Raw genomic sequence first — 63,153 nt, forward strand, 5'->3', positions numbered from 1 at the left:
TAATTATTCTTCTCTAACATATATTAGTGTGTGTGTGTGTGTGTGTGTGTGTGTGTGTGTGTGTGTGTGTGTGTGTGTGTGTGTTAAGATAAGAGGAGATAAGATAGACTTTATTAATCTCACAAAGGAGAAATTTACCGTTACAGGGCTCTTAGGAACAAAAAACAGAGGAGTGCAAAAGTCACGAAAGTGCAAGTACAAGATAATAAATATTGCACATAATAACAACTACACAGTAGTGTTATACAGTCTGATGGCAGTGGGGATGAAGGACCTGCGGTAGCGCTCCTTCTTGCACTGAGGGTGTCTGAGTCTCGTCCTAAAGGAGCTGCTCATCTCCACTACAGTCCGGTGCAGTGGGTGGGAGCTGTTGTCCATGATGGATGAGAGCTTGGTCAACATCCTCCTCTCATCCACATCCATCACAGAGTCCAGTGGGCAGCCCAGGACAGAGCTGGCCCTCTTGGTCAGCTTGTTCACTCTCCTCATGTCCCGCTCTGTGCTGCCCGGGGCCCAGCAGACGACAGCGTAGAGGAAAGCAGAGGCTACCACAGTGTCATAGTGTTTGCAAAATACCAGTCTACAGTCGAGCTTAATATCAGAATATTCTATTATTATTATTACTATTATCTATTAATCCCGCTATGAATATTAAAATACGCCGAACCATTTGTCCTGTATCATAGCTACATGTATGACGTTTGCAGCAAAAAAAATAAAAATAAAAAACGCGTGAAAATCAGTTTAATATTCAGAGTTAAGATGGATTAAATGCGCTGTCAAACAGCGCTGAGTGGAGCGGCTGACCGGACCAAGATGGCGGCCGTAATTCTCGCTGCGCAGCACCCCGAGCGGCGTCTACTCTTTATTATGTCTATGGCTTAGAAACTACAGTTATTTTTCTGAAATCACTTCAGTTCAATATGCATTGACCGAAATCCGCCTTTCTGATTTGCTGATGTGTACACACGTGATTCTCCAGGAAGCGATTCCTCCAATCAGCGCGCTCGACTGTCAGGCTGAGAAGTCTGACACTGGTTGTCCCAGTTTTGCTTTTCTTTCTGTTTTAGTTATTTTATTTTCCTTTCTTTACCTCCTGTAGCTGCTGTATAATCCCGATTTTTTTTCCCAGCTTCTCGCTAAATCTCACATTTTTGTTGTGTCCGCTACGCACGGGTTGACTAGCGTCTAGCAGCTCGCTGTCCTTTAGCTGCTGTCAGGGGAAACATGAACATGCTGGTGAGCAAACTGGAGCAGAAATGGATTATTTTAACCTTCAGACAACCTTGGATCCCAGCTATGGCAGCTTGCAAGGTAAACAGACACACGTTAACCCCTGCCTTTTTATAGATATAACACTGTTCCTGACATTACATCACTGAAACAGGCTGCTACTTCTATGTGAGCAGTCAGTTTGACAGTTATCACACACAATATAATGTTGTGCCAAAAAAAAAAAATCTAACTGCATCACGTTGTAGATGTCTAAATGATGTGAAAGCTGTGATTATTTTTAAGATAAAACACACATGCAAAGCCCCAAACAGACTGAACTATAGTTAGCAGTGCCACCTAGTGTGTACCATTAAAGCTTATCAGGACTGTCGGAGCTCGCAGTGTGTACTTTTCTTACTTTTTAGTATTCTACAGGCTTTTGTCTCAGAAAATTTATCCCTTATCATTGTCCCTTTTGATGAACTAGATTGAGAACGCGTGTTTCAAAGATTCAGCTCAAAATGCTAGCTAAAAGTAACACAGGTGTGTGGTTATCCTGCTGCCGCCAGAGCTACAAGAGTCTGTTCTTAATTGTGTCTAAGTTGCTTAGTTGGAGGTGTTAATTCTAGATTCAGGTTATTTTTTTAATCATTCAACACAAGATTGTGCAACAATGTCACAATATAGCCCCTTTAAACTCCCAAAAATGAGAAATTATTCAATGAGTAAGTAACAGAACTAGAAAAAAAACTCACAGCACGCGGACAAGGCTGCTCATTCCTAGTATCATTACTGAAAGATAAGTTCCGAACAAGTTCGCAGCGATGGATTTGTAGGAGGATCGCAATCGTCAGCAGATGTAGTGTTCACTTGTTGTCATAGTTACAGTGATGCCCTGCTGTTATCAATAATACAGAAATCTTTAACAGATCCGTTGATCCAGATTTTAAGCTGCATCACTGCCAAAATCTAATCTCTTGGTCCTTGTGTCATTTCTGACCTTCCCTGAAAATTTCATGTAAATCTATTAATCCATTTTTTAATAATATTGTGAACAGGCAGACAAACCAACCGCGATCATCACATAACTCCACTACATTCCTTGGCAGAGTAATAAAAAACTATTTTCATGGTGAATTGTGGAGGATGAATTTAGTCATCTTACATTGAAGCTGATATTCTTTTACTGTGTCAGACAGTTTAAATATTTCAGCTTCTTAGTGGTGTTCAATGTTGTTGGAAGCAAGTAAAGAACAAAAATAAAACATATCAAACTGGTAAACACACTCACTGCAGATATTATTTTTATTATATATGTCAACAAGTGCAAAACTTGAGTGCTTTATCAGTTTCATTATTAGGATTATCAATATACAAAGGCTTGTGAAATAATCAAACTGCTTTGAAATTGCAGCACATTTCTATCCGTGCATCAGGCTGTGCCAGTTCTTTCAGGAATTTGGATAAAATTTTAGGAGGTGTTGTTCTACTCCACTGTTTTGCTCCATGCTGTCGATCACAGAAGCAGAGCGAGTCTTCTTCCTGAAGGGGACAGGGACAACAGCAGCTCAGTTACATGTAGAGATACAGATTTAGAACAGGACAAAAACCAGAACTAGAACATCTCTGTGGTGATTTGAGCTGAAAATTCTGAAGACGTGATGCTTTGACTAAGTTGCTCAAAAGGGGCACAGTACGGAAACGTTAACTTGGAAAAAAAAACTGTAATATAGCAGCTTACATTTTTTTAAAAACATGCTCCTCCATCTTCAGGTGAGTCTGTCCACACTTCCTCCAGAACCTGTCATCCCGTCTAAGAAGCCTTTCAAAGTGGAGCTCGTTGGTGGAAAGCGTTATTCATGGTGCACATGTGGACACAGCAAGAAGCAGGTAAATCCACCTTCTGAGCGCACAAAATTGCAAATTTATTTTTTTTATTTAACCTTTCTTTATACAGGTATTCTCACTGAGACACGAGGTCTCATTCTCAAAAGAGACTTGTCCTAATATAACGTAAAATAACGTCACAAAACGACACTGAGTCACTGACAAACAACACAATGTGACAAAATTAGAGACAGACAGGTTCACGACAAAACACAACATAGACATCAAAATATATATATAGCATTATTGTATCTAGACTTTTTAGATTGTTGTATTTATTAGGTCTTTAGATTGTGATTTGATATTTATTACTTACTAACTCTGTTGCTATCTTGTCTAACTTTTCGTGAGTACTGTACGTTTCAGTTACCAGATAAATTTCTTGTGTGTGAGCTCACTTGGCATTGAAGCTGTTTCTTATTCTGACTGTGATTCTGAAAATGGATGTGCGAGTAAAAACACAAATATCTTCTCTGATCACGTCTTTTGTGTTTCAGCCTTTCTGCGATGGAGCCCACAAAACCAAAGCCCAGGGCCTGTCGCCGCTTCGCTTTGTCCCCGAGAAAGATGCTACAGCTTGGCTTTGTGGATGTAAATACACCAACAACCCGCCTTACTGTGACGGAACGCACAAACAGGACTTTATTAAATCTGCTCCGCTGCATGAACCAGGTGACTCCTGAACCAGGAGGGGTTTGAAGAGGTTTCAAATCCACCTCTAGATGCTGAAATGTGTGCAGTCTGCAGTAATTTAGCAGGAAGACACTTCAAGACAGGATGTAACCGTATTTCGGTTATCATTTTGAGGTTCTCAGGTTGCAATCAGAAGCAAAGTTTGATTTCCTCCCACAGAGGTGTTGGAAGGTGTTACAGAGCGGAGCTGCTCCCTCCACAGGGGAAACCACTTCTCTATATAGAAAATCTCACCTTAGGTTCTTCTCATATCTCTATTTTGTGCTTCCTCATCTCCTCTGACCTTCGTCTTCCTTCCTGTGACCCAGAAATTGATCTTAAAACAGCATCTCAAAGGATGTCTTGATCATAAAAATCCGACTCCTTCATTGCATCTCAGGTGGGAGATGAGAAAAGTAATCAAAAAAACTGAGAAGAGGGGCTGTCTTTATTTTAACTTTTTGGAAATGTGTATATATTTTTTTTCTTCTTTAAATTAAAAAATTAAGACTATATACATGGAGCTACCAGTTTGGTTCACCTAATTGCTGTCAAATAATGTCATATAAAGCAAAAAAGCTGATGAATCTAATTGGAAACATGGTAAAAAGATAGACAGGTTGGTAACAATTTGCGCTAACGTTATTTCAAGAAACGCTTGCAGTTATTTTGATGAAACCTGCTGTGATTGAAGGTCGACCGACTATTGAAACCACAGACTGTATAATAAAGTACAGTCTATGATTGAAACCAACATTCTTCAGATTATTGACATTGTTATTTTTTAAAATCAGTTCCTGATCAAATAAATGTAATTTAAAATGTGCAACTTTGTCACTGATGCAGCCGTTACTTTGTATCTGTAGTCACTGTGTGTTCTTGTCCTGCACACATCTGATTTGTTATCAACCATGAAAGATAAATGTTGAAAACTTCTCCGTTAATTATTTCTATATACATTTAATACAAAAATAAGGTATTTCAAGTCAAGCTTTGTGTTCTAGTTTGTCCATCCATCATCTATACACCGTTTAATCCTCATTAGCGTCGCGGGGGCTGGAGTCTATCCCAGCTGATTTAGGGTGACTCCAGAGGACACTGGTCTATCACAGGGCTTCACACCTATGAACAATTTAGAATCTCCAATTGAGCACTTTTTTGGACTGTGGGAGGAAGCCGGAGAACCCTGAGAAAACCCACACAGGCACAGGGAGAACATGCAAAACCTCACACAGAGAGACCCCAGGCCAGGAAGCGAACCAGGGATCTTCTAGCTGTGAGGTGACAGAGCTAACCACCCTGTTCTACTTTGTGATTTTCCTAATTTTGACATCAAGATTGTCACTTTTACTTCAAATATACATCTGCTCTAAATATCTGTTTAAACTTCTGCCTCTTTTGACCTTTGATTTAGATGACAAACTTCATTATAACTCAGCTGGCCTTGACTCAGATGTACAAAACGAGATACTCCTTACTACTATCAGCTAGAGCTGTACGAATAACAGACTTCAGACTGAAGTTTTAGGCAATGCAATTAGGAAATAGCTGCAATTTGGGATATAGGAGGCAGGCTTGTTTAAAAAGTGATATCAGTGCTGTGATCAGCTTTTTTTAGTTTCATTTTTTAATAACGACACCTCGCCCATTCTTCTGAAACACTGGAGTTTGAACTCCAGTGTCAGTGGTTTGAGAGTCACACTTTGGACAGTGTTTCATGTTGTAAAGCTCCCTCATATGGTTCAATGTTCTATTACACTGTGAATATCAGATGGAAGCTTTTCTTTAAATCATTATGTTGCGAATTTTATTTTACAGTTTTGCCATTATTTAATAGGAAAATTGTTTATATTGAGCCACAAATCACTTTATCTGACAGTAGTATCAGCTCAAATTCTCTGAATGATTAGAAAAGGTGCTTAAATGTTTATTTTCATGTCTGATAGGAGATAAAAGCTCCATCCTTTCCTAAAGATAAGGAGGTAACAGTCACAGTGAGGCACTACTGTTGTATGATTACTGAAACTGCAGCATAGTCGTCTTTTACTCATGAATTCTAGGATCCTAATGACATTTCCATGAAGATAGTGTATATAGAAAATGAGATGCATAAAATATTCTCAAATAAAACAAAAACAATCCTTGAACTTCATGTGTGTTTTGTTCCATCAGAACTTAAGCTCTAAATTAGTAAAGGTAACCTAAAGGATTAATAATACTGAAGGGTCTTATGCTTCATATTTATATTAGTTGAAGTTCTGCAATTTAGAGTACCAAAGAGCTTTAGCTATAACATTACATTAGACAAGTTAATGTCCCTAAATAACACTGTAGGGTCTCAGCCTTAATATGCATTACAGTCAGGAGGTAAAGTTGTATTTTAGATAATTTTTGTAGCATTTTAAGCCCTAATATGTAAATTTCTCTGTTAAAATCACACCATAAATAACACTTGAGGGCCTTAACCTCAATATTTAAACTTTTTAGGTTAATTTGTTTAACATCAAAAAGGAATCTTTTTGTCTTTACATGTGCTGTATAAAAAAATTACCATTATTGACACTATATTGCCAAAAGTATTCGCTCACCTGCCTTGACTTCAGCTGAGCTTCAACTCTTCTGGGAAGGTTGTCCACAAGGTTTAGGAGTGTGTTTATGGGAATTTTTCACCATTCTTCCAGAAGTGCATTTGTGAGGTCACACACTGATGTTGGACCAGAAGGCCTGGCTCTCAGTCTCCGCTCTAATTCATCCCAAAGGTGTTCTATCAGGTTGAGGTCAGGACTCTGTGCAGGTCAGTCAAGTTCATCCACACCAGACTCTGTCATCCATGTCTTTATGGACCTTGCTTTGTGCACTGGTGCACAGTAATGTTGGAAGAGGAAGGGGCCAGCTCCAAACTGTTCCCACAAGGTTGGGAGCATGGAATTGTCCAAAATGTCTTGGTATGCTGAAACATTCAGAGTTCTTTTCACTGGAACTAAGGGACCAAGCCCAGCTCCTGAAAAACAAGCCCACACCATAATCCCCCCTCCACCAAACTTTACACTTGGCACAGTGCAGTCCGACAAGTATCGTTCTCCTGGCAACTGCCAAACCCAGACTTGTCCATCAGATTGCCAGACGGGAAAGCACGATTGGTCACTCCAGAGAAGGCATCTCCACTGCTCTAGAGTCCAGTGGCGGTGTGCTTTACACCACTGCATCCCACGCTTTGCATTGCACTTGGTAATGTATGGCTTGGATGCAGCTGCTCGGCCATGGAAACCCATTCCATGAAGCTCTCTGCTGAAGCACTGTTCTTGAGCTAATCTGAAGGCCACATGAAGTTTGAAGGTCTGTATCCATCGACTCTGCAGAAAGTTGGCGACCTCTTGGCACTATGCGCCTCAGCATCCACTGACCCCACTCCATCAGTTTACGTGGCCAACCACTTGGTGGCTGAGTTGCTGTCATTCTCACACACTTCCACTTTTTTATAATACAGCTGACAGTTGACTGTAGAATATTTAGGAGCGAGTAAACGTCACAGCTGGATTTGTTGCACAGGTGGCATCCTATCACAGTTACACGCTGGAATTCACTGAGCTCCTGAGAGCGAGCCATTCTATCACAAATGTTTGTAAAAGCAGTCTGCATGTCTAGGTGCTTGATTTTATACACCTGTGGCCATGGAACTGATTGGAACACCTGATTCTGATTATTTGGATGGGTGAGCAAATACTTTTGGCAATATAGTGTATCTTGAATATTCGATCACAACCACAGTGTGCAACAGAACAACCAAACTGTGTGAAATCATTTCCGCTGTTGATCGGAGTCATAAAGGAGGCTCAGCTGAGAAAATAAACTTGTAAGTAAACATTTTTATTGACCTAAAACATGCACATATGGCTGATAAAAAAAAAGTATCATTGTTGGTTGAAAAAGAAAAACAAAAGGAATGTTGAAATTTATGGAACTACAACATACATGGCCAAATATTCAAATCCCTTTTGAGTTCTTCGACTGCAACGAGAGAGAAACAGAGTCTGGTAGTGCTTGAATTCAAAACAATATAAATGCTTCTTCCTGTTGGTTTGTGTGGCGGGACCTTAACAAAGTGCATCCACAGTTTTCAGTAATGTACATGTTACCTGATGAGCTGCTTATACTGGACACTTACACAGCAGTTATGAACATGATTTTAAAGGCAAGGATTCTCTTGTTGTTGGGTTTTTTTTCTTCTTTACATCCAACTTTTCTGCAGTGAGTCACACTGCAGCGCCTCTCAGCGATTTGTCTCGAGTTTTCCTGGAGGCCAAATCAAAAGTCTATGGAGCTACGAGGAAATGAAAACAGACCCACTGCATATACAATACAAAACGATTACAATATCTTGTATAAAAGATAAGTTTATACATATGTATGCACACATGCTCACATTTGATACATACTGTACAGTTTGTATGTGTGCACTGCTTTCTAGTCTAACACACACAAACACACACACGCACATACATACAAGTGTCTATTTGGCTGCACTCTTCAGTCTTTCCTGCTGAAAGAAAACAGTAAAATCCGCCTCCAGAGGGACGAAGGCTTCGAGATCGCGGAAGAAAAAAAAGGGAGCAATTTTCAAACACTGTCCTCCCCGACGCTGCCGCCAAGCTCCCGTTAGGTCGTAGGTCCGCTTTTGTCGCCTCCCCTCGCCTCCTCTTTGCCGGAGCTGGTGCCGTTCACAGTCACCTTACGAGCGCCCTGTTTGGAGGCGAGGGAGTGTCGCTGAGAGTTGCTGGGCACAGTGGTACCGTTGGAGCTTTGGGGGGCCGGTGGGAGGCTGTGGGAGGCGGGGCTGGACTGGGAGGAGGACCGGGGCGGCTGGGCTGCAGCAGGACTGTGGACTTTGTCGCTCTGGGAGTCGCTCTCTGACGTCGGGCTGGTGTTCACGCCGTCCGAGTGGCCCTGAGCGGCCGATTGGGACGGCCTTCTGCGCTTCCGGGTGGGTTTGACCAGATACTGTAGAGGGATCGGTCCAGTCTGTGCACAGTGAAACACAATGTTAGAGCGGCTGAGATCAACATGAAGGCACATCAGATCAGACTAACTGCCAATTAATCAGGAAAGACACTTGACCCTCCTGTTGTCTTCATTTAAAAGCAAAATATTGTTTCTTTGTCTGAAAAGAAATCCAAAAATTCTTCAGGAAGAAAATTCTAATAATTCCTTAGGTTTTCCTTCAAAGTTTTATTTTTTAAAAATCCCCCAAATTTGGCAAGAAAATTAAAAATATTCCATAAAAATCCTAAAAATATCTAAAGTGATTACATATATATCAGTAAAATTTCTAATATTTTCTTCCAGAACATTCACAAAAAAAAAAAAAAAAAAAAAAAAAAAAAAAAAATCAACCAAAATCCAGCGAAATTCACTGGAATTTGGTCGATTTTATTTTGGTGAATTTTCTTAAACATTTTTAACATTTCTTTTTTCCATCAAAAAATGTTCAAAGATTTCCCAAAAACATTGAAAATGTGGACATCAGAAGTTTCACTGTGAAAATATTTTTTTCCTCACATTTTCAAACTTTAAAACGGGTCAATTTTGACCCGCAGGACAATATGAGGATTAAAACCATATCATCAGACATACTGCTGCAACGTACAGTGGTGGACGATTTACTTAGAGCTTTGTTTGGGAAAAAGTAGCAACACTGCGGCATAGAAATACTCTGTTACAAGTGAAAGACCTGCATGCAATACCGTAGTAAGTATTGGCATCAAAATATACGTAACCATCTGATCCCCAAAACTTGCTAATCTTTAAAAAAAAAAAAGCCAATATAACAGAATTTGAGATTTTAAAATGGTCCTTGAACTAATCCTGTGTAATTTTTAGTTTCATCAGTGAACATTAACCAAATCTAAACTTAAAATCCTGATATTTTATCAAAATCACTTCATTCTGCTTGTCTTCTTTTGAAATGTGCCCAAAATAAAGCATTTGGTTGAACCAGAAAAAAAACTAAAATTCTGCTTCTTAGCACAACTCTGAAATCTTCAGTGGCTCAGCTGTGGCTGACAGTCATGTGACAAAAATTCTGGGCCTTTTTGTCTGAACTGCAGGTTGTGTTTACAGCGAGCAGAGAGGAGACAAGTACGGAAACAAACTAAGTAGTAGGATATCTATAGTATGTAGAGCTACTGTCTTTTCACATCCGTGTGCACTCTTTTTTATATTTATGGCATCGTAAGTGTGTCAAAATAAATTTCTAAGTTCTCTCTCCTTGATGGTGGTTGTGTTTCCATGGAGACGCAGGGCTTTATATTGCACTGAGGGTTTACATACCAAATGTAAGTACTTCATATATTCATATTATATTACTAAATAATAATTATTAATTTGTTGCTTTAATGTTGCAGCTGAAGCCAATTTTAAGTACTTTATAACCTGCTGAGCAGCTTAATCTACAATACATCATAAATTATTAGTTGATTTATTTTTTATAATACTAATACTCTGAATGTGTAAAATAATGTAGTGGAGTACAAGTTACTATATATGGCTCCAAAATGCAGTAGAGTGGAAGTAGAAAGTGGCGTAACATGGAAATACACATTATTTTTCTATTTTATGTTAGGTAGTGTCTACAGATACGGACCCGTACCCGTAGCCTGTAGCATCAACCTTTATGTTACATTGACACTATTGTTATAGATTTACAAGCATTTTTTTCTGCACACAGGGTATACTACATTATACATTTTCTACATTTTTTACACACTGCATGTTACAGATATTCATTAATATCTGTACTCATTTGCAAGTATTCAGCACGTTTAGTTCAGTGAAAAGTTTTTGTACCAGAAGTGTTTCATGTTCAGTATCAGATGTGTTTTTTTTTTACTGTAATTGTAGCTGCTAGAATACAGTAATCACCATAAAGTATGTATTTATCTCATAACTAAAAAGGTAAATGTACGTAGCCACTGGCAGTCACTGACATGTTGATTCCCTTACATGAATCCTAACACACTCCGTTTTGTAAAAATTAATCCCACCTAATCTGTTCTGCCACCAGAATCAAATGTGTATCCCTCTGCAGCTGATCATAGTTCCAACACATGCACACTTTACTCCTGCTTCAGTAACATTTGCTAAGAACTCCAGAGCTCCACTTTTCCAAGTCTGAAACTATTTATTTGACAACTGTTTCTAAAGCAGGAGGGGAGGCTGCATGAGCTAAAGTCTTGTCAGTGTTTCACTGGATTAGTTGACAGTTTTGTTGATGCATCCTCATCTTTAAATCATAGCTGTATCTGTTTTTTTTTTGTTTTTTTACACACTCTGCTCCACTGGTGGATCCTTCTTGTAATTTTTATCTTTATAAACCTTTTCTTTGGGGCAGATTGATCAGGGAAGCTGACCTATGTGAATTTAAAACCAGAAAATGAGGAGCATAACTTTGTTTACAGCACCGTTGACCTCAGTCCTGTCCTGTGTTTGTAGTTTTTGAGTAGAACTGATTCACCAGAAGTCCTGTTCTGGGGTTTAGCTTTATTTATTTAGTAGATTGGCTTTAATTTGGAGGAAGCACCGTGTGGCATAGTTTCCTCTTTTGCTGGGTACAGCTCTGGCTCCTGTTTTACTTTTGTTGTATGTTTCTAAGTATTTCTTGGTTCTGTATGAATGAAGTCGCTTCACAGTGCTGCAGCTTTGGGTTCCTTTTTGTCATGAGTAGATTTAGGGACAGTGTCTGACATTAGCTTCATATCATCAGTTTTAGTTAAATAAACGTGCATTTGAGTTTATAGCAAAAGGTGACCCATGTTAATATGAACAAAACCAGAGAAACATCATCTCAGAAGATCAAGCTACTGACTTTTGCGGGTATCTTTGGTGTAAAAATAAGAAAGCAGCAGAAAACTCACATATAATGGAGGAGCACACCATTAATGAAAACTGTTATTTGAGTGTCACCGGCTTTGTTTTACTAGTTTCTGCTTCACATCAGCTTGTAGAGGCGTGTTCCTGATGGCTGATTCATCATATCGCACTTTGGTCGGTCTCATTTTTCTTTGTTCTAGAAAGCTATATCATTTTGGTTCTGCTGTACACTCCCTGTTTCAATCCAACCTGAACCTCGGTTAAGATGAACAAACATCATTCAAGCTGGGTGACTGTTTGTCCTCTAAAGTATGGAGTATTAAACATGAAACTGACCCGTCTCCACTCGTAGAAGTAGGCGATATCCATTAGTGTGTAGTAATCCTTCAAAGGTTCGTCTCCGTACAAAACCTCCACCTGGAAGAGACAGAAAAGTTTTTTTAAAAGCATTTGACTACAGAGATTTTGTTTTAAAAAAAATCCTGTGTTCTTGGCACAATCGTGCGGACATTAGTGTTTCAGTAGTGACCAACAGTCATTTGACAAAAATTGTGAGAGTTTTTGGCTGAATTGCAGGCAGTGTTTACACAGAACAGATGAGTGGAAACAAATTAAAAATGTAAACAATAAAATATCTACAGCATGCAGGGCCCCACCTGTCTATCTTTCCAGTATTGGTAACACTTGCGGTCACTTGTTTAACACATTAGAAGATGTTGCACATGTTAATTTCAGGTTTTAGCAATTTTTACTCGGCCAAGAAACATGGTGGAGTTCTGTGACGATTGGCAAACGTGAATCCGTCAGTTAGCAACATCAGTCAAAAACAGACAAACGGATTTGTATGAAATTTTTAGGGAAGGTCAGAAAGGAAACAAAGACCAGTCGATTAGATTTTGGTAGTGATGTGGCTTATAGTCTGGATCCACAGGTTAAAGTTAAGGATTTCCCATTGAGATAGCGGCACGACATCACTGTAACCATGACTACCAGTGAACTCTACGTCAGCTGCCTGCTGATTATCACAGGATGGCGACCCTACTTTATTAGTTTTTGAAATTTTAGAAAAGAAACTTGAGTTCAGAGGGTTAAAAGAAGTAATAAATTATTCTGATGGGCAGTGGAGCATGCTGTAAACACAACCACCAGCAGACAGAGCAACACTGATCTTCATTCATGTTGTGTCCAATATTCAACAACTCCAGAGAAGAAAACCTCGACTGTGCCCGCTGCCCTGCTGGGCTGGTGGCACACTGTGGTTTTATCAGAGTTTTTTTCACTAAAACAGCAGGAAAACTGTGACTTTACAGGCTGTAAAAGCAAAACTGTGCTCTGTAGAGTTGGGTGCTAATTCACTGCGAGTTTCTCTTTCAAATCTCGGTCATTCAATCATTTGTTGCAAAAAACTGAGTGCAGCTTTTAATGATTTTGCACTTTTTGTTTAAATACAAGTGATTTTTTTTTCCCCTTTGAAGTGCTGCTGGTTATCATGTTGCAGCTCATCTATCTGAACTCCAGAGCTCTTTTATAGCTGACAAATGCATGCAACTCAATACGTCCCACCTCTGCAGCAGCTATGAGCATGATTGTGATTACTTTACAGTCACAAAGCATTGATGTTATTGTGCCTGAAGCCTGAAGTTGTTACTCTGTGTGTGTGCAGTGTGTCTAATTACCCGGTAGTTGTTGGGTATATCCATCTTGCTCCGGAGGAACTTTGCTAAGTGCATGACGGACATGGCTGCTGGGCACTGCAGGAAGCGTTTACCGTTGGACTGAGAACAAAGAAAAGTACAAAGAGGGGACAAAAATCCAAGATGAGGACCAGAAACCAACAATGAACCGGTCGACTTTGCTTTGACTGCGTTTTACCTTGTCTCCTTCCATCTCCGAGCACTGCCTCTCGTTACTGTTATTTCTGCAAGAAAATATAAATAGTATCATTAAATATATCTCTAAAAGCTGTCAAACAAGAATCAAGACTTTCCTTTCAGAGTCTGCAGGTTCCCACTTTGTGCATAATTCTGTGTCATTGTTGTTCCACATGTCTCTGCAGAGACTTTTAGCTCCTGTTTTCGGTGAAGAAGACTCACTTGTTCCTCTCGTAGAACTGTATGGACAGACTGATGATTTCATCCTCTGCTATGTTAAACGTCTCCACCACTTCCCCCGGTTCCAGAACTCGGTTCTCTGCGTAAAAGTCCCGCCTCCGCTTCATCTCATCTGAAACCAAACGCATCATTAACAAGGGAAAAGACCTGAGACAAACACCACGAATTGCAAGAAATGTGGTTCTACCTTTGAATAACCCCGGAACAAGCTTATAAACAATATCTTGTAGAGTTTTGTCCGCTCTGGAGGAAAGAAATGAAAAGTTTATACGTTAGATATCAAAGATTTGGCATGTTTTTAAGGAAATAAATGACACTGATGGATTACCTGATGCTGAGCTGTGGACACGTCTTGTGAACCTGGACGTCACATCGAGGACAGAACTTATTTGTCTCAAGGAAGGCAACGATGCAAGTTTTACAAACTGCACAGAGAGAAAAGACAAACAATAGTGTCAATGTGTGTACTTTAACGCAGTACAATCACACAAAGCAGCTTCTGTTAATCCAGAGCTGAGGCTCAATGATATGCAACCTAAGTCATGATTTCACTGGGAATAGTAAGTTATGCCTTTTTTTTCCCTAAAAAAGAAATATTAAAATTATGATGTGATTTTTGCTGTCAAATACATATGTACCCATTGTCTGGATTAGGGCTGATTATCAGGTAATTGATCATTTTCCATAAATAACTTGAACGATTCAATATGTATTACCAATAAGGCAGAAGACAGAGGACCCGCATGTCAGAAAATGTATTGTAGATTAGCTGTAGTAAGCTCTTACTGTATAATACTGTGGGGACAAGAGGAGGCGTTACCCAGACTAATATTGTCAGGCAGAGAGCATTATGGGAGATGAGCTCCTTGCAATGGGCACCAAGACAAAGGCTTGTGTGATGAGTAATGAATGCTAGCTAGAGCTCTTACTTTGTAAGAAAGCTAGGTCTGATGGCGAATGTTTCAACATCACGAGGAACAATTTATTTTCATGCGCAGTATTTAAATTTCACATGCATTATTTAATTTTGCTTGGTACAAAAATTTGAATTTCATGTGCAATATTTCATCATCATCTGTCATATTTACTACCTCACAATCATTGCCAGTATTTTCTAGTTTTTCTTTTCTAGTCAATCTAGCTCACTTATTTCTACTTTCAGTACTGCATCGTACATACATTTTATTGCTTTTCTACTAGGCACCACATTTGTTCTCATGTAATTTTGGTTTCTGAGCAATATCTGACAAAAAAAACTTCCTTCAGGATCCATAAAGTTTTATCTGATATCATCTAATCCACACTATTAGAACAGCCAATGTCACCTTAAAGGATGCCCACCAAGTTAATTTCCTGCTACTGATTAGTCAGTTATTGATTAATAAGGCCACTGATTATGGATTAAGAAAACTGTTGAAGATCTGCATCCCTATTGTGGAGACTCTGAATTGTTAAGCATCTCTGTAGCACTAAAACGTTTAATTTCTAATGGGATGTTGTGATGCGTTTTATAAAAAATATTGCAGCTCCTACCATCTGAACATTACACCGTGATTTCAATTATATTTTTGATTAATTGTTCACACCTGCAGCGGGTTCAAGAGTTATCACAGTGTAAACAAAACTGGACTTCTTTCACCTGGATAATATTAAAATCACAGAAGATCCTGTCTCAGATGCTAAAAACTAGTTCATGCAACTATTACACTGGACAGCAGTAATTCCTCATTATCAGGATGTCCCAATAACTTTCTGAAAAACCTCCAGCTGATCCAAAATACGGTAATTCTCCCATATTAGCTCCTCTTCATCGGCTCCCTGTGAAACCCATCATCGGCTTTAAAATCGTTCTCCTCAAATACAAAAGCAGCATCATATTATGAACACTTTATTGCATTGTTTTATCCTAACAGAACACTGTTTACTGGTGGTTAATAGTTTCCAAAAGCAGAATTTAAGGCAGATCAATCAGCTATCAAGTCATTTATTCAGCACATTTAAAGCCACAGTGCTTTTCAGTACAAAAATAAGACTTGCATTATGAATTAAACAACAAAGTTTAAGTGTTGAGCTTAAAACTGTGTTGTTCATGATGTGGATTTATTCTCTTCAGCAGTTTGTGTTTTGTCCTCCCAAACCTCTACGTTGTTTATTGTTCTCTCATGCATTGTTTGCCTGTTTTCTAACTACTGTCTTCTTCCATCTCTTCCTTTCAGCCCTCACCCCGACCAGTCCAGGCAGACATCTGCATTCCCTGAGCCTGGTTCTGCCAGAGGTTTGTTCCCAATAAAAGGGAGTCATGCTGCTCACAGCGGATTCAGACGACACCGATGGATTCACGGTTTGTTCTTGTTTTATGATAATTTTGTACTTTTAACAATAACAGTTTTATACATACACACACAGCTGCTCCAGGGACAACTTATCATGGCCTACTCTGTGCTCTGACCCCAACTGGGATAAAAGAATTTCACACTGCTCTGTATTTGTATATTTTGTTGTATAGCATTTCTGACAGGCAAAGGCTGCTTCCATATTTATTTTTTAGGGTTTTAACTTTAACTATCTAACTTAGTCAAGTAATTTGTTAGAGCATATAACATTGTGGGTGTGTTGCTGTAATATTTAATTATCACTGCTTATTTGCATAATTAGCAATATTTAGGAACTTTGACCCCAAGATTCAATTTAGTGGTAAATTTTCATTTTAGGTCAAATTTAATCATAATTAAAAATATCATTTGTCACATGCTGACCTGTCCTTGGGAAAGAACCTGAACCTTGCATGGCAGCTCCACCTCCATTAATGATGAATGGAGAAAAATTTAACAGCACTTTAAGTCAAACTAAGGTGGAAAATGGCTACAGAATCAGAACCAGAGTCAGTTTTAATGCCAAGCAGATTTTCACATCTGACGAACTTCAGAAGAACAGAAGGAACTTTAATAGAACACTATAAAGAAGGAGAAAAGATTTTTGTTTTTAAAAAGACCAAGACAAATAAGACAATTCCGCACAAATCCGAGGAATTATAAATGTAATATAAATACTTCCAGTGTGCAGGCATGCGCATTATTCCCCTGAGAATGTGCACAATCGCCCAGTATGTAATGTAGACAATGCAGTTTTGCTTGACTGTGGGATCTTAACCTTAATATTCAAAGTTGTTTGGTTAATTCAGTCCCTTTTCTCTACTGGGGAGCACTTTGCAGTTGTTTAAAATGTGCTGTATATATATATATATAAAACTTGTCCATATTATGATAATAATTCTTGAGAGACGATCTGATAGATGCACCAGCAGCTTCAACAGCTAACACAGAGGTGAAGGAACTGGAACATCTCCCTTCATTCATTATGTCTGGAGCTTCTGCAGGCCTGATTTTAAAGTTAATGACTCTCCATCACCTTCCTGCAGCTCTGCTTCATGTTCATTCACTGTGAGGTCTACAGAAGCTGTGTGCATGCATGTAGGGAATCCTCCATGTGGGGAACTTACAGGAGTGCAGACACTCTACGATGGTGGTGGCATCAATCAGGTATCCGGCGCACAGAGGGCAGGTGAGGTGCGGATTCAGGTCTGTGATTTTGACCCGGTTCGGCTGCATTTTCTCCATCTGGACAGACCTGCAGAGGAGGGAAACAACAGCAGAGGGGTTTATTGCTCAGCACAGCACACTAGCAGCCTGTGGAGATCTGCTTAACGCTGCCTGAGGCTGAGTTATCTCCCGTATAGCCGGTGGCACCGTGTCAGAAGGTGTCTGCCGTGCGTCCTTGAAACCACAACAATCCACCAAAACAACTCCAACACTCGGCCGGTAACGTGCTGGCCGTGCAGCTCCGTGCAGTCTGACTGGAGCAGGACAGCAGCCCGCTACCAGGTCGCTCCTGTGTGGCCTCATCTTGTGCACCAGCTCCGCCGCTCCGGCAACAAAGAAGCGGCTCCATTAGTGCGGAGCTCCGCGGTCCCAGCGAGCGGCGGAACCCGGACACATCCCGAGAGGAGCCCCCCGGACCCCGACGGGGGCGCAGAGCCGCAGAAAATCACACTGGTACACAAAGCAGCCATCTTAAATTCACTGACAGGGCTGCTGTGAGGAGGCGAACAAGAGGCTCGAATGTGACACCGTGCGCTTCGTGTGCGCCTCCGCAAACAAGCGGCGTGATGTGCCGACAAACAGCAGCCGCCCGGTTCCTACCTGATCTCAGGGAAAAGTTCTGCTCTCCTCCGGCCCGGATCCAGGTGAAGTGTTTGGACTTGGACAGAATTTGCAGCAGCGCCAGAAAATGGCTTTTTTCAGCCCCGTCAGAGGACTGCCCATTTTGGATCACGTGATTTTATTTTGTCGCCTCGTTCACGGGGCAAACGGGGTATCTGGAGTCTGCAGGGCCTCCAGCCTCCTGCTTGCCCCGCACGGCGCTGCACGGCTCCTCTTATTTAAGCCGCTTTTTAAAAATTATTTTTTAGGAATGAACGGCTCCGACGCTTCGCTTCGCTCCGCCTACGTTTTCCTCCATGTGATTGTGGAGGATTCCGGGCTGAAGGAGGCCCAGCAGGCCGCAGGTCCGGGGCCCGAGCCGGGGGAGGGCCCACCGACACCTTAATTAGACATCAGCTAGACTGGTTCGGCTTTTATTCTAATTAGCTTACCATTAAAAAAAAATCAAATATATCGATCAAACGGATTTTATTTGAAGAAAAAAATAAAATCAATCCTACAGAGAACAGATCAAATTTATATTTTTTCTGTATGATATTTTTCTTAAATTATATTTTTTCCAACCCTCTCAACTCTGAGCAGTTTCTGTGCATTCAAGATATAAGATAATACAAAGTAGTATCACATGGTAAACTGAGCTTTACTACTAAAGTCTGTTAATTAGTTTTTAATGAGTTAATTATTGGTTTCATCTGTAAAATCCCCAAGAAACTGTAAAAAAACAAACAAAAAAAAAACAAGTAAGTAATTCTCCAAACCCCATTCCTTGCATTATCCCAACACATGTTCAATGTACAGTGAAATAAACCAGAGAAAAGCAGCCCTGAAGGCTGGAAACAGAAGGACTGTTGGTTTAATCATCTGAACTACAAACTGTTTTTGTGCTTTCAAATAAATAACCAACAATGAAAATAATACCAAGTAGCATCATGCTTCTCTGGACTTTACTGCTATCTGTTATTTAGTTTTTTAAATGACTTGATTATTGTTTACATCAATAAAATGTCAGGAAACTGTGATAAGCTCCCAGGACTACATTTTTTTTGTTTGTTTTTTGCGTTGTCCCACACAAATACATACAAAGCCACAAACCAGACAAAAGCACCTCCAAGAAGCTGGAAACATGACTTTTGATTCATCCTATGAACTCCAAGCAGTTTCTGTGCATCTGATTACTCAAGAAGACAGTCGACAATGAAAATAACACAAAGTACTGGTAGATATTTGACTGGACTCTGCAACCAGAGTCTGTCAATTTGTTTTGTAGTGAATTAATTTTTGCTTCATCTACGAAAAGAAAAGAAACGTGAAAATGCTCTCAATACCACACGTCTTGTACAGAGAAACAAGCCAGAGAAAAGCAGCACTGACAAGCTGGAAACAGAAGGACTGTTGGTTAAGTCGCTGCTCCTGTGGGCTTATTTTTCTCTACAGTATGAAATCCTGCACCTTTGTGGAAACAGAACCATGAAGAAGTGGAGAGAGAAATGTATTTTGTGCAGTGTGACACAGTTAGAATGACATATATCATAAGAGTTGAAGTTCTTTGAATATTTATTGTACAAGAATGAAAAAAAAAACTGGAAATGCCCAACATATTTCTAAGTACCCTACAGGTGTTAACAAAACAAGAACAAAAGACAGAAAGGGTAACTCTACATATTGTAATTATTTATCCATTTACATTTTTACAACCTCTCTAAACGTGCTTTGTCCCACTCCTCTGCACCTCACGTCCAGAATGACAGGCAAGATGGAAACAGCACTAGAAGGAGAGAGAATTCAGAGATGTTTTCTGTACAGTGTAATGCATCTCCCCCCCCCCAAAAAAAAAAACAGTTAATCATAAAGAGAATAAAAGAAAAGTAGATTTTTTTGTTAATATTTGTGTGCAAAAATGGCCATGTACAACATTTCCAAGTGCTACCAAACCTGAACAAAACTGGTGGCTCTACATGCCGCAGATATTTTACTCTTTACATTTTTACAACCTCTACACTCTTCTCTGCACATCAACTGTAGGAAGATGTTTCACCATGCTGAATGTATCTTCCAATAACTTGTATCTCTGTGTACTGTTTTTGAGCCATGCTGCGTTTATGTTATTGATCCAGTATGTTTTATTTTCCTCTCAGTCTCTCTCGTCGTCTCCTCTCTGCTCAGTGTAAACACATCCTGCAGTTCATCTGAAAAGTCTCTGAATGTTTGTCATGAGACTGTTGGTCACTAATATCTTCTTATTTGCACTGAGGACCATAAAATATTTTAGTTTTTTTGGTAGATTCTTGATGTGCAGAATAAACTCATTTTGATGAAATGCCTCAATTTTAAGCTTAGATTTGGTTCATTTTCCTGATGGAACAACATGTCACACAGGATGCATTCACAGACTGTCAGATATCTGAGGATTCTCTCTGTTTTATCAGTTTGTTGCTGTGATAAAAATGTGTAGCTCAGGCAGCTGCTTTAAAATATTTCATAACTTAAAAAAATGTAAGCATTAGACCCTTAACTTCCTGCATTCTGGTGAATTTTCATTCAGAGGTTTGTGCCTTCATTACATCTGTATTGTGACATTTATGAGGAACATACAGAAGTTTTTCAAAGTGAAAGTCCTCTACTTATTTTGCTTTTTGTTGAGGGTGACGTACAGCATTCCCTTGCATGAAAAATGGTCTATCTCAAAGCAACAGAGGTTCCAAAACACTGGATCCTGTGTTTCCCATAATGCAGCTTGATGGCATCAGTGTGTTTTAACACTTTTGTCTTTGAAGCTCCATGTCCTCGTAAAAATGGGCTGTGTTTTGTCTCATCAGTAATATCATCATTATTGTTTTTTTTTTCTTAGATGTGACTGAGTTATCCTCACATGTAGATGCTCAATATAATGAGTAAAAAGAGGTAGTTGGCATTTTAAAACAGTGCTTTACTGCAGTACTTCTTGACTCCACACAAAATGCTACTTTCTTTTCAAGTATTTCCAATTTTAAAGGTTTATTCCACAGAAATTGTACTTTCTGCCCAATTACTTGTGCTTTAAAAGGTTTATTCAATTCAAACAGTACTTTTTAACTAACATGTTGTGGCTTAAAGGGCTTATTTTACCCAAGATACTGCTTTATGTCTAAGTAATACAGTTTTATATGTTTTTTCCAACCCAAATACTATTTTCAAACTAATAAGGTATGGTTTTAAAGGTTTCTTCTACCCAAAATACTACTTTCTTTCCAAGTACTAACAATTTTAAAGGTTTATTCCACCAAAATAATACTTTCTGCTCAACTACTTATGGTTTAAAAGGCTTATTCCACTCTAATAGTACTTTATAACGAACATGTTGTGGTTTAAAAGGATTATTTTACCCATAATACTATTTTGTGTCCATCTATTTGTAATTTTTCTAGGTTTATTCAAACCAAATAGTACAACTCATAGTTTTGAAGGATTAAAATCACCTAAATACCACTTTCTGTTCTTCAGTTGACTTGTTTGTTGTGATTTGCATGCTGAATAAACCGTGTAATTAGCATAATAAGGTCATTACAAGGTGAGATACAAAAAAATAAATCATCCGCTGTGTTTTTTTGGTCAGTAGATCTCCCACAGACTCAATGTTGGGGCTGCCTGTTAGCTTACAGACTGTAGTTAAAATGTGGGAGCCCCTGCACTTCCTATGGCGGCCTGTTGGAGGCGCTGTTGACTGCGATGTGCAGCACAGACGCCATCTTGAGGAGACCCCGAACGCAGCGCTGGTTGGAGGCGACTGACAACAATCTGAGGCTCATCATGACGGGATTACTCACCTCCAAGTAAAGCGGCAGCGCTCCAGTTTCGGGTCACAGGCGTCCAGGGGACAGAAGAGGAGCCGCTCGGCGACGGTTCACCGCTCCGGGTCGTTTTTAACCGAGAGAGGCTGCGCTGTAGCCCGATGGCCGGCTAGCTGCTCCGTGGACTCCACCGCGGCCTGTTCGGGAGGAGGAAGGGTGGTGACGGCGCAAAATGCTCTACCGCTGACTCCCAACAACACGGTCATCCTGCCCAGAGACCCGCTGCGAGTTGGACGACGAGCACGATGCACTTATAGATCTTTTTAAACGCTCTTAGATTCCCGATTTTTGTTTCCGTTGTGAGCCACAGTGAGCGCCGTCTTGCGTACCCTAAATTCCCGAGACATGTCATCCAACTGCACCAGCGCAGCGCCTGTCAGCGCCAGCAAAACCAAGACGAAAAAGAAGCATTTTATAGGACAGAAAGTGAAATTATTCCGTGCAAGCGAACCCATTCTCAGCGTTTTAATGTGGGGTGTCAACCATACGGTAAATACCGCTCCAGTGTCTCCTTTACGCTGCTGTTTTGATTTAGCTAGCCTGTTAGCTTGTTAGCCAGCTGCTCTCATCTGTCAAGCCAGCTTTGATGCTCTAAGTCGGCCGTGTATTTTCTCTATTTCGTTGAAATTCTCCTAATGTTTGACAGTATGCTTGGACTTTAATCTGCTGACCGGGTGAGGAGCAATGAAGTGGCCGTTTTGCTACAGTTTGTTGTGCTGCTGCCTCCGTAGCTCTCCGCCGTTTGCTGTGTTGGAAGACCTCGTTTTGCAGGGATTTTAAGTTTTCAGAAAATGTGCAACATCTGCGGCAGGTCGTGTGTTTGCACAGGCAGCACTGGGATAACAATCAGAAATCATGGATGTTGAAGTGTGGAGAAGTCGTGAGCTGCTGCTGCTGCTGCTGTGGTGCAGGCGTGGAGTGGGAGGGGTGTGACAGGCAGCCGGAGCAGCAGGTTCCTCTGATTTCCAGCTGCACACAGTAGCCTGGTGCCCATTGTTCAAATAAACTTGCTCCCTCCTTGCATTTGTGCTGCTCCTGTGCTCGATCGCCTGCATCAAACTACTGCAGTTTATCCCATCACATCATTCCACTATAAATAGAGCAGAAAATCTATCACATTCACTTTTGGCTGAGGCTGCCTGTGGCTATGAAAAGCTCAGCGAAGGGCAGATTTGGACACCAGTGATGGATGGAGCACTTTGGTCTTTTGTTGCCTAATGTGCAGGAACTCTTGCATAGTTTGATTGAGGCGTGAAAAGCAGCCTCTCAGATCTGACACTCAAGTATGTACTGTGTCAAGTTTTTTGATTTGCGCTGACTTGGACAACAGCTGGTTCTGCATTGTTGCTTCACGGACACAGCAAGGTGTCTGTCATGTCAGTTAAAATATGTTATTGCCTGATTAGCCCAGATGAATTTGTAGTATTTGGGTCTGTTGGAAAATCAGTAATTGCTGCTGCGGAAAGGATTTTTTTTCTTTACTCAAACTACAAACGCTCACAGGCTGTTAAATGAAGTGACGCTGCAAATAAAATGCACACTGCTGGCGAATTAAGGAAGCAGCTAATGATATGGTTATCACTGCAGCATCTTCCAGTATTCAGTGGGTGAACTTTGGCAGTGGGTGTGTGGGTGCAGCACACAGGCCCGATGATTTGAGGTGTGGGTGGGAAGCCGATTCAAGACATCAAACAGACTTATCATCAAAGCCTTCTTTTTCTTCCAGTCAGAAGTTGTATGCATTTTTAATCGCGCCCTCGCTGCGATGCTGGAGGATTTCACTTCAGCACAGTGTCGGTTGGTGTTTAGGTGATGTTCTACGCCACCTGTTTGATGCTGTTAATCCCCAACAAGACAACTACCCACTGATTCACCAGAAATTTAAGTTGAGGAACCTCTATGCTCTGTCACTGACCAGAACAGCGGGTTTCATATTTGTTAAAGGACTGTTTGCCTGCTCTTTGTGATGAATGTGATTCTGCTGGGCACCTCTGAATTCACGTAGGCCCCCAGGCACAAGGAAGCTACCAGACTAGATTAAGTTGTTGAAAATCCAGTTCAGAAACTATGAGCAAAACGTGTTTTGAAATTTAAGATATTTCAATTGTCTTTAGTGGCTGAAATGTTTATCTAGAGGTAAAAGCTTGTGATTAATTCATTTACTTCGGTTTGGCTGTGAACATCACAGCAGCATTCACAGAGCCAGTATTTGTAAACCAGCGCCATGACTGTGAACTGTCCCTTTGCTGTCTGTTTTTAGTGATCAAAGTAATCTGCATGGAGATTTTTGTGAACTTCATCAGTGTGAGCTGTTGCTCTGGACGAGTTTCAGCAGATAAGATCAGTGTCTGGGGGCTCAGCAGCAGCAAGAATCACTGTCTGCGTGTTCTTTGGTCCCAGAGTTAATCATTGGTGATGGTAAACACTCAGAGCTTTGGCTGAATGTGTCACACTAAACTGACAATGTGTGCTGCTTTTAAGCACCAAGCTGTAGTCGCATAAACAAGCTGAATTTCAGGGCAAAATGAAATTCTTGTGCATATTTTTTATCAGGGTTATGCTTTATGTTGTGATGTTTAGAGCCCAGATCTGTTTGATTGCACAACAGCAGAACTTTGCGTAGGAGTCTGTTTTAAGCCTGTAATTGCAAAAGCCAATATTGCTGCTTTGATTCCTGTTATTTCTATTAAAAAAGTGCAATCTGTTTGTGTGAAGATCAGCTGTTTGCACTTTTCTCTCTTCTCTTTTCTCATCCTTCTCTCTTTCTCACTTCTCTCCTCCAGATTAATGAGTTAAGTAATGTGCCTGTACCAGTTATGCTGATGCCAGATGACTTTAAAGCCTACAGTAAGATCAAAGTGGACAACCACCTATTTAACAAGTAGGTACAACAGCTCATGCACTGTCACTGCAGTATGTCAAAGGCAAAATCTGTAACCCAGGAGTAAACACAAAAGGTCGAACCTCCACCAGAGTTCAAAACGCCTTCTGCCACAGTGATTGATAGGTTTATTCAGAAAAGCATGTTTGTATATCTTTGATTAAACTCTCAAAGTGTATGATAATACACCTGGATAAAGCCTGTTTTTCTGGTTAAAAATGACTGGTTTTGCACCCTTTAGATCCTTTCACAGATTCAAAAGCAGACCAAGGTTGTAGTCCAAAAAATGGCCTGGTGGACTGAAATCTTCAACTAAATAATCAGTTAGAGGCTGAGAAATAAATCTACACGTTATCTGTAGATTAACTACATGTTCCACAGAGCACTGAGAGATGTATACGTGCTCCCCTTATTAGCCTAAATACATTCAAAATCAACATACAAAGCTAGGGTCTGCAGCATATTGCATAATTTGAGCCTGGTTGTTTTATATCGGAAACAGACTGGGAGTTGAGCAGCTGCACAGATTCATATGATTTCAGCTATTGAGGAATAAAACAGACAAGTTAGCTGCTGTTTTTAGATGATCTCACATGTTGCTTGTTCAGCTGCGACAACCAAACTGCTGTTTGCAAAGTTTACACTCGACTTCTTTAAGCTTGAAAACTTGGGGGTGTTCTTCGGTGGTCTTCTTCCTCCTGTTGCCAAAAATACCAGATTAGTCCAAGACGTCTGTTGGTGTAGCACTTTCCGCCTTAATGTCCGGCCAATGAGGATTTGATCAGATGAGAGCGTATCGACCAATCGATCAGTCCACCTGCACACCAAAGCCCTGCAGCAGACCTTCGAATAGCCTGATATTTGCTGTGTTCAGAGTGAATCCATAATGAGACGGTGTGTATATTCTTGCAGGCTCAGGTTACACTCGCACAGCTTGCTGTCAAAGCGCCGCTGGACACTTAACTGAGCTGCTTTGCATTTCAAATCATCCTCGTGGTAGAAGTAGCAGAGTAGAACCACTGACTGTGCAGTGTTTTCTTTACGAGCTACAGGAACGTGTCCCTTTGGTCTTGTATACTGATAAAAAGGTCTTTTTAAATACCTTTTTTCTGAGAGTGCTGGAATTGAAATTTCAAGTGTGTGTGTGATGATCATGAAGCTGTTTTAATGTCTCTAACCAGCACATGTGGTGGAAAGTAGTGCTTTTATAACTTCAGTGGTCTGTAGCTGATTATTTAAAAACAAAATAAGGAAAGAGGAGGCGGCTGGTAGAGATGGAGACACCTGATGACCAAAGCAAGGCTGTAGACTGAAAGATACTGAATCAGTGAACGAAAAAAGCAATCAAGTCAATTATAATAGGCAGTGCCACAAAATTATATGAACATTAATCACAATAATGATTTTAGCTTCCCACCATTTTATGATCAAAATTAACTGTGGTATGTACGTTTAAATATACACTTTTCTCATGACATACAGTCCGCACCTATCTGCACTGTTTTTTCCGCTCATAGAAAACAGCACAAGTCGAAAAAAGTCTCAGTTTCATCTGGGACAGTTGTGACATTAAAATGCCCTATTTTACTCTTTTCAAAGTAGTCTTTGGTCAAACACCTGTCTGAGTCCACCACAGTCACCGAGCAGCATCAACCGCAGCCTGCACTGTGGGGCATTTAGGGAACACCGGTAAATGTAGGGTCTATTGATAAAGCAGATGTTCAGCAAGTGATGTTTTCCCTGTGACCAGGTGGAAGGTGCGACTTAATAAGAAAGTTGGTCACAGCAGTGCTACCAGTGAAAAAGTTAGTGTGGCACTTTGCTGTGACTGATGCTGCAGCAGTTTAGGTGCACATGCTTTGGGGTCTTTAATGCCTCGAAGTCTCATGCTTTCAAACCTGCCAGACTACTTTTACAGCTGCTGATATATATTTACTATTATTTTATACCTCATTCAAAGAGCCTGTATGATGCTTTTTGCTGTTTTGTGTTTCCTTTAGTCTGCTCGATAGTGGTTTTGTGTGTGTAAAACTCCTCGCAAAGCCCAAAATCCACACGAAAGGGAGCAATTCTTTAATGCAGAAAACTCAGAACACATAAGATGTTTTGGGAAGACTCAAAAAATTCAATTATGAACCTGTAAAATGTGCAGAATTTGGGCTCTTTAATCGGATAAAAGCCTCATTGAGATTTAAAGCCGTTATTCAGTAGTGACCTGACCAAGACAGCAGCAAATATAACTGCAATATGCAACAAAAATCAAACAAAAACAGTGAGAATTGCAAACATGGTTTCAAAATACACTCACCAAGATATCTATTTATTGGAGCCTTTAAAGTTGACTTTAATTCTCCCATAGTAAGTAGTTGGGATTATTTCAGGTCCTTCTGAGGTTCATTCCAGGGGAAAGAGGCAGCGTATTTCAAAGCTTTATTGCCTGAATCTGTTTGTGACTCTGGGGACAAACATTTGCAGAATATTTTGAAATATTTCTCTGTTCTGTTGAAGAAATTTCTGAGCACAACTCTATCTGTTCTTTCATGCCAATATCATGGCTTCAGTATGAAATAACCACGGCAGTGATGCAGAAATTACTAACAATTTGTCATTTTAGTCCTAATAGTACGGATTTGCTGTTGTTTGTGATTATATATTTTGTGTTTCTTTGCGTGAACAAAATAAATTCTATCTGCTGTTTTCCTCTATGAATATAGAAGGTCAATGCAAAAGAGTCTAAATTCACAAAATGTCAGTTTTGTAGATTCAAATCTAAATTAAAATGAGATGTAGAGTTCACTTTGCTGTTCACTGTTCGTTAAATGTCAACTCTGCATTGTGTTTGGGTCTGTTTAGGATCCAAACGGAACAAAGCAAACATTTTACAAACAGACTGAAGTCAGCTAGTCTTGTTTGTTCCTCATTTTCAGTGATGAACCTCTTTCTGGTTCTGACTTTTTTTTTTCCTCTTGTCTGTCAGAGAAAACCTGCCTAGTCGCTTTAAGTTCAAAGAGTACTGTCCCATGGTGTTCAGGAACCTGAGGGAGAGGTTCTGCATCGATGACCAGGACTACCAGGTGAGCTGCTCGGAGCTAGAAGATCCAGCAGATGCTGATGGGATGAAATTAAATGAAATTTCCCAGCTCCTCTAGTGGCAGTTTGAAGTTTCTGCTTTGAAGTATTAATGTCTTTTCTTTGTCAGAACTCTCTGACCCGGAGCGCCCCGCTCAACAGCGACTCCCAGGGTCGCTTTGGCAACCGCTTCCTCTCCAGCTACGACCACCGCTTTGTAATCAAAACTGTGTCCAGTGAGGACATCGCTGAGATGCACAACATCCTAAAGAAATATCATCAGGTAGAGGCCCTCTGATTTCTGATTTAGCACCTTAATATCTTCAATGTGGGGACATGTAGAGTGGATTATAGGAGAGAAACTCAGGAGCATTAACTAGTGAACATAGTTCGAGATTTCTGTCTGTTGTTCTGAAGTTAACCCTCTGAACTCCAAAACTTGCTGGTGTGTTGGTAACCCACAGTTCACCATAAATACAAACTGTAAAAATAGAATATTCAGATTTTTAACTTTACGGTGGTTCGTCAGCTCCTCATCTGCGACATGCTTTTCAGTTGGAAAACTTCACCAAGTCTAAGTTTGTAGTTGTGAAATTTCATCAGCATCACTCTATGCTACATGTCTCATTTGAAAACCCAATAGAAAGAAGAACATTTGCACCAAGCAGATTCAATAAAAAAATTGAAAATGTGTCCTTTATGTCAAAGGTCTGTAATGATTAGGGATGGGAGAGAACGCTGGAGGATCGAAAAGCTCCGACGTTCACGGTACTTTGAAGAGTAAGAAGAATGTTGTGTTGCCTACTTTTTAGTTATTCATTTCTTAAAGTTATTTTGGGGGGCTTTTTTATCCTGTATTATAGCTGTAAGGGCAGAGAGGCAGGAAAACGTGGGGAGAAGAGAATGGGGGAAGGACATGCAACAAATGACTGTGGTCGGACTTGGACCTATGGCTGCTGTATCGGGGACTCCAGCTCCTGTTTATGAGCCGCCCGCTCAACCAGTTGAGCTATGAGGCTTTCTAAATCCAAAATGTTGTTCCGTCTGTCTGACTCTGTAGCTCCAACAGGCAGTTATAAAGCCATATATAATTAATATAATGCCATATATAATTTATGGAATTCTAACTGTGTCATACTGGCACAGAAAACACAGAGTTCCCTCCACTTCTAGCCGTCGTTGGGCTGTTTCCATAGAGGTGCAGCACTTTATATTGCAGTGAAAATTGAGCCCACAGTGAGAAAAAATGAGACGGAAGCAAAACAAAACACCCAGAAACTGCTTGGAGTTCAAAGGGTTAAACATGCATATAAATTGTGCAGCTCTGCCGATTGATCTGAGCTAAGGTCATTTTTAATGAGTCTTCATACTGTATATTTGATTCCTCACTCCCACACTCTCCCTGGTTGTCTGCAGTTTATAGTGGAGTGTCATGGCAACACGCTGCTCCCTCAGTTCCTGGGCATGTACAGGCTAACGGTGGACGGAGTGGAGACGTACATGGTGGTGACCCGGAATGTATTCAGCCATCGCCTCACTGTACACCGCAAATACGACCTAAAGGTGAACTCCAATCATTTTTAAACTCTTTTTTTTTTTTTTTTTTTTTTTCCCCCAACAATTTACTGTTGTTTTACAGGTTGTCCTTGTTTGGTTAAATTACAGATAATAACTAATAAAATCACAAACCAAAAATTAATTGACATGCTAAATGTAAAAAGAAAAATAAATACAGGCTAAAGCATTCCAACATTAGATCAGCAAAATGTGATTATTTTGCAAATATTTGCCATTATTTAAAAGAAAAGAAATTGTATGTTATGTGACATGATTTTACTTTTTTGTGAAATTTTTACATTTTATTTTTATTACAGTAATAGTTTGCTCTTTTTACGATGTTTGACTCACTGTTTTTTTTACTGTATTAAAGTCAGCAGAAATGTCCTTATTTTTGCAGATACTGGTTTCTGTTTAAAAGAAAAATGATTGAATGTTTTTGCTATATTTAGATCAGCAAAAATGCCATTATTTTGCAAGTATTCGCCGTTATTTAAAAGAAGAGTTTTGTATGTTATATGACATATTTTTACTGTTTTTGTGAAATTTTTGCATTTCATTTTTCAGTAAAAGTTTGGTCTTTTTACAACATTTGACCCACTGTTTTGTTTTGTTTTTTTTTGCTGTATTTAAATCAGCAGCAGTGTCATTACTTTTGCAGATACTGAATGCTCTTTGAAAGAGAAATTATGTATTTTAAGGACTGAAAATTGACAATAATTTTTAACTGTTATTTTATAGATTTTTCCTGTTTTGTTAGATTACCAGTAATAACTGGTGAATTCACTGGATATTGTATATTGATTTACACGTTAACTATAAAACAAACAAACCGTAAAACTGTAAATAATCACATTAAATTGTACACAACCAAAGTCTCAGTTTTCACAAATTTGTAATGTAAGGGTATTATCTAAATGTTTTTCACTTTATTGCTTAAATATGTAATTTGCTGTAGTCTTTTTAAACATACTGTTGTATTTTTGAGTAGCTGATTTTTTTTAATGATTACTGACTTATTGCAGGGTTTTTCTTGCATAGACAAATTTTTAAACAGGCACTCCTCCGAAGTAAAATCCCCAACAGAAAAAATAGGTGAGATAAGAACTGAGAATGAAAGCATAATAAATTTTTAGCCAGTTTTGTTGACTGGGCCTTCATTCACTCAAACATAGTAAACATTTTTGTTAATTAAATGATCAGAAATAACAGGAAGAAGTATTGATTTCTGTCAAATGAGGTGTTAACTGGATTTTACTTGAGTTGCCTACTAAAGGCCTATTCTGAATGGGGGGGAAAACTGCATTGTTACGATGTCCAATTCTTTTTTTTTTTTTTTTTTTTGGCTGATCTTTAAATCCCTGGTTCTCTTTACAAAGCAAGTGAGAACTTGGTCCCTTACTTTTTTTTTTAAATGTTTAGAGCCTCCATACGTCTTGCAGGTATCATTTTGTCAGGGAATTTAATTAGTGAAAGGTTCATTGTGGTGTACTTGCAGGAGATTATAAATCCAGGTCATCAGTAAAGCCTGATAATTCTCAGTTTGCACTGAAGATTATGATTTATAGTAGACTTGAGTGCAGCACACTGAAAAGAAAAAATCCTTCAGCGCACACGCCTTTTCTCCTGCCAAGAACCCTCTGGAGAAAACATCCTTCGCTTTCTAGCCTGACAGTTTTAAGAAGACGCCGTCTCAGTTTCAGTGGATAGTATGCTAACGATTCCTCTGATGTATCCTGCGCCGCTTTCAATTAATTCTATTTTTGTTCTTATTTTTTCAGGGTTCTACGGTCTCAAGGGAAGCCAGCGACAAGGAGAAGGTGAGTTTTCTATCTGTGCGCTGACGGCTGCTGACATGATGGGACAGAAATAGCCGCCCCGAGCTCAGCCCAGCAGCAAACTTGTCAAATGACGGCTAAATTAAGTAGTTATAAGTAAGCAGATGTATTCTAGTAGAACCTCGTGCCTCATGCTGCCAGAGCATAACACGCTTGTTTGGTGTGTCAGTAGACGGTCATTAAGTCTCACCGTCTAGTCAGACATTTAAGGACCACTGTTGATTCTGACCTTAATCTCTTGTCATATTATAATAATTATGACTGTATGAATAGTCGCACGCTCTGAATCCTGCAACAGCTGCAGATGTAGGTGTGGTTCCTGGACCTCTGGAAGTTTAATAACCAAATAAAACAGATTTGGTTTGAACATAAAACCTGTAAAACTGAAATGTTTCTTGCAGCTGTTTAGTGATATTGTTTCTTCTCTCCAGGCTAAAGAGCTCCCCACTTTTAAAGACAACGACTTCTTGAATGAAGGCCAGAAGCTGCAGATAGGAGACGACAACAAGAAGTACTTTTTGGAGAAGCTAAAAAGGGATGTCGAGGTAAGAAATATATTCAAGTTTTTACCTTCTCTGCTGAAGAACTGAACAGTTTTACAGCAAAATTAACTGAGAGCTTTATTCTATGTATCTCTCTGCACATACCATCGATACTGAGAAAATCCAAATTAGTTTTACAGATTTTTATGGCTTGTTTTGACGTTCTGTGTGGAGTTTTTGACCACTAGGAGTGCTGTGGAGCTGTACATGAACAAATGTGTTTAAATTAAGAGATAGAGATGCATGGTCTGGTTTTCTGGGGATTTTTTTGAAGCAATGAAAGAAATATGAAGAACTGTCAATGATTTAAAAACACATTTTTACAAGCAATTTCTTAAAAAAATCACACTCTCTTCACTGTGTTTAAGCCAATATGTAATTAATAATAAATATTATTGTTTTACAAATATTCTCTGCTACTTCAAGGAATAAAAAATTGTAAATGACTTTCATTGTATTACAGTTTTTCACATTTTTGTAAACGTAGGAGCCAAGAAATATTGAATAAACAGCCTATTATAATGACGTGACCAAGGTATAAACAAACGAAACGGCACTAAAAAAAGAATGTGTTGAAATTAAAAGATAGGGAAACACGTTTACATTGACTATATATTTGAAGTAATAATGGAAATATGTAGAACTAAAAATGATTAAAAAGAAAAAATAATGACAAAAATAAAATAAAGGGGGCAGCATCTAATTCAGATAAGGATCTAAACTATTTGTGTTTCTGTTTAATGTCGTAAATTTAATATCATTTGATTTGGACTAAAGCTATTTATACATATCACTAATTGATCATAGAAGTTATCGTTAGGTTCAGTATTTCCCTACAACTTTAAGTGAGGATATTATTTAATTTCTTCATTCAATTTATTGCTCAAATGTGCGATTTACTGTAACTACTGTTGTGAACTACTGTTTTTGTGTATCAGTTTTTTTGATACTGCATTGAGTGGAGTGGAGTCTTTCACTGGTGGAACTGTTTCTCTTTAAGTGGGTCCCAATTTTGGTGTTTGCTGTTTCTATTTGACGGCAAAATCGATACATAAACATCAATATTTTCTTATTGTTGTGTCTTGATGTGTCTTTTTTGGCTCCAGTCATCGATCAGCTGCAGTCAGAGCTTCAGTTTTACACAATGACGACTGCAGCAAAGTCCGATTCAATGCAGTAAATGTTTGAAAGGCTTTAAAAGTCTGGGCAAACTTGAGATTATCGCAGAGCAAAAATTTAGTGTGTGCACATTGCAGAGTTTGAATTTCAGACCACAACAGCACCAACACCTGAAGAGGAAACGCAAAGGCCCTTCGGCACAGAGGTGCTTTGCTTCTTCTGCACTCTGCATTCACATACGCTGCATTTTAATCCAGCTGAATTCCCAATCATGCTGTCCTCAATTGCATATTATTCAGTTTCTTTTGTCAGACAGCAGAATTGGTTTGAAATAGTGCTGGAATGTTATTTAATGTTAACCAGACGTCACTTCAAGATGCTCCTCTGCGGCTAAAATCCAGATTTTAAAACCGCGACGTTGTCCGATAAAATCCCCAAACACACGAGTCAAAGGTGACGGCTGTGAAGTAGGTTCTATTTATGTAGAATTCGAAGCTACTACCAGAATCAGAGAACAACTACATAATAAGAAGAAAAGATGCTTTTAAGTTTTCTATATCCATGTTGCACCGTTTAATATGCAGACTAAGCATTTTACTTGCAAACGGTATAAAAGAAACTTGGATTTCTTTTGGAGTTGCACTTAGCAGGCGCTTAAATAGGGGTTTGTCTTTTTTATTTATGTTATGTTGCAAGTTTAACGCTACAGTTTTGCACTTGAATTTGTAAACGTTTGTTTATATTTCATACTGGGCTGCATCATACAACAGCATACAGTCAGCAAAATGAAATTAACTTATATTAATCAGTTTTTTTTGTGGAGGACAATTAATCATTTCAACTAATGAGAAAAATAGTCAATGGATTAATTGATAAATAATTGTTAGTCGCAGCCCTACACTCCTGCAGTCAAGTAGTTTTAGACATCTACAAATGCAGAAAGGAGCCACTGGGTGGTTTTCGTTGTGTTAACTTCTGCTTCCTCTCTCCTGCTGTCATGTGGACATTGCTTCCCTTATGTCACCAGCAAGGATCTATATATTACCACAAAGAGCGAGGAAATACATGTGTATCGTATGCAGAAGTCTTGTCAAACAGCACCACGTATAAATGCAGCACCTTTGTAGGTGTCGGTTTGGTTTAACAGGTGATCTCGCTGTGCAGCACATCAAAAGTAACTTGGTTTGGTTAATACTGATGCTGTGAAACCAAAGATTTGATTTGGCAGCTTTATCTCCTCCGTCTTCACATCTTTCCTTCACTCTCACATCTGGCTGAGAGAGAGTTAAGACATGATTTAGGTAAGCGAGGAGACACATTAGCAAAAAAGAAAAACTCACAGAACAAGAGTGTTACCATGCAAATATTAAACAATGCAATTTTTAAAGTTCAGTTTTGCAGTTAGGTTTTATGAGGAAAGAAATGCCATTCATTGTGTGCATTTTGGTGAATAATATTGAATACAAACATAAATTTTGTATTGCAACACAATTCCACAAGACGCCTTTACTTTGAGTTTAAAAAATGTGGTATTTCTTGCTTCAGAGACAACTGAAATGTGTGTGTGGCACAGAGTTATTGAATTGTAGTTCTGCTTTATTTTGCTAAATGTTTGTATGCTTGCTTGATTTCACTTTTAAAAATGCAGCATCTTTTGTTAAATTTTAAAGGGAAAACTATTGAAATGTGTTCATATTACTTTAAAGTAAAATCTGAATAAAAGTATTCTCTCACATTCTCTACCAAAGAGTTTAGATACTAGGACAGAAAACATGAAGCACTGAACTGAGGTTCAGCCTTAGAAAGCAGTGAAGACTGTTCGGTTTAATGTGCAACATTTGTTGAATGTATTTACATTCTAACTTTTTGAACGTGGTTCCAGACTGTCAGAAGACGTTACATCAATGAGTCTGCCACAACAGCTGAGCGTGTTTCATTTAGCACCTCAGAAAAACATTACAGCTCCTGCTAATCACAGTTGTTGGAAAATTCATTGACTCAGTTTTCAGAAAACCGCTTTATTCTCTCATTGGATTCATTCTCAATTGGATCAATTTTAAATCAGTTACCTGCTTCCTATCTGTGACCATGACGTGTAGATTGCTTCATTATATTACCAGGAATTGTTGTTGCATACAGCAAAGACTTAAGCAGCTTTTCTGTCATTCTTTGATTAATGACTGTGAATAAATATTACATGTCTTAAAACAGGTCTTACAAAAGGTGAATCCTGCAGAAATCCAGTGCAGAACCCATCGCTAGAGTTTGATAGTGTCACTGTGTTCCTTTGTCTCTCAGTGAATTCACATTTAAACTAAGATTTCTGTTGTCCGCCTCAGTTTAATAACCTTAAAAAGATGAGTTGTCTCACTCTAACACTTAATTTTGTGTGATATCAAGTCAAACTTTGACAGGAAAGACTGTCACCATGTAAATTTTTACTCTTGAGCCTCACAGAAGCCCAAAATGTGCCAGTAAAACATTAAAGTAACTGTACTCTGTTTGTGTTTTAGTTCCTGGCCACCCTGAAGATCATGGACTACAGCCTCCTGGTGGGGATCCATGACGTAGAGCGAGCAGAGCAGGAGGAGATGGATGTGGAGGGCGGCGGCGAAGAGGACGAGTACGAGAACGACGGGATGGGAGGTGGCGTGCTCACCGGCTCCTTCGGCACGCCTCCCGACAGCCCCGGAAACCCCCTCAACTGTGGGGGGTTCTTCGGCCCCGGGGAGTTCGACCCCTCTGTGGACGTTTACGCAATCAAGAGCCACGACAGTGAGCATCGTATTTATTGTCCCGACCAACTTACTGAGCATAGCTGTAGTTTAGATATGTGGCCAAGGAAGTAGAAAATTGACTGAACTTCCAGACATGCAGCATATAACTTAACTATTTTTACTTATTTTCCATTTACCTCTGCCACCATTGTCCTTTAACAGTACTATTTTTGTCTATTGTGAGGTTTAGAGTGTAGTTTTCTACAGTCAGTAGTTTTTGTTTACTACTGACTGTAGGACGAATTGCCCCTCAGGGATAGTGAAGATTGTCTTTTTACTCAAAGAATTCAAAACTAAGCAGTGGAGCAGGAAGGTTAAATTGCAGGCAGCCTTGATAGTTTTTTTTCCAGGTAAAACTAAAACCTCCTGATCTTGTTTTTTTTTTTTTTTTGGCGACAGGTGCTGTGAAGAAGGAGGTGTACTTCATGGCGATCATCGACATCCTTACGCACTATGACGCTAAGAAAAAAGCTGCACATGCTGCCAAAACTGTGAAACATGGGGTGAGTGTTAAGACTGCATCACGATCCATCAATCTGTGGCTCCACAAGAAAAGGCCTGAAGTTACCACAATGCAGATGCACAGCACATTCATTTACAACTGGGGCGGCTGTGGATCAGGTGGTAGAGCGGGTCGTCCAATGATCGAAGGGTCGGCGGTTCGATTCCCGCTCTCGCCTAGTCATGTGCTGTTGTGTCTTTGGGCAAGACATTTAACCCATCTTGCTGGTGTATGAATGCGTGTGAATGTTGGTGGTGGTCGGAGGGGTCGGAGGGGCCGTAGGCGCGGATTGGCAGCCATGCTTCTGTCCGCCCCAGAGTGAGAATGTGTGAGCGTATGGTTGAATGGAAGCAATTGTTGTATAAGTGCTTTGAGTACTCTGAGTAGTAAAGCGCTATATAAGAGCAAGTCCATTCATTCATTCATACAACTTTACAAACACACTGTATGACTCTGGGAAGAATTGTTTCACATTTAAAATGTATTCACTGAAATGCCCTTTCAAATACAGCAGTGCTTGCAGTCTAAAGGTGTGCTTCTTCAGCTGCAGTCTTCCTTTGAGGCGTGCTGTTATCAGCTGCTTCGAAAATAAGGTTCGGTTTTGGATAAATAAAAACTCAGCCTTCACTGTAAGACATTTCTCTTTAAATCCAGGGATTCCAACTGTATGTGTGCGCTTTGCAGCGATACTTTTGTTAGCTTTGCTGAATGCGCTCCATGCAATCTAATTTTAAATGTATTCAACTTTTATTAAATGATTTCTTCTGATTGCAATGCAAAAAAATCACAGATTGCATGTTTGTTGATTCATTCAATCAACCTTGATTTAAACTCAGGATACATTGAAGTTTTTAGGTCTCAATTAAATATAACTGTACAAGAAAAAACTGATTAATACATCTGAAGCAGAACTTTATATAAGTCATGATAAAACTGTTATTTTCTGTTATGCCTTTTGGGCACTTGGAAAAATGTTGAACATATAGATGCCAGTTTTTCTCAATTTTTGTAAAATAAAAGCTTCAAAGAAATTCAACTATGTCACACTGAACAGAAAACATTTCTAAGTTCTCTCTACTTCTAGTCATTGTTGTGCTGTTTCTAATACATTACAGGATTTTGTGAAAAATCAGCCCACAGTGAGCAAAAATGCCCAGAAACGGTTTGAAATCCAGAATTTGATCCATCATTCTTTTTCCGTCTAGTCTGTTTCATGTTATCTCAAGCTTAAAAGTCACTCATCACTGAAATCAGCTCTCACGTTGTTTGAAATTCTGTATGAAGTCTAAACGGTCTACATATTAGAACACTTAATTTATGACTCATGAAAAGCAGACACCTACCTCTGCACCGAGGGCCTAATTTCTGTTTTCAGTGTGTCGTCATACTGAAGCACAATCCTGATTAGTTCAAGACACTTTAATCCCTTTCTAATGGCATCTTCACACATGGTAAGGGGTGTGAGAAGCTGCACTGTTTTACTATTTATTTTCTAAGCCTGACATGGAAGAGAGGGTTTCTTTGTTTGCTTTTAACAGTTTTGAAAGAATTGAAAAAAATATATATTCCAAAGTATTCTGTACTACACAGTAATATGTCCATTATTTTTCTTTTGATAAATCGATTCATCAGTTATGTTGTTTGGTTAATAAAATGTCAGAAAATGGTGAAAAATGTGCATCAGCATTTCCCAAAGCTCAAAATGACACATTTTTGTGTTTTTGTTCTCAATCCAAAGAATTTCACTTTCATAGCTGTGGAAAGAAAGCAAAAATATTCACCTTTTAGAAGCTGTAATTACAGAATTCCTAGAAAATTCTTCAAATCAATATGAAAAATGTTGATTGAAGCTTTTAAAAACAAACATTGTTGGTCTTGATCATATTTTCTCTTTTTGTTCCTCAGGCGGGGGCCGAGATCTCGACAGTGAACCCGGAGCAGTACTCCAAACGATTCTACGAGTTCATGTCCAACATTTTATCATAGACTCATCTCCCAGCCCAGCCAGTTCTCGTCATAGATCTGTCAAACGCCACTTACTTATTTCTCTCCTCCTGCACCTCGGTGTAGGTCCGTCTCCCTTCCGCCTCTTTCTCTCTGCTCTCTTTTAAAAGAAAAAAAAAAAACTTCCAGCGTCCTCCCACAGCTGGCAGCAGCCTGGCAGGACGGACTCATCCAGCCTGTTACAGTCCCCACATCACCACCTCCGCCACCGCCGCCTCCTCAAACTTGTGAAAACCCCTCACCTAATCTGGATCCTTATAATCTCCCTGTCCTATTTTTTAAAAAATGTCCTCCTCAGCCACCTTGTTGCTCCTCACGCCAGCACGGAAACTGTCTCACTAATGCCTTGAACGAGTGTGTCAGCTTCAGCAGTTAACAGTCCGTTAGTAGAGTCTCTTCGGTTTCTGTTCATGTTGTTGTTGTTCTTATGATTTCTATTAGACACACAAACACACATGCGTGCACACACCAATGTAAACACAGATGCAGAATGGTCAGATTGCATGACAAACTTCTTCGACAGTCGCCATCAGGCTTCTCTCTCAGCAACAACAAAAAAAAGACAAATTTGGAATGACAGGGGATAAACACATTAATATATAATGGTGTATTAAGTAAATGAATGCAATATCAAAAATGCATGGCTGACGTGTACATGAGACTCCACCAGTCGAAACATCAAACCACTGAACTTTTGAGTGTTATGACGAAAACAACAAAAAAGAGAAAAAAAAATCGGTGTTTGAATGTTATGTTGCCATATTGTTTTTGGATATTTCTGAAAATTTTAACCATGAGCTTGGTGGAGGTTGGTCTAAGAAAAAAATTTACATAAAAAGGGGAATTCTGCAGCAAATACTTGTTTTATTACCATAAGGATCATTTTTATATCTTGTTTACATTAATGTAGCAATTTTGTGTTTGTATACAGTATTGTTTTGTTACCAACAGACATTAGGAAAAAGGTTACTTGAAAATGATTCATTGCATATTAAAGGGAGTTTTATCTTGTTTTTGTGTTTTTGGCTGCGCTCGTTTCTTCTCCGCTCTGGAGCTTGTGTCGACACGCCAGTAATGATAATACAATTCTTAATTTTATATTTTAGGAGGATTGGTTTTTAAAAACGCTTTGTTGCTTCTGTTGCCATCTCGAGTGTCGTTTCTGGCCTTGTAGCAGTGGTTGGGCTAAAAATATTTAGCTGTCAGCTGAGGAGAACTGAGAAATAGTTGGGAAAAGCTTATAAGAGAACGTTCTTTTTCTTTATGTCCAAAAGATTTTCATGTGTAACAAAGCAGTATTGGAATGGTTAGTGAGTAGATTAAAAAGTCACTCAGTCTAAAATTGAAGCAACAGAGATCATTAAAACTTCAGTTTCAGTCAAATTCAGCTCAAAAACTTCTCTTCATGTCCAATTCACAAACACATCTAAATCCCTCAGATTTTGAAGGCTTTGAAAAATGTAAAAGGAAAAACAAAGTTAGGCCCAAGCTGAATTCTGTCAGTATTAATCAATGAACAACTGTTATTAGATGTATTTTCAGGTGTCTTTGCCTCTTATTTTGACAGGAACAGTGCAGACAAGGACAGGAAAGAGCAGCAGAAATCGCATGCAGTATTACAGCCAGGATTCAAACCGGAGCTCTGCAGCTTGGAATATCTGGTACGCGTCCTAAACACTCAGACACTGGACCATAAACTGCTGCTTTTAATATGTAATTCTGGATATACATGGCTGATTTACACTCCTTTATTTAACGAGGAAGATTATCATTATTATAGACAGAATCCTTTAGCTACAGAGAGGTCAGTTATTTAAAAGAAATATCGATAGCTTTTCATTACCTGAGACCAAAGCAGTTTCAGTGCTCTGGCTGCACCTTGTCACTTTTTAAGATCCAGAGCACATAATATGTTAGCTAACTAATGTGTGCATCCTGCAATTTTTTTTAGATATTAAAGTCAGTTCTTTGGTGCAGGGCGTTGAATTAAGTTCATATGACACATCTAAAAGGTTGCAGCAAGAATTTTGAAGTTCTTGCTACAATAACGAGTCATTTTGTTTCACCCTATGTTTGTTTATTGAACAATATAATTAAGAAAGAAAAAAGACAGTACAGGCATTGTTTATTATTTTTATACAAAACATCCGTGTCTGTGAAGTGCAGGCAGAAACCGAAGCTCTAGTCCATCCTGGCCTTCAGGGTTCGTGTGGTGATCTTGTCTTTCTCGCTGAAAGAGAAAAGAAAATCAATAAACCAACAACGAACTGCAGACCTGTGAGTCCAGCTGACAGCACTTTTACACAGGAGGCATTCAGGTACAGTACTGAGCTGTAGGTCACCAGAGTTCTGGAGCTGCTCACGACCAAAAAATAAAAGCAGAAAATGTGCCAGAGGTCGTGTTTACAGGTGTATACAACACGTGTCGAATGCAACGATTAATGGTAAACTACTGAATGTAAAGTGAATATTCACTGATTGCAGTTTTTTAAATGGAAATAGTTTCTGCTTTCTTTGCTCCTGGGTGATGCTTAACTGGATACTTTTATGTTATAGACAAAATACAATATTTGTAAGTTGAACTTTGGGAAACACTGGGTGACATTTTTTGTAATTTTCTAACCAAACAACAACATTTGATAGATTAATCAATAATAATATTCGCTAGTTGAAACACTATCGCGTTTACAGGCATATAGAAAATATAAAATGCCTTGTTAGACTGAACTGTAACTATTAATTAGTTGTCAACTATCAAAATGACTTGCCAAGTATTTTGATCATCAGTCCACTAGTTTGAGTTCTATTTTAGGAACAGGAAGTCTGATTCCAGCTGTTTTTCTGATTATCTTTGGGTTGGGGACCAAACAAGACATTTTATGACGTCAGATAGGTCTTTAAAAACAACTGACCAACATTTTATTGACCAAACAACTACTCATTTAATCGAGAATAAACCTAAAGATTAGTGAAAACAGTCCTGAGTTGCAGCCCTAGTGTAGATAAGTGGATGTATTAACTGCTTTCAGTGTAGAACTGTGCATACTTACATGACATGTACAACAACTCCCATGCCAGACACTGCATCTCTGTCGACAGCATTCAGCATTGCCTGGGAGATGGTCTCAAACAGGTCCTCTGGTTCCTGCATGATCCGTAACATTGTTCAGATTAACAACATTTTCAAAATTTTAACTAAAAAATACCTGTGACCAGAAAAAACAAAGCTCGCCTCACATTTTCTACAGGAAAAGAAATGTCTTTAACAGGTGGCATAAACAAAAAATACATATCTGAGATTAAAAAATTGGAAGGTAATAATCGTCTAAAGTTGAACACAGTAGTTTGCTGTTCAAAGAAACTTTTCTTCTATTTGGAATATCATTCTAACAGTTAACTGTGACAATTTTATACATAGGGAGGTTAATACCAATTTCATTTTACTACAAAAACATGCACACATTAGCAGGATTCCTAACAAAGAACCTTATGAGGTATTTTCAAAACTAAGACAAGACACATTTGCATATAAATAGTCTGCAATAACTGTCATTTAGCTTCCATGACTAAACTATGTAATACTGACCATGTCTGGCTCCCACAAAGATTCACACATGCCGTACATCTGCTCCGAGCAGGTGCCGCTCACAACAAAGTCTTCCGTCACCATGGGGCAGCCGATCAAATCCAAGGAGCAAATGAAAGGTTCAAAAGTTTTGGGGTCGAGTCCGGCAATCACAGGCTCGATGTAGTATGGCCCAAACCTGGTGAAAATTTAAAAACAAAAAACAAAATACATTAAGCACTTTTAACTTCCCTATGAGCGTTCACAGAATTTAGCTGTCTGAAAAGGGGCATATTTTCACTAAAATGTGTCTAAGCACAAGCAGATGTTGGTGCACTCACCTCCTTTCATACAACAGGTTGGACACCATGCTCATGAAGGTTTTGGGCTTGATCTGGCGACCCTCTTTCAGCTCATACAGATTCAGTCTGAATTTAAGCCTCTGGGACCTACACACAAGACACAGACAGAAAGTTACCACCAGTGTAATCAGAGAGAAGCTACGCATTCATCAGTCTAAGCAGATTCTACACTGGATACTACTTTAATTACAAATAAATTGAGCACTATTTTAGGTGTTGTCAGAAACAAGGACTCTCAAAATAATGGACTCCAGGTTTTTTCTAAAGTTGTATTTGTTTTTTTTGTACCCATGCTTAAGATATGAGAAGTCAGAACTTGTTGTCATTTGATGCTGAGGTTAGACACACTCACACTGTCTGAACATCAGTAGCCAGACCAGCCAGCCCGATGTACAGCCTCTCTCCCATGGGGAAGACTTTCTGGAAATCTGTGGTGACCATCTGAGCCTGAATGCCAAACCTCCGGTCTGCTGCAATCGCCACACAGTTCTTCCCCCGCATGGCCATGACGGCCCCTCCGTTATAGGACATAATAGACTGGATGACGAAGGAGATGAGAGCGGTAAGTGATCAGTCATAGAAAAACTGTCAGCAAAAATATTGATAAATCAGTGAACTAATAAACAGAGCTGCTGTGATTTAATGAATAAATGAGGATCACCTGTTTTGATGGCTGATTAATCAGTTTGACTTTTTTTTTTTTAAAGGGCAGAAAAGTCTCTAATTGCAGTTTCTTAAATGTGATTGTTCTACTTTCTTTCCTCTACTGTGACAGTAAACTACATACCTTTGCATTCAATTCCATGTTTTAAATGTATTACATAAATATTACAGTGAAGCAGGACTTCAAAAAATTATGTCACAAATCAAGTTTATCTGCAAGTCCTGCCACCAAAATCTCAAATGGATATTTTCTCTAAACCATTAAACTTAACCATTTCTCACATTTTATTGACAAACAGCCAGTTCCAGATGACAAAATGACAGTTAACCCCTTTTATGAGGAATAAAGAACAATAACAGAACAAAAATGGAAGTGTAGCATTAAAAACCCCATTTGGGCTACCTGTGAAATAGAGTGATGGACATTTTAACAGGCAGCAAAATGTATTAATTTAATTAGGCAGGATTGTTTTCAGTACAGGTTTAAATACTGAACAGTGACTAAAACGATTCACACTGGAACTTTACATTAACGTTTTGTCATAAAGAACTGTAGCTGGTAGATGTCAGTTTGCTGTTCACAGCAGCTTTGGAAAATCCAGTTAACAACACATTTTAATACTACTTTAATTAGCAAAGCTAACAATGTCTGAAATGGTCCTGTGTTGGAAGTGAATTCAGAAAAGAAAAGCAAGTAAACATAAAATTACTGTACAAAAAACAGCATTAGCACAAGTGCAGCTTCAGGTAAGCTAAGTAGTTAGCTTTCCGGTTTCTACCGGCACATTCTTTTGTATTGCTACCTTTTTACATTTGTCTCAACATTTAAGTAAACTGCAATAACTTGTAAAACCTTGCGTTAACAATTGTTTACGGTCAATTCTTCATGTCAATGCTATAAAACTTTAGTCAGCAGCCTAAATTGCTATGCCTGTTAGCTACCATCGTTAGCTTAGCCAATCCCTTATAAATGTAAACTTTATTAAGTTATTTTACACCATTTTATCCAATAACTAATCATTGTGATCTAATGTGTGACGTTCTTACCATTGTGAAGGTATTGCTGTTTCTTCCTAACGATCAGAACTTAAAACTCTGCTCCTACTTCGCTGTTGTGAATGACTATTAGCTTTCCAGAGTGACTACACGATTTAGAAACATCGAGATCACCCTACCGTACCTTTTTCTAATACGCAACGGCCATTGGCTGAATGAAAACCACGCTGAGCAAAACGGTGCTCTCATTGGCTGGTGGGAGCAGAGGCGAACGGCGCTGGGTAGTTTGGTTGAGTTGTGCGGAAGCGAAATTAAAACGAGGAGTTTTTACTGTCACCGGGTGAAGTATTCAATCAGCAATTTCTTGTCTGGTAATTATTATTAATGAACGATAAACCACCAAATATGGTAAGCAACACAATGAAATAAAAAATATATTTAAATTCAGACAGACTAGCCTCCCGAACTGGCCGTCTTAGTTGCTCCTGTCACATTTTTTCTCAATGTGGGCTCATTTTTCACTCTAATATAAAATGCTGCATCTCCATGGAAACAGAACAGCCATGAGAGAACTCAGCAATATACTCTGTACAGAATATCAAAATTCTAACGCCACAGATAATTAAAAAGTTAAATTTGTAAGATTTTTTAAATTAAAAATGGACTCAGCATTAACATAATTTACATTTTTCTAACCTTTCAACATGCTGAATGTGTCTTCCAACTGCTTGCTCCTCTGTGTACCAGTTTTACACAATGCTGCATTTATTTTGTTGATGAAGTATGTTTTATTTTCCTCTTTGTCTCTGTTTCGTATCTGCTCTGTTTAAACATAACACTGCCTGCAGTTCAGCCGATAGGTCCCTGAATTTTCCATGCGATTGTTGGCCACAGCTGCATGAGCATTTGGGCAAATGCACTGAAGAGTACAGATGGTTTTTGGAGTGTTTTTGTTTTGTTTTACAAAATGTGGTTAGTGTTTTTACCGGAGTTTTACATAAACCTTGTAAAATAAAGTGATTTTGATTAAATAGTTTGATTTTAAGTTTAGATTTGTTATACATCACTCAGAATTTGCTCAAGGACTGTCAAAGTAGAAAATCTCAGGATTCTTTGTTATAGTTTCTTGTTCTGATAAATTGTGTAATTTTTGGGTTCAAAGGGTTGCTGTCTTGTCAGCTTACAAATAAGAGCTAAATTCTTTGATGCCACACTTTTAGTATTCAACAGAAATTCATTTTCTATGAATTGTGTCTAAATTCGCAGTATACAACCTGATGAATTTGCTCAAAATAACAGTAGTGAGCACCTTAATGTTAATTGTCCACTCAGAAGTAATAAGTATTTAAATAATTTATGAAGGTAATGGCGTTCATGAATTAAAGTCTATTTTATATAGAATAATCAGAGTAAGTGTACGAATGAAAAACTTATGTTATAGAAAAATATTAACGTCTATATCCAAAAATGCAGGAGCTGCCATTTTTATATGATAGAAGTAAAATGTGTCACAATATACTGTTATAACAGAAGCATCGTGGTGCTGCAGAGATGTCGCATCCTACAGACCTTTTTTTCCAGATGTAAGTTGACATACTTGTTTTGAACAGACAGCAGCAAAACTCACATTTCTATTTTTATGTAGATTTTTCCAGAGAAAAACAAATGCAACGGTTTCCACGAAAACATGACTCCTATTACATTATCAGTCAAAATAACTACATTGTGGGTTTTTTTGCCTATCATCAGCCCTACATGAGAATATCCCTGTGTCAAGATCATTTTTTAAAAAAGAAACAAAGGATAAATAATGAAGCTCCAGAAATTGAGTTTATATATATCAGTTTCTACTCACATTAGTACACTATGTAAGAAACATATTTTACAAAAAATGAAATAAAACAGGTCCAATCTCTCTGTAAAAACAACATATTGTACAAAGTTAGGATCACATTAACATTATGAAGAGATGTTTGCTTTCTAAAAAGTAGGATTTGTGTGAAATAACAGTCTTGTGTCCATTGTTGAATCTGCTTTTCAAAAGCAGTTGAGTTTCCCTGTTAGAACTCCTGACAGACTCCAACCACAACATCAGTACATTAAAGACACAGATAGCAAGCGTATCACATCATGCTTGCAGATGTTTTCAGTCAGTTCAGAGCCTGTAAAGTGAATGTCTTGTGTCTTCATCTCTTCATGAAGTTGTCGAGGGAGGCCGGCGTCCTCTGAATGGAGTGGATGTTCCTCTTCACTCTGTCCTCTAAAGAAGAGCTTGCAGCACTTTCCAGCTTCATGTTACTGCAAGAAGACAAAGGTCAGTGTTACTGAATCTGACAGTTAACAGAAAGACACCATAACTGAGTCCACAAACCCTCTGACTGAACTTACTGGATGAAGCCAGCATGGCGTTCCTGTTTGACATTTTGTTCCCTCTGCTTTTCTTGCTCGTCCTGCCTCTTGTATCTCTTCACTTTGTTCTCCCTGTCCTCCTCCCTCTGCTTGGCCTGGTCCATCATCTCACGCCTCTTTCGCTCCAGCTCCTCTGCAGAGAGCTTCCTACATCAGGCAGGACAACAGGGAAAATTAGCCGATTCAGTGTGGGCGGTGATAAAAACAAGACTCTAAATAACACATTCAAACTGCATTTTCCAAAGAACTTAATGGAAATATCAGAAACACAGTAGACATAATGACATTAAAATAAGTAGAACAATTATTTTTGCAGCATAAATGGTACAGCAGCACATCTGTTGCTGATAGACGCTCTGACATTTTCAGTCAACCTGCACAAAAAGAATGATTATGTAAAATGGCAGTGACATGATGAAGTAGATTTAAGACTGAAAACTAAAGTCAGAACTGCAGCGATTAATCAAGCAGCTGTCAATGTGTAATAGATAGATATTTTGTCAAGCAAATAATTAGTAATGGAGTAATTTTTCAGAAAAGAAGTCTAAATTCTCAAATTCCAGCTTGTTAAATGAGAATATTTTCTTTTTTGTTATTCTTTTGGACTGTGAACTGAACATCTTTGAATTGTGGAGAAAACAACACATTAGAAGGCACCGCTTTGTGTTTTGGGAAACAATTACAGACATTTTTTTTAATGATTTTCTGACATTTTCTGGACCATAACTAATTGATTAATCCAGAAAATAATTTAAAAGACTTATTAATAATGAAAATGTCTGTGAGTTGCAGCCCTGTTGGAGGGAAACTCCAAAATTGTGATCTAACGAGGAAAAAGTGAAACCAGGCATCATCAACATTTTTAAAAATCCTTCTTCCATATGCAAGCAAGTAATGAATCTTAATCTAGCTTGCAGAAATGCATTTATTCACAACATTTCAGTGCTAAACCTTCTGCGGGCAAGAAAAACTAGCACCAAAACATGGCAAATAAAGGCACTTTTGCAAATCAGACAATAGGCAAGAGTCTGTTTGAAAAACTTTACTATGCTCATCCCTCTCATGTAATAGATGTGTGGAGAGTTTAGTTTCTAGATACGTGTGAACTCTTACTTGGACACGTGGTTCCTCTGTCTTTGGTACCGATCCTTCTGTGGGCTCGGAGGTCTGGCTTCCGCCTTCTTGTCTCCTCTGTGTGAGGACGATGAGTTGGATCGACTGTCCTTGGAGTTCCTGTGAGGTGATCTGGATCGGCTCCTGTCGCGGCGCCATGAGTGATTGGACGGAGCTGAGGTCTGCTGATGCCGGCCAGAAGGGAGCTGAGGGGAAAGATTTAGCATTTAGGACTCATGGGTTCTGGCAGTGCTGTTTAGAGATCTTATCCTCACAGTGAGTGGGACAGAAACCTCCCAGACAAACTGCCTGGGAACTAGAGCTGTACTGTCCAGGTAGACTGGTTGGTTCATGAGCTCTCCTCCAACCAAATTTTCACCGGTCAGACAATCACCAATGTGACTTTTATATAGAGAAAAGTGGGACATCAACAGCCTTCCGGGATTATTACATTATTTTTTGCAACAGAACAATCAGACTTTGAACCAGTTGAACCTAATGGAGATAGAATAGAATAGAATGCCATTTATTGTCACTATACACAAGTACAATGAGATTTAGAGCATCTCCATCAGTGCAAGATACATGTAATAAAAATCACAAAAAAGGATAAGTTAAAACAGTTAAAAAGAATAAAAGTGCATGGTCAGTGTGATATTGCACATTAGAATAGTCCGTATTGCACAGTAGACGGTTTTGAGGTAGTCTGGGGGGGGGAGGTTTGGAATGTCAGTGCATGTTTGAATTCAGAGTGGTGATGGCTTTTGGAAAGAAACTGTTTTTGAGTCTGTTTGTTTTGGTTCTGATGCACCTGTAGCGCCTTCCTGAGGGCAACGGGACAAACAGGTCGGAACCAGGGTGGAAGTTGTCCTTGATGATGTTTCCTGCCCTTTTAAGGCAGCGGGAGGTGTAAATGTCCATCAGGGAGGGGAGGGGGCAGCCGATGATTTTCTGTGCTGTCTTAACAACCCTCTGAAGCCCCTTCCTGTCTGCCATGGTGCAGCTGCCGTACCACACTGTGATGCAATAAGTCAGCAGGCTCTCAATGGACGAGCGATAGAAGGTCGTCAGCAGGGTGGGGTCCAAGTTGTGTTTCTTGAGAACCCTCAGGAGGTGTAGTCGCTGCTGTGCCTTCTTAATGATCGCCGTAGTGTTGTCCGTCCAGGAGATGTCAGAGGAGATGAGGACGCCCAGGAACCGGAAGCTGTGGACCCTCTCCACACACTCACCGTTGATGTAGAGGGGGGCTAGGTCGGTGCTGAGCTTCCTAAAGTTGACAATGATCTCCTTTGTTTTCTTGGTGTTCAGAGCCAGGTTGTTTTCTGAACACCAAGCTGCCAACTTCAGGACCTCCCCTCTGTAGGCTGCCTCATCTTCTCCTGTGATGAGTCCGACAACTGTTGTATCGTCAGCAAACTTCACGATGAGGTTGCTGTTGTGGGCCGGACGACAGTCATGGGTGTAGAGGCAGTACAGGAGGGGGCTCAGCACACAGCCTTGTGGGGAGCCGGTGCTCAGTGTCCGTGTGGAGGACAGGTGGGGGCCGAGTCTCACAGAGATGTAGCTAGCTGTAACTTATTCAATGATAAATTGAACATTCCTAACTAACTGGCTGCGTGTCAAAGAAGTCATCGGTGTGGCTGCATTTTATACAAACTGATGGACAAAAAGTCAAATATAAACTTTGCAAATAGCAGTTTGTGTATCACAGCTCAACAAGCAGCGTGTCAGACCATCTAAAAACAGCGGCTAACTTGTCTTTGCTGTTCTCCACAATTAGTTCTAGTGCTGCATCACCAGTTCATGTATTTTCAGAAATCACATGAATCTGTGCAGCTGCTCTGTTCCCAGTTTGTTCTGATCATTTCAGTAGAAAACAACCAGGTTACAATGATTTAATATGCTGCACATACTTGTACCAGGATTCTGGTAAAGTGAGAGATCAGCAGGACACGTCGTTTGTATGTGTGTTCAAAATCACTGTGGCATCAGATGCTGCTTACTGACCTGTAGGCCATATCCTGGAACATGATGGGAACGAGATTTGATGTCTGATGAAGATTCATCTCGTGAGTGTGACCTGAAAACAAATCATTAGAACTCTTTACTTAATTGAACTAATTCACTATTATATCTGTGCAGTAACACAGAGATAGAAATAATGGCACATAAAATCACTTTTATGTATACATTATTTATTAACCCTCTGAATCTGTCAGCAGGTTTGAAAGTCATGTTATACTTGAATAAAAAACTAATCGCCAACATTGCCCAGTTTATCAGAAACAGTAAAAACAAAAAGAATTGTCTTAAGAACTATGAATCTGTGACATGTCATCAGCAAACTTTACCAAATCCAAACTGTAAATCATAATTTTTGTTCAAAATTACTTTATTCTACATGTCTCTTTTCAAAATTCTAACCTTGAAACCATTAGTGACTCAGCTGCAACCAACAGTCGTGATAAAAATTCAGTCACTTTTTCGGTTGAGTTGCAGACAGTGTTTAAACAGAGCAGAGAGGAGACAAATAAACTGTAAATACTTAATCATCTATAGAGAGACACTTTTTTTCCCGTGTTCCTGTGGGCACTCGGAAAACATGTTGATTATAGATTTTTTCGATATTTGTAAAAACAAATAATTAAACATTTTTCTTTTTCATGATTTATGGCATTCTAACTATGTCATGCTGCACAAAAGACATTTCTGAGTTCTACCTCCTTCTTCATTGTTTTTTCTGTTTCCATAGAGGTGCAGGACTTTATATTGCAGAGAAAATGAGCCCACAGTGAGTAAAAATATGAAAGGAGCAAGAAAAATCCACAATCAGCTTGTGGTTCAACAATCTCTTTACACACCTGTGTTTTTTCTGATCCTCTTCATCTGAGCTTGAACTTGAACTCTTCCTCTTATGTTTCTTCTCCTTTCTTCTCTCTTTGTCTCCTTTCTTCTCCTTTTTATCCTTCTTCCTCTTCTTTTTCTTGTCTTTCTTGTCGAGATTTTGGCGCAGCTGTGAAAAAAAACAATGAACGTTTAGCCACTAATAAGAAAAGTGTAGATATTTGTATAAAAACCAACTCTATATACATGCTGTAAATTTTTAGCAGAGTAGTTGTCGTTCAGTCATTACATAATGAACATTGTACTACTTTTTGTTTTGTTAATAAGGTTACCATTACAGGTGAATATTTACCATTTCTTTGATCTTCTTCATCTTCACTGGATTCGTCAAGACTTCTCTCTTCTTTTCTTCTTCACGTTTCCTTCATAACAAAACACAAATCCGTGAATTTGCAATTTTTAGCATATTTTAGGATTAAATTAGGAGACAGAGAGGGACCAACTCACCTGATTTGAAACAGGGGGTCTTCCCTGATCTTGGCGGCGAGGTCCAGGTTGGAGGCAGGGGTGGAGGGGTTGAAGATGGACCCGGGAAGGAGGCCGGTTTCAGCCGATGGTCCGCTCTCTGGCTCCTCGTACTGGTCGGTGATTTGCTTGTCGATGGGGCGACCCATCAGATACTCATCTCTGGAAACCTGACCAGCAGGACCCTGGTACATCCAGTCCAGGCGATCGTCTTTTTTTCTGTCACCATACAAAAAAAATGACTTAGACACACCTGGTTGAGTTAAACTTCCACAGCATCGGTCATGATCATATGAGCAATAACTCACTTGATGGCACCGGTGTCTTCTGCATATCTTGTCATTTCTTCTCGAGCTCGCTCCTCTTTCAGCTCTTTCTGGAGCTCCTCAATCTTCTTGCGTTCAGCCTCATATTTCTGCTCAGCTTTCCAGACGCGCTCAATGTTTTTCATAGTCTGGGGATGCCAGCTCTTCTTCAAGTTCTGGCAGGAGACAAGTTAACACATTTAGCTGCTGTATAAGAGAAAACTAGCATGTTTAGTGCACAAGTATTAAGTATTCAAGCCTTTAACTGGGCCAGATTTTATCATCAGGCCCGGACACTGTTTATTTAATTCCACTCTGATGATTTCCATTATATGATCCAAGATTATTAGTAGTAATTCTTGACATCTTATGGTGTATTTGACACAGAAATCAATTATTATCAAGTAAAATACTTCCTGAAGACGTCATAACTCAACATTCGCATCTGTTGAAATTTCAAAAGAGGGAGACCCAACTTAAAGTGAGTATTGCTGAACTGAGCTATGGTCCTTAGCAATACGTAAGAGCTTTGAAATCGTGTTGTTATAGCTTTAAAGGTGATGGAAAGTAAGAATTATCTTTAAACTGCCATGTTCTCAATGGATTTCGGCATGAGCATCGTCTGTCAACTCTTGGAATTGACTTTCTAACTCGACCAGTTTAGCTCACGCATACTAGCTCTTACAAACACTTGTAACTACTAAAATGTAAATCAAATTTAAAGTGACGATTGTGGAGCTCCAACTCTTTTTTTCTCCATTTCTCAAGTGTGTTGTAAAAGCTCTGCCCATTACGATGTGTAAGGAAATATCTTCAAAGTTTCATATTCTCAATGGAGTTTGGCATTAGCATTCTCTCTCCCAGTAATTATAGTGATCTTTCGCAACGATAAGTATGTTCGGCACGGGAATTATTAATCACTACGTAAAATATTTAGTAAAAAAGACATCTCAGCTCTCAAGAGTGACTATCGGACCGATATCAGATTTAAAATCCCTCGTTTGATGTGCTAAAGCAACTAGCTACTTACGGCACTCATTGCTAATAATGTGTACAAATAAAAAGACTCAGGTTAAACTGAGGTTTGCCGAATTGTGCTACTGTACTAAACGAAATGCAAGAGCTTTTAAATAGTGACGTACAAGCTCTAAAAGTGACAAGTAAAGAAATCTCTTTAGACTCTGATATTCTCAATGGAGTCCGGCATTAGCATTCTCTCTCCGCAGCGTTAGCGTCTATCGTGAATCGTTTAATTCGTACTTACCAGATCGCCGCCTCCCATCTTGAAAAATTCCTCTCTTTAGCCTAACAAGAAATGAAAAAGAAATATTCTGACCGTTAAATATAAACTGTGGAACAGCGAGAGTTCACAGCAAGAAAATGGAGCCACCGGGGCCCGTGTGTGACGCGTTTTGTGTACTTCCTGTTTAGGTAATGTTTACGGTGCATTCAGGGAACAAGGTAAGCTCCGACGTTCCAGCTCAAGGTGTGCTTTCAGTGGTTTTTAGTCGAAAATAATTCAATAAGAAAATAGGTGTTATTTGTTATTATTATGTTATTGCATAAATGAATAGACAAATATCACATGTACCGTATTTTTCCAACTGAAATTGACATTGCTGCCATGCGTTCTGCCTTTGGAATCATCTATAATGTTACTTCTGGCAGCGCTTCAGTGCAGAATTCTGTCCCTGGACGCAACACGCTCCCTCTTGGGATCCCTTAAAATTAAACACAATTTCTGACCTAAAAGTTCACCTAAAAATAACATGGTAACCTTATTGGGATTATAATTAATGAAAAGTCAGAAAAAATAGATAATAATTTCTTTATTTTATTATTTTCAAACCCATATAGCTTCCCAACTACTGATACTATTGCATTAAAACACTACAATCCTACAGAAACATCAAGTGTAATTTCGGCATAATTTGTAGGCTCCCAAAACATCATCATTACGACATTTTTGAATTTTTTTGTAATCTGCAACTCTATCTGCAAAGTGAGGGCAAATTAAACTGCACACTGCAAATCTGCCTTCTCTAAATAAAAGTTACACATGGACACAGCATATACATATGCTTTTATTTAATAAGGAACAACAGTAGATTAAATACAAGTCATTACACCATGATATTAACTTATTAAAAGTTTTTGAACTTATTTTATTACAATTTCCACAACTAAGACATTTACTACAGCAACCAATTTAAAAAGTTCCATAAAAGGAAACATAATAAGCCTATCTATAAGAACATCAAAATAATAATAATGATAATAATAATAATAATAATAATAGTCAATACACAATAATTGACTGTTTAAGCACTGTCTTCCATTTCTTATCATCTATACATAAATACAGCAATCATGAGCTGGCAGTAATGCGAGCTCCCTAATATATAAAAATCTGCCTAATGTCTGTGATGGTTTACATACATCCTAATATTGTTTTAAACTGTGAAGTTGCTTGCTACAGAACTATTGATCATACAGTATTGATTATGAAAGTTAACTATCCAAAACACGAAACCTAAAGAATTTCTGCTGCTGCTTGTGTTGTTCAGTTGAATTTTATTGCTGACACATTCTTTCTCTGGTGCTCATGTTTCAACAAAGTGTTTTGTTAAATTATTTGTCAGCGAACACATAAAAACTGCAGCTCAGACGCACCACCAGCTGTTAGTAAAATGTGATGAGAGATGAGCATTTCCCACAATCTTTGTTGATAAGTGGGACTATAGCTTGATCCGACATGCAAAAGGTTATGGGGCTGATGGCATTTGAAAGCTAGAGTCACTTAATGAGGTGAACTTGGATAGATTTGGAAGCGCCAATTTCTGCAAAACCTCAACATTTACAGCCATTGTGAGGTTTTCTTTTGCACATTTTTGACATGAACATCGTGTTCCATGAACATTAACCTGCTCTGGTCAGACTTTTCTTCCATCTTTGTCCCCTTGGGGGCAGCAGATCAACCCGTAAACATGACATTTACATATTATGAGTGTATTTTCACCTTTATGGTGAATGCGTTAGCCATTAATTTGCCTAATCCTAATTACACATGCAGCAGCCTCATTAGCATTTATTTGGAGTTCTTGTCACCAAAAAAAGTATAACTCTTCATTTTAATCTTTTTTAGTCTCCACCAACATCTTGAGGAAATTTCAGGTATTACAGTTGATTAAACTGATCAGCCACAACATTTAAACCACTACACCTGCTTTCCAAATATTTTGCCAACAGAACAGCTCTGACTGGTCAGGCATTGGATGCTTTGTGTCCTGTAGGTTACAGAATGGGGCCTCTGTGGATACTTTTGGAGGCTGGTCAACACTTTGGGCTCCTTGTTTTGTCCCTCGAACCATTCCAAAGCAGTTTTTCCATCGTGTCGGGGTCCTGCTGGAGGAGGCTGCTATCATGAGGGGGCGTGCTTGGTCTGCAACAGTGTTTAGGTGGGAGGTACATGTCAAAATGAAATCCATGCAAATGCAAGGCCTACAGATTCCCAGCAGATCATTGCAATGCAATAAGATGATTGGTGTCGCTCACTTCACTTGTCAGTGGTTTTAATTGAAGCCTGACTGTTATATCAGTTGATCAAATATCGATTCTCAGGTAATATTGACCTATTATAGATATATCGGTGTGGCCATAAAAAAAAATCTTTTTTTACCAAACATAATGCAGAAAAAGATTCTTAGGATAATTTTAAAATAGTGTCATCACATAGTTTGCCCAGCAACAGCTCTAACTTTATTGCTTACGTCACTCTCAGCACGGTGTGCAGCACATGTAGCAGAGCATGTATCACAGCCGAGCAGATAGTGGTGCGGAGACAAGGGATGTCATCACAGTAAGATGCTAACTCATTTGTGAAAAACATTCCTGGAAATAAACAATGACCCCATCACTGAATATCAGGCAACATAGTCATATCAGAAATCTTCACTCCCTAAAAACTGTTGCTGTCGGCCTCAAAAATTTTGGATTTGTCAGGCTCTTGCTTTTTGTGGCTAATCTGTGTAAGTGCTAGCAAGCTAGTTGCTACCTTTACCTGTTTTGTGTTTACTGCAGGCTATGTGGGTTTTATCAGAAGGTTTTGCTGAAAGGGTCTGCCTTAAGCTAGAAACAGGGTCGATGAGAGCTGAGAGGGTCAGAAAATCAAAACAATGCACTAAATGATGCTAAAACATGAAGCGCAGTTGAGCTGAATAGCAGAGCTGAGTGATAAACCTCCACATAACATGTCTTTCACATTACATACTGATCCATTGTTACTGTAAAAATATTAAGTGCAGCTTTAAATCTTGGGGCTGCTCAGGGCTCTGGATTAATCTGCCTAATGAAGTGTAGCTTCGTGCCTGAGGTTTTGTTCAATGGCAACAGCTTGTAGCGCTGACAGGGTGGATAATGTGGATAATGTGTGTTTATTTTGTAGCCAGCTGTGGCTGCTGTCATCAGCGTGTCCCAACAGAAGCCGGATTCATTTAACCCGGCGGCATTTTCTGTCTATGTCCGGCGTCATCTTCTTACTTGACAGGAATTTTCACTGTTCAGTTTTTTTATTGTTTTATGCGAGTTTCTCATATCACTGTCTTGGTTCTTTGCTTTGTGGTGTTTCATGTTGAACACCTCTTCACATTCTACTACTGTGAGATCAGTGGTGACAGAAGCACAGAATTATCGGTAAGTATAATTTACAGCGCATCTTCCATTTCACCATTATATTATATTATATTATATTATATTATATTAGATTATATTAGATTAGATTAGATTAGATTAGATTAGATTTTCGGCGCTGCTGTAGCACACCATTGTAATTGACATCGCTCATCCAAATGGCTACTAACTTTTGTAAGACGTTATTATCTTCCAGTACAGTAGGCTGCACACATGTGGTGACAGTTTAAACATAAAGAAAACATCATCACTGCCTCCTTTCCTTTAGTTAGTATAGTTCATTTAAACAGCTCTTCTATTCCACACATTTGATTAATTTCATTGTAAACAAGTCACCAAGCCACCTTCTGATGAACTCATGCGGTGTCTTGTCTTCTGGTAGTTGTAGCTCTAGCAGCAATGGACGTCCAGCAACAACCTGTTGCCTTGTTCGCCATCTTTTCACTTTTCAGAGGAAACTTTTCTGCATAGAATTCCTGTTTTTAATTCTGCTATAACAACTCTGAGTTTACCCAGTTGGTAAATTCACAGGACCATAGATGAATATTTGTTCCATCCAGCTTTCATCTGTTATAGTTTGTCCCGAACTTTCTTCTACTCTCTACTCTTCTACTGTAAAATTATGACTCCTCTCCAACGGAGAGGAGACCACACGGTGAGCCCTTCATCTTCTGAAACTGATGAACTTAGCCAGACTGCCCCGTCACGTTGGACACCGATGGGTCTGTCTCACATTTCATCTTGAGTGGAGGCTCAGTGCCGTCGGACACATTTGAGGACGACTGCGGAGGCGTTGCTGCATCGAAGCCTTTGTCCATCCTGCCGTCTCCGTTCACCCTCTCCTCACCGTGTCCTGGCGGCGACTCATGTGTGCGCATGTGCTTGGCCAGGTGGTCGTTGCGCATGAACACTCTGGGGCATAACGCGCAACTGAACTTTTTAGCACCGGTGTGCGTCTGTAGGTGGCGCTGCAGTTCGTCAGAGCGCGTGAACCTTTTCCCACAGAAGAGCCAGTTGCAGACGAAGGGCCGATCCCCGCTGTGCCATCGTAGGTGGGCCTTCAGGTGGGAGGTCTTGGCGTAGGCTTTGCCGCAGCCCGGGATGTGGCAGTTGTGCATGTGCTTCCTCCTGCTGTCGTCGGTGCTCTGGCCCATCTGCTCGGCATGAACGCAGTTCGGGCAGCGGCATGCAGCCTGGCCGGCACCTCTGGAGGAGGACCGGCGCTGGGGTTTGGGACGAGCTGACACAGAGGTCTCCTGAGGTTCCTCCAAGGAGAACGTTTCCTGCTGCAGCATCTCAGGGGCCAGTGGTTCCATCTTGAAGCCATCCTGGGAGAAGAGGTGGGACGAGTGCGAGGCCGGAGCATGCTGAGCTGGAGGCAGCGTGCACAGCTGTGGGTCGGAGCCATAAGGCCCTAAAGATGGCTGCAGCCCCATGGAGCTGCCTGGACTCACGGACGGCAAACCAACACCTTGACCCGTCTGCAGGTCGATCCAGCTGCCTGGCTGCACGTCTCTGTGAAGGTCCCACCAGGAGGGGATGTTCATGTCTTCTGAGCTGCCACTAGGTGGTGCTGTCCGTAACCAGGGCTCGTAGGGGTGGGCCATGAGGGCAGCTGCTGCAGGTGAAGACTGTGGATGAGGTCAGCTGCTCAAAGTGTTGTTCAGCGTCTTCCTGGTAACACTGAGAGAATTACCACATGGTGGAGTGGTGATGTTTTAAAACACCTGCAGAGAGAAAGAACAGACTGTCACCTCCTAAACTCACTCTTTCTCACTAAACCTGATTTTGTCTTTTACTTTTCAACCCAAAATACTGCAAAGACAGTTCATTTCACAAAAGCTGGATAACTCCTGGATTACAGGGCAGCTTTAAGCAGATTGTTTTACTCTGTAAAACCAATGAGCTGCCAATTCAGGAAGAAAACTCTCTCTGTGTCTGTAATCAACAGCACAGAGCTTTCAATCACAGTTTGAGCTGGGCAACTATTTGTAAGTTTGGTGCGAAGTAGCACCTGGGATACTAATTAGTTGTGAGGAGTGGCAGGAGTAAGTCTCCTGAAATAAAAAAAAACTAATGCTGATTTTCTCTGTTTTGTTAAATAAGAGAAATTAACCAATAGAATGACAGGAAAAAAGGATTAAAACTGTAAATAACCAGACCCAAATCAAAAGGCTGCTGAGGCTGCTTTTACCATGTGTTAGCATAAATTGACTTTATTACTACTGTCTTTAAATCAGCAAAAACATTGTTAGTTTTACAAATATCTGCCATTAAATGAAAAAAAAATTATGAGTTGAAAAATGATGAGCAATTTTTTTGTTATTTTTCTAATTTCCCCTCTTTCCCTATCTACATTTACTACTTAGTCTTTATAGTGTGTAACCTTAAAATTACATTGTTTTTACTATATTTTACTATCATTGTTTTGCAAATATTTGCTGGTATTTTTGACTATTTTTACAGTTGTTGAACATTATAGTACTTCAAAGATTGACACCCTTGCTGTCCAACTTTCACACGTTTTTTTACATAATTTGTTTTTACACTGTGTCTTAACTTTTATTTTACACCTCCAAATTTATAACAACCACAGGTATTTCTGTGTAGACTCTCAGTCATCCAGGTCATGTTTCAAAGTTCTTCTTGCAAGTTTCGAGAACCTAAAAGTTCAGTGTCTTTTTACTGAAGCTCCTGGAACAACTACAAAACACACAATAATGATTTTTTAACACGTGGGTCCTTTAAGTCCAGCTTCTTTGCTACAGTTTTTCCTGACTTTGAAATTACTCCAATTGTGCTGATCTAATGTTCCTGAACTTCAGAGGTTCAGGCCTAAATCCTCCTGTCTACAGCGTTTAACTAGCCAACCCCAAGCACGCCTCCTCCGTCGCCATGGATACTGTCGTTCTCACGCTGCGTGGCCGTGGAGACAGAAGAGAGGGGGAGACGGACGTGTCCAGGCAGAATCCTGCCACATGCATCGGCTGCCAGGTACTTCCCATGGAGGACCGTCAAAGAAAACAACATCGTTGGCCTGTGCAGAGGCAGAGGCAGCGGCTGAGGGGGAGGTAAATCCGGCGAGATGGGGGAGGGACCAGAGTGTTGACAGGAGAGCAGTTTGGTAAAGGAAGAAGTTCCAGGGAGGTATGGCTGCAGGCCAAAGTCTATTTGTACGTCTCTGAGGTTTGAGGAGATGAAACCTGGCAGACAGGAGAACCAGTTTTTTATGAATCACACATGATTTACAACAACAGCCCTGCAGGCAGGTTGCAAAAAGAGTCCTGTAAAAACGCCCTGCCTCTTACACCGGCGGCACGAAGCATCAACAGTTGCACACTGACGGCATTCAGGAGCCTGAGAATGGACAGCACCAACAATAACACGGGAACAATTACTTTATGTGTATAATTATGAAGCACACGCTCCGAAACAGCATCCTGTCGCTTGGAATGTGTGCTCATGCACACCTTGGCGGGAGGAGGGGCTCCGATTTCCAGATGACACTAAGCTTGTTAAACTCGGATGACTGTGGAAATTTATGGCATGAAGCTGGGAGACTTCGGCTCCAAACAATCTTGTTGACTTCCAGCCCCCATGCACACACCCCATCCTCGAACATCTACAATTATCTTTACAGCAGGAAACAGTAAAGCTGCTTTAGAGGCTGCAGATCAGTCGGTGTGATATCTGAAAAAACAGAACCAGAGGTCAGTGGAAGACTGACGATGAAGGATCCCCTCTGTGGATCGCAATTTGTTGAGTCAGTACAGCCAAACCAAGAGGATTACACTTACTTCCCAAAGGTTGAGTCAAAGCCACTCAGAGAGACTTTCTAGTCCCAATGAAATCGTAAAGCAATTAGTTTGGAATTCCCTAATGAAAGGTCTAGTGTTAAAGGTCAAGCTGATACATTTCATCTGGAGCCAGAGCTGCTGCTGCTGCTGCTCTGTAATTTTTTTAAGAATGCGGAGACCCGACTCTGCTCTTACTGACAGGACCGTAAACAAGAAAAAAAACGAGATGGCAGCATCCCTCCTCTGGTTCGCTAAAGTGCTGGGAGCGCCGCGAGCTCAGGAGGGAAACAGCTGGCGAGGAGGAGGAGGAGGATGGTGCAGAGCAATGACAGAGCTGCTGGTCATAAAACCTGCCCGGCCAAGACCCGGCAAGGCCCCCGTTTACAAGTCTGCCATCCAGGAGAGGCCTCTAGACGCAGAAACGACTCAATCCTGAGATTTTATGAGAATTTTGACTACTTTTACAGTAAAAATCCACAAAAAAGCAGCAGTTTTGCTTTTCTTACACACTTCAGCAGAAAGAACACGACAAAAGACACGAACAGAGTTAAAAGCATTTTTAACCTTGTTACGTGGGAGTTTTTACCAAGTCATTATCATTATAATTGCATGCCGATTTTGACTACTTTCACAGCAAAAATGCACAAAATATGCAGCAGTTTTGCTTCTCTTAACATGCTGTGCTTCAGCAGGAAGAACTCTATGAGCACAGTTTGGAGTGGTTTATCAATCCTTTTATGCAGGACACACAAACTATCTGTTTTACTTTACTAAATTATCGGTCATCATGGGTGACTGTATTTAGTGAAGTTCAAGACGATTTGGACAGCTTTTACAGTAAAAAAAATTCCCCAAAATAAGCTGTAGTTCTGCTTTTCTCACACACTGTGCTTCAACACAAATAATTTCATCTGAGATTTCATCAAAAATCAACTACTTTTACAGAAAAATACACAAAAAAGGTTGCAGTTTTGCTTTTCCTACACACCGTGCTACAGCAGAAACATTTTAATCTGAGATTTTATTAGAATTTGACTATCTGATAGCAGATATGAGCAAAGTTTGGAGCATTTTTTAATCTTTTTACATGGAAGGACAAAGAAACTTTTGCTGAGTTTTCAAAGTCGTGATCAGTGACTGTACTTCGAGTGAATCTTGCGCAGATTTGAACAACTTTTCCAGTAAAGTTGCAAAAAGTTAAGTTGCAGTTCTGCTTGTATTACACACCGTGCTTCAGCAGAAAGAACTCCATCTGACATTTTATAAGAATGCGACTACCTCAGCACACATATGAGTGCAGTTTGGACCATTTTTTAGTCCTTTTTCATGTTTGTCTGTTTTACTTTACTAAATTTTCAGTCATCATGGGTGGTTGTATTTTGTGAATTTCATGCCAATTTTGACACATTTACAGTAAAAATGCACAAAAATAAGTTGCAGTTTTGCTTCTTTTACATGCTGTGCTTCAGCATAAAGGACTCTTTCAGGAACGCTTGTAATCCTTTTATGTGGGAGGACACATATACTGTAGATCTGTTTCACCTTGACTTTACTGAATGTTCAGAGATGCTGTCGGTACTTACAGCGAGATTCATGCCAATTTTGACACATTTTATGAGAATTCGACAACCTGATAACAGATATGCGTGCAGTTTAGAGTGTTTTTTAATCCTTCTACATGGAAGGAAACAGAAACTATCAATCTGTTTCATTTACTGAGTGGCATTATCTGTGAATCTATCCTTGGAAGTAGCTTCATGGCAATTTTATCAACTTTTACCGCAACAATGCAAAAAAAGACTACAGTTTTGCTTCTTTTGCACATGGTAAGACCTCTGTCTATGGTTGTATAAGAACTTGACTTCCTGATAACAGATATTACCACAGTTTGAACACAGATTTTTACATTTTCTATTAACTATTTACGCCAAACCATTTATATGTGCAATATTGTTATGTCTGCATCCAGACAGAACTATTATTTATGTATTTGTTTTTGCTTTATTTTTGTGTTTTTGCTGATATTTCTCTAATTTTCCCACTGTGGGATTAATAAAGGTTTACCGTAACTCAGAAGTTCACACAAAAACCAAATCTTTACTTGTTGCAATTAAACTTGACTACTCAGCTGCTAGTTTACGCTGTTACAGCCAGCTTACTTTTGAAAAATTCTGCCAACTTTACAGTCATTTTCCTCCCATCTCCTGCCAGAATAACCCCACTTCCTGTCTCCTGACGCTCCAACAAGCCTAGTTTGGGTCAAATGGCATGTACAAGCAGACTGTTTTAACCTGTATGAGCTGGTTGGAGTGGAGCAGTTTGTCAGTGGTCACATCGGTTGTCACATTTCTGTAAAAATCGACTTTACGCAGCGTTCGAGAAAATGCTGTGGTGCGAAGACGAACACCAAAAACTGGTGTGACGAGCAAAGTCTGTGGAAAATCCTTTGCCTCAGTTTTAAAAGTGAGAATTCCGTTTACACACCTGAGCGAAGGATAAACAGAGAAAGCCGAAGACACAGTGCTGATCTCTGCTAATCTGTTGCTCTGGCGCTTTGATTAAGTGCACAGATAGTTTAGATATGGATGACAGCTTTACATCCTCAGTGATTTAAGACGACCTGTGAGACACTGATTCACACACGCAGTTGTGTAAAATACGTTCTCTGCTGCATATTTCACCACGATTTACACAGCAGCTCTTATCAACTGTGCTTTAGGAAGTGTTTTTTAAAATTCTTTTACGTAGTGGAACAAAGAAACTGTAAATCTGTTTCACTTTGGGTTTACAGTCATTGCTGTGACTGTACGTTGAGTGAGTTTCAAGGCGAATTTGTCAACTTTAACTGTGAAAATGCACAAAAATAAGCTGCAGTTTTGCTTTTTTTCACGCACGGTGGATCAGCAGAACCTCATCTGAGGACAGTTTGATTTCTTTATGCTGTTTTAAATATCAAATATCAAACATTTCATATAAGACCACATTTTAGAAAAGCAGCACGTGCTCTCCTGTTCTGTAAATACATCTACATTTACAAGAAAAATGCACATACAGTGGTGGCAAGTTACTAGAAAGTTCAATCTTTAGCACTTTACTTGAGTTTTTCTAGCTTATGCAACTTTATATAACATCATATGTTCAACTTTTACATAGAAAACATAGTAGTTTCAAGAAGATTATTAAACATAACTGGTGGTTATCACCCAAGACAAAAAAATAAAATTAATTACAACAGTAAAGTACTAATTACATATCAGTTTAATTATTATATATTGATTTAAGAGACTGCTTTGGGTGTTGGTACTTTGGTTTTTGCTAATTTAAGTATATGTTATTGCCTGTATTTTCTTACTTAAGAAAATGTAGAATTCGTGCACGTACTTGTTCCTGATGCTGAAGTAAAAAGCTGCATTTGGAATATGGATCAAGTGCAGTTACAGTTAGGCAACTTTATTCAATAAAACTTTTCCTATGCTAGCATATTTATCAAAAACTACAACTAAGCAGCACAGATTGATCTGAATCAGCTTAATTTATTGCATATTAACATTTTTAAACACCCTTTTAATAACTGTTTGTGTGTAAGACAATAAATCTCAAAATCTTAATTTAAATTCTTCGTCTTTTCTTGAATTCACTGGAAATGATCATCTATTTTGACAAATCTATAGTTTTTCTCTAATTTTGCATATTGAGAGACATGTAAGTGTTCTAGTGTCATACTTTTAATATTGCAACTTATTTTTTTTTGTCGGAAAAAAGAAGCGCAAAGAAGACATTAGAACGCAGTTTAAGATG

The 63,153-nt window shown here is 39.4% G+C and overlaps 6 protein-coding genes across 6 annotated transcripts; 2 read left to right on the plus strand and 4 right to left on the minus strand.

Moving 5' to 3' along the window:
• Positions 1 to 1,003: 1,003 nt before the first annotated feature.
• On the plus strand, positions 1,004 to 5,921 carry LOC110950634 (CDGSH iron-sulfur domain-containing protein 3, mitochondrial). Its single transcript, XM_022193335.2, has 3 exons — positions 1,004 to 1,314; positions 2,989 to 3,105; positions 3,600 to 5,921. Exons 1-3 carry the CDS (start codon positions 1,228 to 1,230, stop codon positions 3,783 to 3,785), a joined length of 390 nt encoding a protein of 129 aa, XP_022049027.1. The 5' UTR covers positions 1,004 to 1,227; the 3' UTR covers positions 3,786 to 5,921.
• Positions 5,922 to 7,620: 1,699 nt separating this feature from the next.
• On the minus strand, positions 7,621 to 18,270 carry LOC110950651 (polycomb group RING finger protein 2). The gene is made up of 9 exons (XM_022193363.2): positions 17,951 to 18,270; positions 17,251 to 17,378; positions 14,080 to 14,176; positions 13,939 to 13,994; positions 13,734 to 13,863; positions 13,513 to 13,558; positions 13,317 to 13,415; positions 11,977 to 12,057; positions 7,621 to 8,793 (listed from the first exon to the last, which is right to left on the minus strand). Exons 2-9 carry the CDS (start codon positions 17,366 to 17,368, stop codon positions 8,431 to 8,433), a joined length of 990 nt encoding a protein of 329 aa, XP_022049055.1. The 5' UTR covers positions 17,369 to 17,378; positions 17,951 to 18,270; the 3' UTR covers positions 7,621 to 8,430.
• A 3,400-nt stretch (positions 18,271 to 21,670) lies between these two features.
• LOC110950649 (phosphatidylinositol 5-phosphate 4-kinase type-2 beta) lies at positions 21,671 to 39,098 on the plus strand. The gene is made up of 10 exons (XM_022193361.2): positions 21,671 to 22,287; positions 24,582 to 24,679; positions 27,657 to 27,753; positions 27,879 to 28,031; positions 29,165 to 29,311; positions 31,087 to 31,125; positions 31,575 to 31,688; positions 35,318 to 35,579; positions 35,981 to 36,084; positions 37,989 to 39,098. The coding sequence occupies exons 1-10, from the start codon at positions 22,144 to 22,146 to the stop codon at positions 38,067 to 38,069; spliced, it is 1,239 nt and encodes a 412-aa protein (XP_022049053.1). The 5' UTR covers positions 21,671 to 22,143; the 3' UTR covers positions 38,070 to 39,098.
• A 1,097-nt stretch (positions 39,099 to 40,195) lies between these two features.
• Positions 40,196 to 43,868, minus strand: psmb3 (proteasome 20S subunit beta 3). The gene is made up of 6 exons (XM_022193362.2): positions 43,725 to 43,868; positions 42,367 to 42,551; positions 41,994 to 42,101; positions 41,674 to 41,851; positions 41,138 to 41,232; positions 40,196 to 40,317 (listed from the first exon to the last, which is right to left on the minus strand). Exons 1-6 carry the CDS (start codon positions 43,725 to 43,727, stop codon positions 40,269 to 40,271), a joined length of 618 nt encoding a protein of 205 aa, XP_022049054.1. The 5' UTR covers positions 43,728 to 43,868; the 3' UTR covers positions 40,196 to 40,268.
• A 1,616-nt stretch (positions 43,869 to 45,484) lies between these two features.
• On the minus strand, positions 45,485 to 52,294 carry cwc25 (CWC25 spliceosome associated protein homolog). The gene is made up of 9 exons (XM_022193360.2): positions 52,134 to 52,294; positions 50,873 to 51,045; positions 50,547 to 50,783; positions 50,392 to 50,461; positions 50,057 to 50,208; positions 49,203 to 49,275; positions 47,196 to 47,401; positions 46,062 to 46,229; positions 45,485 to 45,971 (listed from the first exon to the last, which is right to left on the minus strand). The coding sequence occupies exons 1-9, from the start codon at positions 52,149 to 52,151 to the stop codon at positions 45,860 to 45,862; spliced, it is 1,209 nt and encodes a 402-aa protein (XP_022049052.1). The 5' UTR covers positions 52,152 to 52,294; the 3' UTR covers positions 45,485 to 45,859.
• Positions 52,295 to 55,677: 3,383 nt separating this feature from the next.
• LOC110950633 (transcription factor Sp6-like) lies at positions 55,678 to 57,214 on the minus strand. Its single transcript, XM_022193334.2, has one exon. The coding sequence runs from the start codon at positions 57,163 to 57,165 to the stop codon at positions 56,245 to 56,247; it is 921 nt and encodes a 306-aa protein (XP_022049026.1). The 5' UTR covers positions 57,166 to 57,214; the 3' UTR covers positions 55,678 to 56,244.
• Between the last annotated feature and the right edge of the window lie 5,939 nt (positions 57,215 to 63,153).

The sequence above is a fragment of the Acanthochromis polyacanthus genome, chromosome 3 (genome assembly GCF_021347895.1).
Source record: "Acanthochromis polyacanthus isolate Apoly-LR-REF ecotype Palm Island chromosome 3, KAUST_Apoly_ChrSc, whole genome shotgun sequence".
Lineage (NCBI taxonomy): Eukaryota > Metazoa > Chordata > Actinopteri > Pomacentridae > Acanthochromis > Acanthochromis polyacanthus.

What these genes read in the sequence shown, in the direction of transcription:
- psmb3 (XM_022193362.2), bottom strand. An exon ending in GCTACTGATGTTCAGACAGT is followed by an intron (nt 42,102 to 42,366) that starts GTGAGTGTGTCT and finishes TCTTGTGTGTAG; the next exon opens with GTCCCAGAGGCTTAAATTCA. An exon ending in GGAGTTGTTGTACATGTCAT is followed by an intron (nt 40,318 to 41,137) that starts GTAAGTATGCAC and finishes TTTCTCTTTCAG; the next exon opens with CGAGAAAGACAAGATCACCA.
- LOC110950649 (XM_022193361.2), top strand. Translation starts at nt 22,144, where the DNA reads ATGTCATCCAACTGCACCAGCGCAGCGCCTGTCAGCGCCAGCAAAACC. An exon ending in GACAACCACCTATTTAACAA is followed by an intron (nt 24,680 to 27,656) that starts GTAGGTACAACA and finishes CTTGTCTGTCAG; the next exon opens with AGAAAACCTGCCTAGTCGCT. An exon ending in AGCTAAAAAGGGATGTCGAG is followed by an intron (nt 31,689 to 35,317) that starts GTAAGAAATATA and finishes TTTGTGTTTTAG; the next exon opens with TTCCTGGCCACCCTGAAGAT.
- LOC110950651 (XM_022193363.2), bottom strand. Translation starts at nt 17,368, where the DNA reads ATGGAGAAAATGCAGCCGAACCGGGTCAAAATCACAGACCTGAATCCG. An exon ending in CGTAGAGTGTCTGCACTCCT is followed by an intron (nt 14,177 to 17,250) that starts GTAAGTTCCCCA and finishes CTCTCTGTGCAG; the next exon opens with TTTGTAAAACTTGCATCGTT. An exon ending in CGGAGATGGAAGGAGACAAG is followed by an intron (nt 13,416 to 13,512) that starts GTAAAACGCAGT and finishes CTTTGTTCTCAG; the next exon opens with TCCAACGGTAAACGCTTCCT.
- LOC110950634 (XM_022193335.2), top strand. Translation starts at nt 1,228, where the DNA reads ATGAACATGCTGGTGAGCAAACTGGAGCAGAAATGGATTATTTTAACC. An exon ending in CAGCTATGGCAGCTTGCAAG is followed by an intron (nt 1,315 to 2,988) that starts GTAAACAGACAC and finishes CTCCATCTTCAG; the next exon opens with GTGAGTCTGTCCACACTTCC. An exon ending in GTGGACACAGCAAGAAGCAG is followed by an intron (nt 3,106 to 3,599) that starts GTAAATCCACCT and finishes TTTGTGTTTCAG; the next exon opens with CCTTTCTGCGATGGAGCCCA.
- LOC110950633 (XM_022193334.2), bottom strand. Translation starts at nt 57,165, where the DNA reads ATGGCCCACCCCTACGAGCCCTGGTTACGGACAGCACCACCTAGTGGC.
- cwc25 (XM_022193360.2), bottom strand. An exon ending in GACCCCCTGTTTCAAATCAG is followed by an intron (nt 50,462 to 50,546) that starts GTGAGTTGGTCC and finishes TTTGTTATGAAG; the next exon opens with GAAACGTGAAGAAGAAAAGA. An exon ending in TTCCAGGATATGGCCTACAG is followed by an intron (nt 47,402 to 49,202) that starts GTCAGTAAGCAG and finishes CTTTCCCCTCAG; the next exon opens with CTCCCTTCTGGCCGGCATCA.